The sequence below is a fragment of the Hevea brasiliensis genome, chromosome 6 (assembly GCF_030052815.1).
Source record: "Hevea brasiliensis isolate MT/VB/25A 57/8 chromosome 6, ASM3005281v1, whole genome shotgun sequence".
In the NCBI taxonomy this organism is placed as follows: Eukaryota; Viridiplantae; Streptophyta; class Magnoliopsida; order Malpighiales; family Euphorbiaceae; genus Hevea; species Hevea brasiliensis.
In genome coordinates this window covers 67,532,075-67,597,504 of record NC_079498.1, presented here as the reverse complement: position 1 = coordinate 67,597,504, position 65,430 = coordinate 67,532,075, and the positions used below count along the sequence as shown (strand labels likewise).

The 65,430-nt window shown below is 30.7% G+C and overlaps 2 protein-coding genes and 1 pseudogene across 2 annotated transcripts; all 3 read right to left on the bottom strand.

Annotated features, from left to right (window-relative positions):
- Positions 1 to 9,753: 9,753 nt before the first annotated feature.
- On the bottom strand, positions 9,754 to 10,458 carry LOC110659472 (disease resistance protein RPV1-like). Its single transcript, XM_021817421.2, has one exon. It carries the CDS (start codon positions 10,422 to 10,424, stop codon positions 9,921 to 9,923), a length of 504 nt encoding a protein of 167 aa, XP_021673113.2. The 5' UTR covers positions 10,425 to 10,458; the 3' UTR covers positions 9,754 to 9,920.
- A 2,957-nt stretch (positions 10,459 to 13,415) lies between these two features.
- On the bottom strand, positions 13,416 to 14,486 carry LOC131180652 (uncharacterized). The gene is made up of 3 exons (XM_058148003.1): positions 14,141 to 14,486; positions 13,872 to 14,041; positions 13,416 to 13,772 (listed from the first exon to the last, which is right to left on the bottom strand). Exons 1-3 carry the CDS (start codon positions 14,484 to 14,486, stop codon positions 13,416 to 13,418), a joined length of 873 nt encoding a protein of 290 aa, XP_058003986.1.
- Positions 14,487 to 25,188: 10,702 nt separating this feature from the next.
- Positions 25,189 to 34,938, bottom strand: LOC110659446 (disease resistance protein RUN1-like; annotated as a pseudogene).
- Positions 34,939 to 65,430: the final 30,492 nt, after the last annotated feature.

Sequence of the window (65,430 nt, the reverse complement as noted above, 5' to 3'; positions counted from 1 at the left end):
ATCTTCTGGCGGTTTGGCGCACATTTCAGCAGAGAAGAGACCATTGATTCAGGAATTACATGAGTTGATGGATCAAGGTTTAATCCTAGATCTTTCAGATGATGGGGTATTGCTGGCTCATTTTTCAGTGAGGCCAGACTTAAGAGACAGAGTTAGAGTTTCCCAGCACAGAGACCAATAATTGATGAAGATCATAGAAAGAGTACAGCAAGGTGAAGGTGGTGAGTTTGGATTTGCCAATGATGGTGCCTTAGTGCAAGGTTATAGGATATGTGTGCTCGATGTGGACAACCTCAGGAATGAAATCATGCGAGAAGCACACTACACACTGTACAGTGTCCACCCAGGTTCCACCAAGATGTACCATGATGTGAAAGATAGCTATTGGTGGAATGGCATGAAGAGAGACATAGCAGATTTTGTGTCTAAGTGCTTGACTTGTCAGAAGGTGAAGTTTGAACACCAGAGATCGTCAGGGAAGCTACAAGAGCTCCCTATCCCAGAATGGAAGTGGGAAATGATCACTATGGATTTTGTGACTGGGTTGCCTCGTACCACGTGAGGATATGATTCGATATGGGTAATTGTAGACCGCTTAACCAAATCAGCTCACTTCTTGCCTGTGAAGACTACATATTCTGTGGCACAGTACGCCCGACTCTACATTCGAGAAATAGTCAGATTGCATGGAGTTTCGGCTTCCATAATATCTGACAGAGGGCCCCAGTTCACTTCTCGATTTTGGAGAAAGTTGCAGGAGGCACTTGGCACACAGTTGAACTTTAGTACAGCTTTCCACCCTCAAACAGACGGACAGTCCGAAAGGACAATCCAAACACTGGAAGACATGCTTCGCATGAGTGTTTTGGATTTTGGAGGTCAATGGGATGAGTAGCTAGCTTTGGTGGAATTTGCCTACAACAACAGTTACCATTCCAGCATAGGGATGGCACCCTATGAGGCATTATATGGAAGGAAGTGTAGGTCTCCTCTGTGTTGGACAGAAATGGGAGAAGCGAAGGTGCATAATGTAGACCTAGTGCAGTACACATCAGAGATGGTTCCCTTAATCAGGGAACTATTGAAAACAGCTTTCAGTAGGCAGAAGAGTTATGCAGACCCCAGACGGAGGGATGTGGAGTTTGCAGTAGGCGACTATGTATTTTTGAAGGTTTCTCCAATAAAGGGAGTCATGAGATTTGGAAAGAAGGACAAGTTGGCACCTCGGTATATCGGACCTTTTGAGGTTACGGATAGAGTTGGAGCAGTTGCCTACTGGTTAGAGCTACCACCCAACCTTTCTCACGTTCATCCCGTATTTCACATCTCCATGCTCAGGAAATACATTCCAGATCCTTCTCATGTACTACAACCAGATGTAATAGAGCTAAAAGAGAACTTGACATTTGAGGAGCAACCTGTAGCCATAGTGGACTACCAAGTGAGACAGCTAAGATCCAAACAGATCCCTATGGTTAAGGTATTGTGGAGGAGCCAGTCAGTGGAAGAGTGCACCTGGGAGTCAGAACGGGACATGCGTAGCAAGTACCCTTATCTGTTCAATGTATAATCATGTGCTTTATTCTACCTTGTGTAAAATTCGAGGATGAATTTTCTGTAAGGGGGGAAGAATGTAACACCCCAAAATTTTAAATTTTATTATTTTATGAGCATTTTTGGTATTTTAATTTTATTTAAATTTTAGGAATTTTTTAAAATTTTTCTGATTTTTAAAATCGGGTTCGATTTTTCGAAATGATTTTTAAAAATTAATTTAAAGACCACGTGGCAAAACTAAAAATATATTTGGAATCTACGTATTTTTCTGAGTTTTCTGAAATTTTTTCGGAATTTTTGGACCTCGTTTTCGGTCCCGAGGCAGAGTAAAAATTCAAAATTTTGTATCCTGAATCGAATCAATCGACCGAACCGGACCGAATCGGACCGGCCTCTTTTTTTCTTCTTCCCTTTTCTTCCGCGCGTCCGACCTCCTCCTTTTTTTCTTTCTTTTCTCCTCCGCCTCGCCACGCCGCCACCTCCCTCGCCACCCCTACCACCGCCATCGACCACCAGCCATCCCAGCCCACCGGCCGCAGCCTCGAACGGCCGGAAAACGCGCGCAAACGCCCTCCCCTGCGCGCGCAACTCTTCGACTTCCCCGGCCAAAATTCGATCGATCCGGCCACCAATTGGACCGGGTCTTGTGTCTAAAATCATCTACTCGGCGAGAGCTTTCCATAGACACCAAGAACACCGAAATCCATCAAGCGGTTTGTCCAATTTTCGCCCGGAAAGTTTTAGCCCATTTTGACTTTCGGGCTAGATTTCTCACAAACCGTGAACCCCACGAGAAAACCGAGAGTTCCAGAGCGCTCCACTCATCGAGAGCTTCGCGGGGATATAAATTTTAAAATTTTTCGACACCGTTTTTCGGTGGGTCCCGCGGAAGTTCGCAGTGTTTTTCCGAGCAGTAATTGAGCTTAGAAAATTCTAAAAAATTTATTTACTAACCCCCGTGTTGTGGGCTTCTTGTAGGTATCCTCAATTCGCGGAAATTCGACAGTTGACCGGGTCTGTGAATTTTCGGCCAGACATACCCGTTATCGGAAAAGTCTCCGAATTGGACCGAGGTTTTGGCTACCCCCCATTGTCAGATGTCCCGAGCGCGTCCCCGGAGTCGGAATCGGCAAAGGTAAACCCGAACCTTGCTTTTTCGTAATTTTTTAGTGCTTAAATAGGATTAAAAATTCATAAAATATTCGTGGTAACTCAGAAAATTATGATTCTTTTTGCAATAGCCTAGTAATATTGCTAAGGACCGCGGGGCAAAGTTTTAGAATTTTTAGAGCTTGTTTGGGTAGTTTTTGCAAAAATGATCAATTATAAGGAGTAAATTGAAATTTTACATATTGTGATGGATGACTGATTTGATGGGCCCAGGAGGGGCTGTGTGATGTGATTGAATTGTGGATATATGAGTTGCAAATATAGAAGTGTGTTTTTAGCCCTTTTGCAGGTTGGGTAGGTCCTAGGTATAGGGGAGACTCTGCCGGATTTTCGGCATGACTTAGGACGTATTTGGTCTTTTCTTAATTGTATCGAGTCATTTATATTAAAAATTGTAATGTAATTGTCAGGTGAGCCGGGACAGCCTTCTTCCTCCGCCCAGCCGCCACAGTGACCGTTGTCAAGTCTGTGAGTAAAATATTAATTTTAACTGTAATTTCACTATTATTATATGTTCAAGTATGCCCATGCATCACTTATATGCATATATTTATGTAGTTAAACTCTAGGCATGATTTATGTTGCATTGATAACTGTTAAAGTGCCTTGATGTTGTTGTGGTAATTTGGAGCAGTATGCGTGCGTTGGCGTGTGTGTGATGTGGTGTGGACTATGGATAGGACGGGTAGTCACGGCTTGAGTTCTTCGCTGGGACCCGATCCTTCGAGGGGTAGTTACGGCTTGAGTTCTTCGCTGGGACCCTCGATTTGGTTTATTAAGCGAAAGTCCGGCTTGAGTTCTTCGCTGGCACCAGGTTGGATTTAAGAGAGCTGTATAGGGGATCAGCTCCCATATATTATGATTGGTACTACAGGGTGTGTGAGTGCTCCAAATTACCTTTCTGATGTTATGATGTGAAATGTTGTTGATGTTGCATTTCACTCTACAGGGTGCATTAGTTTTAGATAGTTATAGAGATTATGGTTAAAATTGATATTTTACTCTCTGAGTCGAACGCTCACTCCTGTTCAATATTTCTTCAGGCCACAGGAGGATATTTTTGAGATTAACCTGCTTTCTTCCACGTAGGTCGATTATTAACGTTTGTATAAACTTGTTAAATCTTAGAATTTCCGCATGTGTTAGAAATGTTTATTTGATTTGGGTCTGTAAACTAAATTATTATTTTGGACCTGTAAACTTATATTCTATGCATGTTTGATGGATTGGATGAGGGAGCTGAGCTCCCATTTATTTTTATGTTGATGAGTATGTGGAGGGTGAGCTGAGCTCCCCAATTGAGTATTTACTATGTTTACAGGTCGGATGAGTCATAAACTCCCCGTTGGTAGGTTCATTTTATGGCCGGACTCTGTCCGGTTGATTTCTTGATATTGGGCCCAAATGGGCCTTAGAGTTGGATTAATGAATAGTTAGGCTTACTACGGGCCTCGGGGGCTTTAGGCTGGCCCAGATACTAGTGTCGGTCCGGCCCATAGGTTGGGTCGTGACAATAAAACTCTAGAAAAGTACATGTAAAATAATTATTAAAATATTGATTTAAAATTTCATTTAATAATAAATTTAATGCTAAAAAATTTTAAAATGAACTAAAACAGTACCATGTACTATAATTACTACTTACCTGAAATCTTCAAGATAATAGTTATATTCAATAAAAGAGATAATTTCAACTGACAGAATGAATATTTAAATCTCCTACATACCCAAAATATAGTAAAAATTGATTAATTAAATTAATATGATAGACCCATTGAATATAAAATTTTATTTTAAAGCCAAAGTTAATAATAATAATAATAATAATAATAATAATAATAATAATAATAATAATAATGAAATCAACAAAAATACGTTTTTAGGAAACTGTAAAAGTAAAGTAAGAAAAAAAATTTATAATAATAATAACTTTAACAACCCAAAGAAACAAGAAAAATAAATAAATAAATAATTAAAAAAAAACAAGGAAATCGATAGGATTCGATGCTGTAGGTAGAGGGAAACAATAATAATAATAATAATAATAATAATAATAATTCAAGTCAAGACAAGTCTTTCTCAGCAAAAGTTACATGCATTGGTGGAGGAGAAAACGTTTATATATATATATATATATATATATATAATAATAATAAATAAAAGATGATAAAAATATCTGTTCAAAATATTCGATAGAAAAAAGAAAGTGATAAACAAGTTTTGAGAACAAAATTTAGTAGAAAGAGATGATTAGGGTAAAAATATTTCAAGAGTTCTATTAGGTATAGAATGGGATAAAAGTTATGATTGAACTGAGTTGTTCAAATTGCAAATATATATTTAATTTCAAAAATAATATATATATACAAATAAATAAACAGGCCATCCAATAAAATATTCTTTATTTTATTTTAATATTTTTTTCTAAATAAATATTTTAAATTATTGTTAGATAATTAAAATAAATAAATAATTATATAGATAAATAGTGGGTTTCCACATACTTCCCCCTTAAAAATAAATAAATAATTATATTGATTGGATTATGCATTAAATTTATATAAATAAAAGATTTCATATTAAATTCAAATCGTTTTATAAGTTATGGATCATTACAAATAAAAATATGAATTTTTAAATTTTGAATTAAATTTCATTCATTTAATTTTTTAATCAAATTTGAATTAATTAATTTAAATCCAAATGTTTTATTTTTGGATCAAGTTATTGAGTTAATTCCTAACTTTGTAATTATGAGCGACTTTGAATGAGTTGTATTCGTATGCATGAAGGCCATGGCAGGGGGTTATATTCACAAATCAAAGTCTATGAGTTGCTATCTGAATCCAAGCTTCAAAGAAGATTTCAATTTTATTTACCGTTGAATATAATATTTGAAAGTATCACTTTCAAGAGGGTATACGAAAATACGAAATCGCAGTCCAACTTCTATCAATATAAGCATAGCTGTGAAAACAAAGACAAGAATTTTAATGACTTCTGCACTTTATTCTATTTTTCTTTGTTCATTTTTCTGAGGTAAAAGGCAATTACGTACTTGACAATTATTCATACATTTTTGTAAATGGACCCCAAACATTCATTTAATTTTTTTCAATCAATTCATTTTGTCTCTTCTTAATCCATTGAAGACTTACTATATATTCCTCATACATTTTTCTAAATGGTCCCAAGCATTTGAGAACTAGATAGAGTAAAAATTAAGTTGGAAAATCACAAGATCACATAGGACGTAAATTTGAATTTCATAAAATTTTATTAGAGTAAGTGTTTGTTTGGTATTATTATTTAAAGATGAAAAAAAACTTTTAGAAAAAATATCATTATTTCAAATTTTTTTTAAAGAAAAAGATTAGAAAAATTATTGTGTTATTATTGATGCTCCTATTTCTAAAACTTATTAAATTTAATTTTAAATTAATTTTTAATACTTTCTAATTAATATATTTTAAAAAAAAATTTCTTAAAAACAAATCCAACAGCAATATCAAGTAAACTCAACTCTCCACATAATTTCCCAAAAAATTTGAAGGGAAATGTTTTATTGTAGGAGGTCTGAATTTGATAGTGCCAATTCAACCTTATTATAATTAGTGGTAGTATTATTTTGGAACATCAATGTAAATACATTAAAAGAGAATCTGTGTTACTAGTAATTACATCATGATTAGACATAATGAACCAAAATACTAGTCTATACATGGGCCCTGCCAAAATACAAAAGACTGGTGAGGTGACTCTGGACAGTGGCAGATCTGGTCGGAGCTCTGTGTGGCGGCTGCTGATTTTCAGTACCTACACGATGGAAAACCAACGCGCTAAACATAACGCTTAGTGGTGTATAATTTATAATAACAATAATTAAACTATTTAAATAATAATTCTATATATGGCAAATTTTATAATTTCTAGGTATTTTATATTTTCATTTCACTTTAGAAACAATTTAAATTGTCGAGATCTTTTAGTTTACTTATTGTATATTCAGTCTTAATTAATTATTACCAGTGCCCAAGAAACCTATAGCAAATTATCAAAGGTGGATACACGAGAGTATATTAGTTAGACAGCCATATGTCTATCCAGTATACATCTATCAGGCACGAGGCCAACTATGGGCTTTGGGGTTGAATAAAGTGGTGGTGCAATGTGATAGTGCAGCTGCGGTTCAATTTGTTACCTCATCTTCCGGGACGTTACAGAGTGCACAGCCCTGATTCAGGCTATTAAGAGTTATATTGACAAAGACTAGGTTGTTAAAGTGAATTTCATCTTTAGAGAGGCTAATTATGCTGCTAATTGCTTGGCTCACATGGCCAGGAGTTGGGCATTTGGAACCAGTCATATTTTTTAGCCTCCTGTAGATCTGGTCCCTAGTTGATTCATGATTTCATTACCTATCTCAGCATGGTGTAGTGTAGCCTATTTGTAGTTGCATCTTGTTTCAACTGACAAAAAAAATGTGAAGAGAGAGTGAGAAGCATGTGGGGGACTTCACAATGGAGTGTGGACAAGCGCTAGTGATCAATTTCTTTTGAGTCTACTTTCTTTTTCAATATCTTTCCAACTTATATATTCCAATTAAACATGCAAATAATTTTTCCAAATAAATCTGCTTCTATCAATGATTTATTTATATCTTTATTTGTTTTCCTATACAGGTATGCATCGTCAAAACTTATAAGAGACATCAGTTACAGAGGTATATAAGAGAATGCCATGTGTTACTTTCTTTAAAAAACTACGTATCACTCTCCATAAATAATTTTCTTTTATATTGATTATTTTTTATTTCTCTTGTAATTATTATTACTACCTTAATATTTATGATTTAAATTATTATTTTTTTAAAATTTTTAAAAATTAAGACCTTTTATGATTAAATATAATATTTAAAATTATTTAATATTTTAAATAGCAATATTAAAATTCTTTCAATTAAAGAATGACTTTTTTTAATTAATAATAATTTAATGACCTAAATAAATCTTATTTGAATTTTCTTTATCTCTCTGCCTGTAAATAGTTATACTTTCTATCATTTGATAAACTTCAAATCTTTTTCTTCTTATAAAGCATTCTCTATTTATCTAATTGCTCTTAAATTCTCTTTTAATTTGCTTTATTATTTATATTGCTTCTTTTAAGAGTTATTAGTTTTAATTCACAAATCTTATTATTTTTAATTCTTATTTTACTTTTCTCACTCTACTAAGCACAAAAAAATTAAAATAAATTATTTTTTTATAAAGAAAAGTTAAAATGACACAAATTATAAATTAAATTAAAATAATCAAATAAAAATTAATATTATACTATAGTCAATTAATATAAAGTCAACTTATATTCTCTATATCAAGTCACCCAAATATATAATCTACACTTTTTTATATAATTAATATAATTTTTTCCTTAAAAAGTTAAAAACTACCTTTCAAATTTTTACTATAAGAGGTTAGCCATCATTTTTTCTCATTTCCTTTTTATTTACTTTTTTGCATCGGATTATTTTCCCGCTTTAGTTAAATAACTATATTCTTATACATAAAAATAGAATTACATCGAAAATTTAACTACAAGTAAAAATAATTGAAAATATTAGTTGAAACCAAATCAAAAAATAAAATGTATACAATAATTTGGTTAATGAATCGAATATTAAAATAGTGCAAGTTTATAGTTTTAACGGATGAGATAATAATTTAGTACCACTCATTTTATATGAATAACAGGATTAGTAAATTTTAAATTGTATATATTTATTAAAATAAAAGAAAATTTACTTAAATAAAATTAATTTAGCAAAAATTTTGAAGAATGAATATATATATATATATATAGACACGCACACCGTGCGCGGGTATTTCGCTAGTTTCATCTCAGGACTCAGGATCTACAGGCATTTTCGGTCTCTTGGAAGCGAGATTGCCAACTTTGTTTTGAAAGTCTACTAATGCTTGAAGGGATGCTAATAAAACCATTTCCGCTTAGATTGAGTGTTCTCAATGATGGGAAGCAGCTCAGATCACTAGGAAGTGCTTCTTCTACCAGATTGCAGTAACTTAAATCTAATGACCTCAATGATCGTAACGCTAACGAATTTTAGGTTTATTGGCTAAAAAAATTTTATTTTATAATGAATTAAATAATATAATAAAAATATTTAAAGAGAACTAATTCTGTGGAAAATAAAGTGATTAATATTTTTATTTTAGGTTTATTGGCTAAAAAATTTTTGTTATAAGTAATATAAAATGCCAAATTCACTCTGCTGTCTCCCTTTAACCATAAGAAATCAATTAATAATTTAGCTTTACAAAATAAAATATGAGTTTCATTTATTATTAAAAAAAATTAAAATCACATATCTAAAAGTTAATTTGAAAAATAAACAACATATTTTCTTTTTAATACAATAATTTAATATACATATATATATATATATATATATATATATATATATATATATATATATATAATTTTCCAAAGTGATAATAGAGATGACAACGGGTAGAGTACCACAACAATTACCCACCTGAATTCGAACCCGATTAATGTTTTCAAAACCCGAATCCATCTCAAACCTGATTAAAATTTATTATCAACTATCTTAACCGGTTACAAATCCGATTATTATTATCCGAAAAAAACTCAAATTTATTTAATTTTATATATTTTATTTAATAATTTACATAAAAAATTATTTTTATTAATATTTTATATTTTAAAATTTAATAATTTCATAAAATATTTAATTTTATTTATTTAAAATAAAAATATAAAATTTATAAATATTATAAAAAAACATATATCTTATATTTAATTAAGTATGTATATAAACAGATTTGGGTAATGGATACCTAACATATAATACCCAAATTCACCTTAGTATTATTTTTCAAACTCAAATTCAATTATCCGATTATGTACTATTCTAATTTATTCTATTAAGGTTCGGTCGAATCGGATACTAGTAAAAATGTAACCAGTTGCGATCCGGCGAATTTAGCCTAAAGTTGAAAAATTCTATCTTTTCAACCAACCCCAAAATATATTACATTGAAAGGAACAAAACAGTCTCAAAGAGACTGGTTGCTGATCAACCCTAAGCAAATAGAAGCCTAAATTTACAACTTCATCTACAGATCAAATATTATCCAAATAAAAGAAATTTAAATTATGCAAGAAAAAGAGTTGTATGTATACCTGTCCTGTAAATCCCAACCAGAGAGATTGGCCAATGCAGTCATTGCAGTTCTCCATTGTTGAACATTGTGCAAGTTGTTGAAACGTTGTTCATGGTGAGCAAATGATTTTCCATATTCTCCTGTTTGTTCTCTCACTTCAGTTGGATTCACATGGTAGAAAACAGGCATAACCATTTGTCCCTGGGTTTTCATGCACTCGAAAATCTGTACAAGCTCATCCAAGCACCAAGAGGAAGAAGCGTAGCTTCTTGAAAAAATAACGATTGAAATTTTAGAATCTTGAATTGCTTTAAGGAGTTCTTGGGAAATGGTTTTTCCTCTCTCAAGTTCTTGATCATCCTTGAAGGTGATAATCCCTTTCTGACATAAACCAGCATAGAGATGGCTAGTAAAATTTTTTCGGGTATCTTCCCCTCTGAAACTGAGGAAGACATCATATTTGCAGGAAGAGGCAGCAATGGAAGCCATAAATGATCAAGAGAAGAACAGATAAGGGCTATCAGGATTTTTAATTTCTTACACTTTGTAAGACAGACATTTGATTACTGAAATACTACGATGATAAAGGAAATGAACAAAGCAAAGCAAGTGAAGCAGTAGTACTATATTGGAGATATCCTACCAAACGCGTCAATCAAGGAATGTAATGGGTACGCAGAAAAAGTACAATGCAGGGAAATTGACCGAATCTAAAAAATAATATACTGAAATGGGTTAGAATGTTGGATAATTATGTGAAAGGGGTGAGGGAACACATAAACGTTGATAAAAATAGCGTCCCAACAGAAAAACACTATTTAAAATAGCGTCTCAAAGAAAATGCTATTCAAAATAGCGTTTTCACGTCAGGACGCTATTTTGAATAGCGTCCCCACGATTAGCAGCAACACGCTACTGATACTAGCGTCCCAGCGAGCAAAACACTACTTATAGTAGCATCCCAGTGCCCTTCTCCGCCATGCATCCCATGCAGTTGCTAACCCAAAGACATGCTAATATAATTAGCGTCCCAAGTACCACAATTTTTATATTTTATTTATTTAATTGATTTTTGTAAAATATATTAAATTTATAATATTTTGATCATTTAATTTTATTTATTTATTATATTTTATAAAATATATTAAATTTATATATGTTAGTTGTATACATTGATTTTTTATAAAGTTTGTTTTGTGTTTTAGTAGTAGTAATATTTATTTAATATTATATATTTGTGAAATTAATTTTATTTATATATTGTAAATAGAATATAATTTACGGTTTAAAAAATATTTATATTCAAAAAATTAATTTTATATTTTTGTAAAAAAAATTTATTAATCATAAAAATATTTCTTAATTTATAGATTAAAAATATAAATGTATAATATTTGAAATAGTATATTTTATACATCTTAATGGGAATTTTTTTGTTTCTAATATTTAGAACATAGTAGATTGATAAATTTAAAATTATGTTAGTTATAAACATTAAAAGTTATTAAAGTATAACTAATATTAATTTTTATTCTTATTATAATTATGGATAATATATTTTCTTCATAGCAATTAGTAAATGTAATTAATTTATTAGTTTTAATTACTTTATTATTTTCAAATTAATTAAAAATATATATATATAAAATATTTACTAACATGTCATACGAGCAATTGGCTTAAAGCAAGATATAAATTAAGACAAGTGTTCATAATTATTATACAAATAAAAATAAATATTTAAATTAGTCATGTGCCATCGCTCTACAAAGGCACTGATGAGGTGCCAATCAAGAGAAAAAAACCCTAGTCTAGCAATACTAATAAATCCAGAATCACGAAGATGAGGAACAATTCGGTCATCAATGTCAGTATGTAATATTAGCCCCTGCCTCCTGCATGTAACCACTTCATGCTCAACTGTACCATTTCAAATCCCTTCAGAACGGTGTTGTGGCTGGAGTCGAAGAAGCTCTTTATCAATTGGACCAGGCACAATGTAATCTCTTCTTTCTTTTTGTGTAGTCATACCTATTTATTATTACAAAATATACATTTTCAATGGATCTTTTGATAGGTAAAACAATGCACATATGGTTCTTGTACATTAATTAATACACGAATGGTAACAAAAACATGTAATGAAGGAATTAAATTATATACATAAACATAGTCAATACATTACTTAAAAGTACAATATTGTTGAGTACATCATCAAAACATATAAATATACATGAACAAAACATATAAATATACATCAATAAAACATATAAATATTGTTTAGAATATTAGAACTAATTAGGTCACCCTGACTATTTGATTCACAGGACATGATCTAATTAGCTCATCATAAAGGTCTTTGTCCAATCTGTAGTTGATTTTAGGTAACATGGGCTTCAACAGAGTATGTTTGTTACTATCACGAATTTTTATATTAGTTGACCGACACATTGTTCGCGTAGCGACCCAACTAGCATATTCTTTTGCGAATCCCTTAAGTAGCAGTAAATATGATGGGGTACGGTTAGCTTCTAATTTTTGCCATACGCGGTCAAGTATACCCTTGTCGTGGATACAGCTAAAAGCTGACCTTAAAGCCAAATATCTAGGTTTATCTGTTAATAGCTCTCCTTCCCATATGATTTGTTGAATGAGCCTGTTGACCCTTATCATATGCTTAACAATGCAGAGTAGGTAATTCCCTGTAGTTGAGGGTGTTACTTCCATTGGTAGATTAATCAAATTCATAATTAGACCATGTACCCTTGCTCTCTGTTGTTGATTGACAATCCTTTTTGGAGTGCGCATTATACGAGCCATTATATTATCTACGACATAAACAAAATGGAGCACAAATAAATAAATGAGAAACACATGATAATGCAAACATTATATTAAATAATGCAATATGGACCTATCATCACTATTATGAGGGTAAGCAATGTGGGAGATAATGTACTTGATAATAATACATGTTACATTTACACACATAAAATTAAAATATAAAAAGAAATACAGTCCTCAACAATTTATAATAATGATACATAGTAACATAATTAAGTTATGTTGTTCCTTCACATGTGACAACTTTTTTTTGTGTGTCCTTGTCCATAACATGGCGAACAATGATTTACACTCCAATCCATTTCATTCTTCTTCCTTGACGAATTTGGTCGTCCTTTAGACCTTTTCTGGGTTGGGTCAGGTAGAAGAACTAGATAATTATCTGTTGGCCAATAATCAGGATGTCCAAGAGCATGAAACTGCCACTCATAGCACTTAAGCATTCGCTCCAACGTGTAATAATTTGAAACGTATTGCTCGTAATTAATTGACATTGCTTGGCATGCGGCAATCACATGAGAACATGGAATGCGTATTTCTTCAAACTTCTTACATGTGCATATCCTTTCATCAAGTTTGACCACATGCTTCATTTCAGATCTTCCCTTCCAAACTTCAAATTCACCACAATCGCGGTTAAAGATATGAGTTTGCTTCATTTAAATTGTCAAGTAATATTTGACGACATGCTGGTGTAAATTTGAAGCCCATTTGCAGTTGCTCACGGAGGGTCGTGCAGCGTGTGTCAAAATAATCAACACACTGGAAAAATATTTTTTCTACCATTGCAGTTATTGGTAAAGCACGGATCCCTTTGAGTATTCCATTAACAAACTCAACAGTATTAGTTGTCATGGAGCCATAACGTTTCCATCCATCATAAGAACGTGTCCATTTTTCCAAAGGTATCTTTGTAGCCCATTCAAATGTGTCAGGATGCTCATTCTTGATTGTGTTCATGGCCTCATAAATTTTTTTTTTCCAATTGTTTTGCTGTAAAAATAAAAAAGCCATGTTATTTGTTTTTTACTATGTGAAATTTATATTTAGATTACAGTAACAATAACTAGTCAACTTAGAAAACTAACCTGCCTTTCGGAGAGCTTCTTTCATATTAGTATTCTTAAACTTTGTGTTGTAATTGCTGAGGATATGTCTTAAGCAGTATCGATGATGCCCATCAGGGGGCTGCCACCAATCTTGATTCATTGCCTTTTTTATGGCAATATGTCTATCTGATATAACACATATTCCTTTACGATCTATCACAAACACCCTCAAACAAGACATAAACCAATCCTAGTTCCTTGTATTTTCACTGTCGACTATTGCCCACGCAATTGGGAAAATATGGTTATTACCATCAAGTGTTGTTGCACAAAATAAACATCCTTTGTACTTCCCATATAAAAAAGTTGAGTCTATGAATATAACCGGTCGATAATTCTTGAATCCTTCTATTGTTTGTTTATATGCCCAAAACATTCTATCGAAAACCTGATAAGCAGGATCTAATCTATTATTAACCAAAAAAGGATCATCTTCAATGAAGAACATACTTTCAGGGTTCTGTTTGCACAAAGCAAGCATCAATTGTCGCAACCTTCCGTAAGATTCCTCCCAATCACCAAATATCTTAATAATTACATCGTGCCTAGCCTTCCAGATCTTTCGATAACTTGGCATATATCCAATCTTATCTTTCATTTCAGACTGTAACGCTCCTATCTTCACATTGGGTTGTTCACGTACAATGGCGAGAATGAAATCAGATATAAATTTGCTAGCCAATTGCTTATGATCTTGTGACAGTGATGGATTAACACATGTATGTGGCCCGTTATATCACGTAATTTTCCATATATCACTTCCTTTCCCTCGTGAGGCACGCAATCTCCACTTACAATTGCTCTTTTTGTCTTTGCACCTGATGGCATATGTTATACTCTTTGTCTCCTCATTACAAAACTCATGGTGCCTATGTAAATGATATTCTTTGGCAGCTTTTTGGACATCCTCTCTAGATGAGAATATCAGTCCTAATTCAAATTCTTTTAATGGATCCCACATTGAACTACACTGTGGTGTTGACCATGGATCAATTGTTAGTAATGAAAAATCTATTTCACTATAAGGCGGAGGAGGGACAAGCGGCATTATTAGGTTTGCAACATGAGTATTATAGTAAAAAGGCAAATCTACTACTAACTCATTATGATGACCACCATCCTCATTCATGTCCCAGTCATCGCTATCAATCCATTCTTCATCAGACTCCGCATCATCCTCATCATCATCGGGACAATAATCATTGCTTGCGGATTCAAAATCATCCGTACACTTAAGTGCTTCAGTGTAACAACTATTTGATGGGCCCGCTTCATCAACAACATTTGCAGATGGTTGAAAAATGTCAATATATAATTCAATCGATGACATACCTCCAATTTCATCAATGAAATTAAACATAATATTCACATCGTCATCGTTTGCCAAACCCATGTAATCCCATTTAAATGAGCCATTTTTTTTCAATGGGTTGTCTGAATAAGATTTTCGATATAAATTCATGTCCACCTTTAAGATTAATTTCACGGACAATTTTCATTCCTAAAGTACCAAAATCCATACGTTTACCAATAGTAATGACGGTTGATGAACCCCCATAATATTCATAGCCTTCATCATCCATAATGATTTCTCCATCCCAATATAAAGTAGCAAAAGTTGGAATTGACATTTCTAATAAAATAAAAATCGCAACAACTATCAGCATAAACGGTATGGTTGACAATAGGTCATTATATTTTACTTAATAAAGAAATTATTTTCAACAACATTTTACATTACTAATTTTTCTATTTTTTTAATTTTAATTAATAAAATAAATTAATATTTTATTTCTAATAATTACATTTTAATTAAATATGCAATGATTTCGACAAATTTTTATGTTACTATTGTTTTCACTTTTTAATCATATTTTAATAATATTAATTTTTTTTTAATAATTACAGTTTAATTGTTATATTGAGTTTCGTCAATTTTTTTTATCTTACTATTTTTTATTTCTTTAATATTATCTAAATAATTTAATTTTATAATTTATTTTTATTAATTACATTTTAATTAAAATGCTACTTATTTTTGGCAATTTTTTATATTACTAATTTTTCATTTTTTAATAATATTTTATATAAATTTATATTTTATTTTTATTACATCCTTTTCTATAATATATTATGAACTCAATTTTTAATTAATAAAGAAATTATTTTCAACAACATTTTACATTACTAATTTTTCTATTTTTTAATTTTAATTAATAAAATAAATTAATATTTTATTTCTAATAATTACATTTTAATTAAACATGCAATGATTTCGACAAATTTTTATGTTACTATTGTTTTCACTTTTTAATCATATTTTAATAATATTAATTTTTTTAATAATTACATTTTAATTGTTTATTGAGTTTCGTCAATTTTTTTATTTTACTATTTTTTATTTCTTTAATATTATCTAAATAATATAATTTTATAATTTATTTTTATTAATTACGTTTTAATTAAAATGCTACTTATTTTTTTTGGCAATTTTTTATATTACTAATTTTTCATTTTTTAATAATATTTTATAAAAATTTATATTTTATTTTTATTACATCCTTTACTATAATATATTATGAACTCAATTTTCTATTAATTTTTCCCTTTCTTCTATAGCTTTTACTAATTTTTAAAAACTTAAACTATTATTTTACTTTATACTAATATTCTCTGTTCAACTTATTAAAATATTATATTTTGTGATACAAAAATTATATGACTTAATATAAAATTTATTTTGTAACATAATTTACATTTATAATTTTTATTCTCTTTCCTAACATTTTCTTAATACTACAAATTTATATTATTTTTTCTTTACCTTCTTTACTATCATACACTAAAAATATAATTTCTTGTATTATTTTTCCCAATAACTTTTACTCATTTTATCAGTATTATGCTATTACTATATATATATCAACTTGCTCACAAACATACCAACATGCATGCATAAAAATATATATATATATATTATTTTCAGAATAATAATTACATTAACACTCAAGCATTTTATATATTGCATGTTAAAAATTTTCACGAAATTTTATTTCTTAAGTGATGCTTACAAAAATATCAACTTGCTCACCAAAAATTTCTCACAAACATGCACAAAAAAAAAATTATATTATTTTCAGAATAATAAACATTATTATCACCTAAGCATTTCATATATTACATGTTAAAAATTATTAAACAATTAAAATACATACTTGAATATAATTTTTTTTCAAATTTCTTCTTTCTTTCTTTGTGTTCTAACACTGCAACTGCACTTGTCTCCTCTCCTTCTTGCTCCACCTGACTGTAAGCTGCTCCACCAAAATGAGACAATGGATGAGGAATGAACGAGCGTTTTGAGGGCTTGAGGGCTGTAAGCTGCTTCTTAGAAAAAATTATGAAATGGATGCCGTAAATGAGAGCGCAGGGAGAGAGAGCAGGGGTAGATATGGGGAGTGGGATGAACACAGGACGCTAATAAAAATAGCATCCCGTTTCACTGGAGATTCGGCTACTTACAGATTGGACTTGGGACGAGACCAGAGATGCGCCACGCCATGAACACAAGATGCTAATTATATTAGCATCCAGAGCTACAAGATGCTAATATAATTAGCATCCGGAGCAATTACACACACAGGACGCTAATAAAACTAGCGTCCCGCGCCCTGTTACAGATGGGACGTAATGCAGGGGTGCAGGTTCTTGCAGGGGTGGCGTGCGAGGCATCAGGACGCTATTCAAAATAGCTTCCCAACTTCGGATGCTAATATGAATAGCGTCCGGAGTTCAGACGCTATTTTGAACAGCGTTCGGAGTTCAGACGCTATTTTGAATAGCGTCCCAGACACTGACCACTGACACCCGCTCCCTCTTCATAATTTTTGGAGTTGTTAGCCCATTTCAGTATTTTTTGTTTCTGAGTTACCCTACTACGGTCATTCACCCTACAATGCATTTGGTCTTTGATGAACAGTCGTGTCCTCGTCCAAGTCTCATTTCACAAGGACATCCATTTTAGCGTCGGTCTCTCTCTTGGACTTAAAAATAAGCGAGAATATTTGAATTTTTCAAAATATCTTTTATTATTTTTGTTATTTATAAAAATACTAAAAATAATAATTTATGATCAACAATATATATTAATAAAAAATATTATCATTCGTTAAATTACATTCCTAACTCATTGCCATTAATAACATTTAGCGACAGAATATTCATCATTAAATCTTTCAATAAATTCAATTTATAATATTATAATAATTAATATAAATTAAAATTTTAATATTATTTTAATAATAATTATACTGGGCACAGGTACTAATTCAAAACAGAAAATCAATTTATATAAATCAATCAAAATCAATAAAAAATTTCAAATAGCAAATAATAACTAATAATGCAATTTCAATATATTTTTTTTCAATAATTTCATAGAGTTAATAAGATCAAATCAATTTCAAATAAATTCAGTGTAACACATTAGTAAATTTTATAGTCAGATATCAATCAATATAAAAATACTAAAGGCCTATTCCCGGAATCCTAATGGTTCTAGTGTAGAAATAATTTACAAAGTCAATTATTTAATCAAAATCGAAATAAAATTCAATAATAAAATAAAACTCTAGAAAATTATATATAAAATAATTGTTAAAATATTGATTTAAAATTCCATTTAATAACAACTTTAATGCTAATAAATTTTAAAAGGGACTAAAACGGTACCATGTACTATAATTACCACTCACCTGAAATCTTCAAGATAATAGTTATATTCAATAAAAGAGAGATAATTTTAACTGACAGAATGAATATTTAAATCTCCTACATACCCAAAATATAGTAAAAACTTGATTAATTAAACTAATATGATAGACCTATTGAAAATAAAATTTTATTTTAAAGCCAATAATAATAATAATAATAATAATAATAATAATAATAATAATAATAATAATAATAATAATAATAATAATAATAATAATAATAATAATAATAATTCAAGTCAAGACAAGTCTTTCTCAGCAAAAGTTACATGCATTGGCGGAGGAGAAAACGTTTATATATATAGCAATAAATAAAGGATGATAAAAATATCTGTTCAAAATATTCGATAGAAAAAAGAAAGTGATAAACAAGTTTTGAGAACAAAATTTAGCAGAAAGAGATAGAATGGGATAAGAGTTATGATTGAACTGAGTTGTTCAAATTGCAAATATATATTTAATTTCAAAAGTAATATATATATATAAATAAATAAACAGGCCATCCAATAAAATATTCTTTATTTTATTTTATTATTTTTTTTGTAAATAAATATTTTAAATTATTGTTAGATAATTAAAATAAATAAATAATTATATAGATAAATAGTGGGTTTCCACATACTTCTCCCTTAAAAATAAATAAATAATTATATTGATTGGATTATGCATTAAATTTATATAAATAAAAGATTTCATATTAAATTCAGATCGTTTTATAAGTTATGGATCATTACAAATAAAAATATGAATTTTTAAATTTTGAATTAAATTTCATTCATTTAATTTTTTTAATCAAATTTGAATTAATTAATTTAAATCCAAATTTTTTATTTTTGGATCAAGTTATTGAGTTAATTCCTAACTTTGTAATTATGAGCGACTTTGAATGAGTTGTATTCGTATGCATGAAGGCCATGGCAGGGGGTTATATTCACAAATCAAAGTCTATGAGTTGCTATCTGAATCCAAGCTTAAAAGAAGATTTCAATTTTATTTACCGTTGAATATAATATTTGAAAGTATCACTTTCAAGAGGGTATACGAAAATACGAAATTCTTGTGGTTGGTGAAGATTTTATCGATAATTTATTCATATTGTCGTTAGTAAAAGTTATTTCACATTTTAAATCTCGTATCCTTTTTTATCAGTAATACATCAAAAATCACCGATAAAATATATGTGCTCGGTAATTGTTCCAAGTGATTAAGAATAGTTTTTTTCTTCTCCATGCAACTTAATAGAAATTAAATATAAAATATATTCTGTATATTTTAAATTTTTATATATTATTTAAAAAATTAAAAATAAAGTTATATAAATAAATTAAATTTAAACTTTTTTATATGTATTAATTCAAAATATATAACAGACTCTAATTTATATTTTTTATTTTTTTAATAAAATTAATTTATTAAAAATATTTTATAAATTTTATAAAGTTGAATGCGTAAATTGACCAACTCAACTAAATGTGGCTCCACTAATGTCCATTCCATGCTATTTAGAGGAATCAAATGGATGGAGGAAGTTAATTGAGTTCGGATTTTTTTAATTATTTGAATTATTTATTGGGTAATTATATGAAAAATTTTTGGATTAAATTTCATTCAATTTATTGATTGTGTCGTGTTTGAGTTAAATATATTAATTTTTTGATAAAAAAAAATTAATTTTGTAAATTTTATGTTTTTATTTTAAATATGAGTTAATTGAGTGAACTCAAATGATTTAGTATCAAATTATATCATATATATTGTCAATGAGTTGACCATCAATTTTATAGAATATGACTCAATAAATGTGTTTATATAATAACAAAAGATAAAAATGATAAAGTTTAAATAAGTTTATATTATTTCACCTAATCTTATTGTATCATTAAATGTTAAGATAATGTTTACTTTAATTTAATTTAAAATATGCTTTAAAATCACAATCCACTTGACAAGTCAATTTATAAACAATTTCAAGATTATTATTAAATGAATAAATATAGTATTTGGAAAAAAAAAATTAAGGGTATTGACACCTTGAGGGTACCGTAGAATCCACAGTCAAGGTGTTCATATCTCCTTATTTGTTTTATTTGAATACAAGTAACTGTGCCTAATACATCTTTTGAATTAAATTATTTATAAAATAAAAAAAAACAATTAAATTCTTACAAAATTATAAGACCTATTTAGCATTAATGCTAGAACTATTATTGAGAAAATTATTTTTTAAATATACCAGTTAGAGAGTATTAAAAAATAATTTAAAATTAAATAGGATAAATTTTAATTATAAAAATATTAAAATAAAAAATAATTTTTTTCAAACTGCTTTTTTAATAGCATCTTAAATAGTACTTTTATTCAGAAAAGTAATTTCATCTTCTAAATGCAATGCGAAATAGGTACATACATTATTTTTATTTCTTGTAAAATAAAATTTTCTTATGTTAAAAAAAATTCAATTTTTTTATTCTAAGAAATTACAAAAAAGAAATCAATAAAAGTGCAAAATTGGATTAAATCAAATTGGGTTAAATTATTTTGGGTAAGAATTATGCATTAAATTTATATAAATAAAAGATTTCATATTAAATTCAAATCGTTTTATAAGTTATGGATCATTACAAATAAAAATATGAATTTTTAAATTTTAAATTAAATTTCATTAATTTAATTTTTTAATCAAATTTGAATTAAATCCAAATGTTTTATTTTTGGATCAAGTTATTGAGTTAATTCCTAACTTTGTAATTATGAGCGACTTTGAATGAGTTTTATTCGTATGCATGAACGCCATGGCAGGGGGTTATATTCACAAATCAAAGTCTATGAGTTGCTATCTGAATCCAAGCTTCAAAGAAGATTTCAATTTTATTTACCGTTGAATATAATATTTGAAAGTATCACTTTCAAGAGGGTATACGAAAATACGAAATAGCAGTCCAACTTCTATCAACATAAGCATAGCTGTGAAAACAAAGACAAGAATTGTAATGACTTCTGCACTTTATTCTATTTTTCTTTGTCCATTTTTCTGAGGTAAAAGGCAATTACGTACTTGACAATTATTCATACATTTTTTCAAATGGTCCCAAGCATTTTTTCAAATTATAAAAATATTAAAATTATTTTTTTAAATTATTTTTTTAATAATATTTAAATGATATTTTTATTCAAAAAAATAATATCAAACAGGCTGTTAGATTGCTTGCTTGCTTGCACTGAAAAGACAACTATGACCCTGAAACTTGCAATCCAATTAAGCTAGCCTTGTGATGTGACTTTTTCTTAGCCTCTGGCTATTGAGATTATATTTGTTTCGAATGGTATGACCTAACTGTGGGTTTTATGAAATGTGATTTGATACTTCAAAATGAAATTGTTTAGGATTAAAATCTCATAATTCATGATTTGTATTTAATTCTCATGTTCAGTCAAAATTTTGAATAAATGTGATTTAAATTCTGCATAAAGATTATTTTAGTATGTTGTACACCACTAAGTCCCAGCACTCAGCGATGGCTTTTATTGTTATCGCAGATTTAGAGACTAGAGAGCAGCAGACTGAGCTGCTGAGGATTGAGGATCTATCAGCTTGAAGTTATCGGGTATAATTTATACCCTAACTGTAAATATTTCTTTTGATGTATGTATTGCACATAAATGTATGGACATGTAAATTGGGTCTTGAGCAAAGGATGTATAAAGTTTGTAATAAATTTTAGTTTGAATTTCTCTTAATGTAAATTTTGTAATGATGTATATAAATTGTTTTGTCCTTAATGAATTATGAATGGAACTATTTTATTTAATTTGAATAAAATGGATGGCTAGTATTTTGATGATCATTGGATAGTGGATTTGAAATTTGAAAGTTGATAAATGTGTTGAGAAATTGATTGAGATTGAGTATGAAATTGAAGTAGTGGTTGAAAAAATTTATTGGAAGTGATTTTTACAGGTATTTGAAGAACGGTTTTCTCAAAATATAAACGGAACTCTGGCAAAATTTTTATAAAATTTGTGGAAAAATAAAATGGGCCAAAAAAATTTTAACTGATTTTCAACTTTAATTAAATGTTTTAATACCTATTAGGAAATGCTCACCACTTATCAAAAGTAAGAAAATTGTTTTAAAATTCCTTGTAGGGTACTTAATGAGTTATCGGTAGGTGAAGCTCGGTAGTTCATTAGGTATTTTACAAGATAATGTTATGCCTTACAGAGGGGTGAGGTGTGACAGTTTAATTACAAGTCTAAAATGAAATACATCATAAACTAGTAATTACATCATGATTAGACATAATGAACCAAAATACTAGTCTATACATGGGCCCTACCAAAATACAAAAGACTTGTGAGGTGACTCTGGACAGTGGCAGATCTGGTCAGAGCTCTGTGTGGTGGCTGCTGATCTCCAGTACCTATACGATGGAAAACCAATGCGCTAAGCATAACGCTTAGTGGTGTATAATTTATAATAACAATAACTAAACAATTTAAATAATAATTCTATATATGGCAAATTTTATAATTTCTAGGTATTTTATATTTTTATTTCGCTTTAGAAACAATTTAGATTATCAAGATCTTTTCGGTTTACTTATTGTATATTCAATCTTAATTAATTATTACTAGTGCCCAAGAAACCTATAGCAAATTATCAAAGGTGGATATACGAGAGTATACTAGTTAGACAGCCATATGTCTATCCAGTATACATCTATCAGGCACGAGGCCAGCTGTTAGGCACGAGGCCAGCTATGGGCTTTGGGGTTGAATAAACTGGTGGTGCAATGTGATAGTGCAGCTGCAGTTCAATTTGTTACCTCATCTTCTGGGAAGTTACAGAGTGCACAGCCCTGATTCAGGCTATTAAGAGTTATATTGACAAAGATTGGGTTGTTAAAGTGAATTTTGTCTTTAGAGAGGCTAATTATGCTGCTGATTGCTTGGCTCACATGGCAAGGAGTTGGGCATTTGGAACCAGTCATATTTTTTAGCCTCCTGCAGATCTGGTCCCTAGTTGATTCATGATTTCATTGGAGTTACCTATCTCAGCATGGTGTAGTGTAGCTATTTGTAGTTACATCTTGTTTCATCCGACAAAAAAAATGTGAAGAGAGAGTGAGAAGCATGTGGGGGACTTCACAATGGAGTGTGGACAAGCGCTAGTGATCAATTTCTTTTGAGTCTACTTTCTTTTTCAATATCTTTCCAACTTATATATTCCAATTAAACATGCAAATAATTTTTCCAAATAAATCTGCTTCTATCAATGATTTATTTATATCTTTATTTATTTTCCTATATAGGTATGCACCGTCAAAACTTATAAGAGACATCAGTTACAGAGGTATATAAGAGAATGCCATGTGTCACTTTCTTTAAAAAACTACGTATCACTCTCCATAAATAATTTTCTTTTATATTTATTGTTTTTTTATTTCTCTTGTAATTATTATTACTACCTTAATATTTATGATTTAAATTATTATTTTTTTATTTTAGTTTTTAAAAATTAAGAACTTTATTATTAAATATAATATTTAAAAATTATTTAATATTTTAAATAGCAACATTAAAATTCTTTCAATTAAAGAATGACTTTTTTTAATTAACAATAATTTAATGCCTAAATAAATCTAATTTGAATTTTCTTTATCTCTCTACCTGTAAATAGTTATACTTTCTATCATTTGATAAACTTCAAATCTTTTTCTTCTTATAAAGCATTCTCTATTTATCGAATTGCTCTTAAATTCTCTTTTAATTTGCTCTATTATTTATATTGCTTCTTTTAAGAGTTATTAGTTTTAATTCACAAATCTTATTATTTTTAATTCTTATTTTACTTTTCTCACTCTACTAAGCACAAAAAAATTAAAATAAATTATTTTTTTTATAAAAAAAAGTTACTGACACAAATTATAAATTAAATTAAATTAATCAAATAAAAATTAATATTATACTATAGTCAATTAATATAAAGTCAACTTACATTCTCTATATAAAGTCACCCAAATATACAATCTACACTTTTTTATATAATTAATGTAATTTTTTCCTTAAAAAGTTAAAAACTACCTTTCAAATTTTTACTATAAGAGGTTAGCCATCATTTTTTCTCATTTCCTTTTTATTTACTTTTTTGCATCGGATTATTTTCCCGCTTTAGTTAAATAACTATATTCTTATACATAAAAATAGAATTACATCGAAAATTTAACTACAAGTAAAAATAATTGAAAATATTAGTTGAAACCAAATCAAAAAATAAAATGTATACAATAATTTGGTTAATGAATCGAATGTTAAAATAGTGCAAGTTTATAATCTTATCGGATCAGGTAATAATTTAGTACCACTCATTTTATATGAATAACAGGATTAGTAAATTTTAAATTGTATATATTTATTAAAATAAAAGAAAATTTATTTAAATAAAATTAATTTAGCAAAAATTTTGAAGAATGAATATATATATATATAGACACACACACCATGCACGGGTATTTCACTAGTTTCATCTCAGGACTCAGGATCCACAGGCATTCTCGGTCTCTTGGAAGCGAGATTGCCAACTTCATTGAGTTCTTCTCCACTGCCACAACCATAATCATCATGGCTTCTCTTATTCTTCTCAACATAATCATTACAGGAGAGTCCCAAATTCTGAAAAGGATTGCTACAGGCTACTAAATCATCAACATCTCGACTATATATTGCGCGAAACCCACAGTACTTCACCGTCACTTGGTCTGAGGAAAACGTAACCTTGAGATGATTACATGATTCCCACAAATCCAGACAAGTTAAAGAGATTCGTGGCATGTAATTGAACCAAAGTTGATCTGATGTAACAATCATATCCTTAGGTATTTCTACGGTAGAATGACCCAAAAACAAATCTTGATTTGGGGCAATGCGTGCGTGCAAATCACAGAAAATGTTAGAAGAATCTGGCAGAGGCTCATGGAATCCAAACTCTATACAAAATGCAAATCCCATCCACTTGGTAGCCCACCAATATGGAGGCAAATGCATTTCTAATGAAGAACCTGGGGACTGATAGTTGAACCAACCTGGAATTTCACTTCCAGCTAAACACATGGATAAGTGAGTGCTTGGATTATAGAGTCCCTGCATCGAAAAAAGTATGCATCATGTCTCTATTTATAAAACAATTATGTCTGTGGTAGACATGTTTGGGAAAGAGAGAGAGATAGAGATAGACCTGAGAGGTGTGCCTTAGCAAGTAGTGTAGATAACTTGTTAGCCTTGCAAGTACAGTAATGTTTTTACTTTGAACCTCAAACAATTTGAAGCAATTTACCAGAGTCAATGATGAAGGTCTGATAGTGTTTGTTCCAAATGGATTTCGGATGGTTTCTTGTGCTGTTAATCCATCCACACTTACACATAAAATGCTTCATGAAAGATCTGGCAATAACTGAAACCTCTTGCAATCCACAGCAGCACAAAGATTTTCAAGTTCAAATCGTCTGCTGATGCTTTTGGGTAGCAAACTTTTCAAGGCAGTGCAACCATCCATGCTAAGATGTAAAACGCTTGATGGAAAATTTGGAAATGCTTGAAGCTTCTTGCAATTAGCGAACTGAAAATCTTCAAGTTTTGAAAGTCTACTAATGCTTGAAGGGATGCTAATAAAATCATTTCCGCTTAGATTGAGTGTTCTCAATGATGGGAAGCAGCTCAGATCACTAGGAAGTGCTTCTTCTACCAGATTGCAGTAACTTAAATCTAATGACCTCAATGATCGTAACGCTAACGAAGAAGGCAACATCATAACCACTGGATTTGGATACTTCCATGGCAATAACCTTGAAGGGAGAAAAAAATCCCACAGTTTAGATGATGGTGCATGTCTTGTAGTAATCCCACCTGCATAAAGCTTCTCTAAACTTGTCATATCACCCAACCTATCCGGCAACTTCTCAAGTTTTGAGCATCCGTGTAAATAAAGAAACTTAAGGGACTTCAGATCACATATGGTGTTCGGAAGTCTTGTAAGGCTTTTGCAATACTTCAAGTTCAATAAAACAAGCCTTTTCAGATCTCCAATGGATTGGTGAACTTCCAACAGTCTTGTGCAACCTTCAAGATTCAACTTCTCAAGGTTTGCAGCATACTTGAAGTCTATAGTCTTGATTAAGCTAATAGAGTAACTTAGATCAATGACCTTCAACATCTTTAATGGCTGTGAAAATGCATACATAAGCAAATTAAAATGGCTGAAGTTGTGAAAAGTAACACCATTAAAGACCTAGTTAATTATGAACTTAAAAGTACTTATGATGAACATGAAAAATCATAGTACCTACTTTAATAATTTCCTTCCACAATTGTTCCATGTTACCACAACGCATGCGGAGCTCAACAAGATTATCAGGCTGGAAAGTAGATGGAAGATATTTGAAAGGATATCCATCCCATTCAAGATATCTTAAATTATTTGAAAGATGCTCAAGGCCCTGGGAAAGGTGCAAATTTTGAAGTTTGAGCAATCTTAGCCTCTTCATCTTCGTGAAAGCTTTAGCACTCAATTGTTCATCTTCTTGATTGCATGAGTCTAGGACTATGCCTTCAATCTGTTCTGTTCCCTGAAAATTAAAGGTAACAATGGTAATTACTAAGAAACTATATATGAAGATTGCATCATAGGGCATTAGAATTAAGTCATTACCTTATCATTTGATAGAACATGTTCAACATCCTTATAAAGCCACAATCTACTTCTTTTTCCAGGTTCTTGGGGGGATTCTTGGCGAACAATTTCTCGACCCATTTCTTGAAGTAAATCATGCATCCAAATTCTCTCTTTGGAAATGGTTATGAGAGATTTGTTGATGAGAACTCTCATTCCAATATCCGGATAGAATCCACAGCTTACTAATACTTTCATCACATGATCTTTATCCTCTCCATTGAAAAAACAAGCAATATCTAGGAATATTTTCCTCTCAATCTCCTCTAACCCATTAAAACTAATATAAAGCTTACCCAAGATTTCTTGATTAGGAACTTTTTTCAATCTACCCAATGCACTTCTCCACTCATTTACAGATTTACAAAACAAAAAAGAACCAAGAACCTCAAGAGCTAATGGAAGGCCAGTACAATAATTTACGAAGTGATGAGATAGCTCCACGTAATCACCTGTAGGATAATCATTTTTAAAGGCTTTCAAACAAAAGAGATGAAGGGCTTCATCATCATTTAATCCCTTAACCCTATAGATCTTATCTACTCCATGGCATGTCAACAAGTGCTCATCTCTACTTGTTATAATTACCCTACTTCCCTTCCCAAACCAATCATGCATACCAGCTAATAATTTCAACTGCTCCAATTGATTGACATCATCAAGAACTATAAAAACTTTTTTCCCGTGCAACCTATTTCTGATTTCATTGGCTCCACTATAAGCATCCCAAATAGTAATGCTTCTATCCATTAGAATTTCACTAAGGACTTGTTTTTGTAAAGGAATTAAACCATGCTTCTCATCAACTTCTCTAACATTTGCAAGGAAGCTACTACCTTCAAATTGAGAAGCTAGTTCCTCATAGACAACCCTAGCGATGGTTGTTTTTCCAATACCACCCATCCCCCAAATCCCTATAAAATAAACATCTTCCGTTTGCCCCATTTCTAAATACATGCTCATATCCAACAAACGTGAACTCATCCCAACAAAATTCTTGGCCGCACTTGATACTAAACTTGATTTTCTCAATTTGCCCAGAACATCTTTTACTATTTCTTCAATAAGCTCTGACTCATGCCTGTTAAGAAAAAGTTATTGGAATTAAATGTCACACAATTATAGGACTAATGACATGTTAAACAGTCATCTTTTTCCTTTTGCATACCTATAAGATAAGCTTAACTTTATATAAAAACGAGTTTAATAACCCTTAAATGAAATATTTATATTAAAATTCATGCAAAATCAATTAAAGTACACTCATAATTAAAATAATGAGTACACAAATTTTGATACAAATATTTGATTTAAGGGTTTAAGGTTATTAAACTTATTCTTATCTATCATCGAGTTTATAGTAGACACACCTTTCTCAAATGTATCTAATATAATTTTTTTTATTTAGTTTTTTATTAGAATTGAGATTTAAACTCAAAATAATCTAGTAATTTAAAGATAACTCCAATATTATTGAACTAAATTACTAAAACTCATTGATATGTCAAACAATATTTTATTATGATTCATAACGTCAAAGTAAGTTTTAGATAATTTTAAGGGTAAATTACAACAAAGCTCCTTAAACTTAACAAAACTCACGAATTAGTCTTTGGTATAAGTGTGGTAACGATTTGGTCGTTAAATTTTATTTTCGTTGACAATTTAGCTCTCACATTTTACTTCTATTAACAAAGTGATATGCAAAATTCATTTATCACAGGGACAACTTTATTAATAAAAGTAAATTGTGAGGACCAAATTGTTAATGAAAGTAAATTTTAAGGATCAAATAGTTACTAAACTTATATCAGAAATTAATATATAAATTTTATTAAACCTTAGGGACTTCATTATAATTTATTCTAATTTTAATAGTCATAATATATTATTATATTTAGATATAGAGAAATACTCCCTAAGCATCCCAAAGTCATTGTACAATATGGCAATTTGCCTAAAAAGAGAATTGAGTATTTAATTACTTATTCATTATGACACGTTCTTGAAAATATGATTAAGTTATAGCCAACTTTTAGTGAAACTTGCAACTGATAAAAACATTAAAAACTAATCTAGAATCTGCCTACGACTGCATTTCATATTTTAAATGTAGTTTAAAATTAGTAACCTAGTATAGTGCTAAAATCACTAAAAAACAAACATTTTCGTTTTTCTATGATTTAATTCAATCATTTTAATTTTAACATAAAAATATTAAATTTTTAAAAATTAAAAAATTTTATCCAATTTTAAAATTGAATTTGGGGAGCTATGCTCCTATTGATGTGCTATTTTTTATTATTAATATGATGTAGCCCATAAGCCACATCACTTAAAATGAGAAAAAAAAAACTCTTAAAATAAGAGTTTCTTTTTCTTTTCTCTTTCCATTTTAATGAATCTTTCTTTGATTACATAGCTGTGAAATAGAGAATTGACACGCTGGAGAAGAAAAGTGAAGCATAAACTCTGAATGGTTATAGACAAAAAAAAAAGGAAGCAAAAGTGACATTACTTGGAACATCACAGAGCAATGGGATGCTTTTGCCACTAAACTTCTCAATAGATAAATCAAAGTTTTTCTCTAAACTCTCTGAATGAATGACTTTGAAGCGTAAAATGGCAAGATCATCGAAGGGAGCCATAACTGAGAGAAACAGAGCAGAACAAAGCAAAAATTGAGGGATGGTAGAATACAATAGCAGTAAAAGAGGCTAGAGAAAACCTTGGTTTTCAATACGGATGAAGAAGAGCCCGAAGGGTTTATATACAACTATATATGAAAATTTCAATGAGCACAGATATCATAAAAGAATCATGGGGAATTTATGCAAATAGATTCCATGCACAAAGGTAAGCTGTGATTTTATCCTCTCAAATATAGGATTTTTACACCTCTGCACATAACTAAAAATACTTTGCAATCTTTGACATTCACCTTACAAATATAGATAGAAACTAATAAACTAACAAGTGATAAGAGAAGAAAAGAGAGAATTTTTTTCAAGTTATTTGGCATATGAGCTTTACCATTTAATAATAATAAAAAAAAGATAAATGACATGCCACATCAGCAGGAGCACACTTCTCTCAAATCCAAATTCAAAATTGGATAAAAGTTTTTCAATTTTGAAGGTTTGGTATTTTTGTGTCAAAATTATAACAACACAATTAAATCGCAAAAGTGTGAAAAGGTTTAGCATTTTAGTGTGATTAAGCACTTAGTATATATTGACAATTTGGATTGAAATAGTTTTGCCTAGGCTTGAGCTCAATCTAGCTTAGCTTCAAAAATAAACCTGAATTCTCTAATTAATTAACAAATTAAGTCTTAACATCTAAGTAAATAAAAATATTTGCACATTATCAATTAGGTTTGTTAGTGTATGTGCACTGCAGCCAATCTGTTGGTTACAGGTGTGATCACTTAATTGCATGTAAATACATTTTGTTACTAATAAATGTTGTTTTTTTATATTTAATGTTCATGTTACTATTAGTGAATATTAACGAACCTAAAGTAACAAATAGGACTAATATGCAATGCAAAAAAAATTGTAGCGCGATTATAGTTGTGAGATTCTCATTGCATCACATATAACCATTGAGGCTAGTACATATTATATTCTTTCCTATATGAAAGGAAGTAGCAATTCTCACTAAGTTGAGATATAAGGGATACCAATAACTAATGTGTAGGTGCTTGTTGTGATAAGTTCACTGAATTGACCCATATGATAACTCCAAATGAAAGTTTACCTATATCTATGAAAAGACTCGAGTGATAATTATGTAAGTGATCTTTTTACTTAAGACACTAAGTTATCTTGTATAGGAATTATTATATTTTGATATTGCTCACATGTGATTCTATATAACTAATGTGGCAATTATTAGATATAGTATGAACTATATGGAGATATTTAGTCGTCAAAATAGGATTCATCACTAATGTTGCTTGATATTCTTAGGTTAGTGGACGGTCCTAGTACTGCCTGCAACAATGAAAGAGGTGAGGTTGGCAGCCTAAGCAAGGCTACTCTAATGCCCAAATCAGTAAATGCCAAAGGAAAGAGCAAATACTAAAGAGTAAAAAAGAGAATTGAATTACCTACTTTGGGCGGTCATTATACATTACTAGATATTAATAATGATCTACAAATATAATTTAATCAATTGTGAATTGATAATAAAATTAATGTGATTAATTTTATAATTATATTTGTTGCTAACATATTAGAAACCTAATGGGCTGCCAACAAATAGATTCTAACTGAGGAATTAAAATGGGTTATTAAGTTGGAATTAGTTGATTATACTAACACTTACCGAAATAAATATGTAATATTTATTTATCATGTAGGTCAATTGGTAATTAGTTAACTTAATGTGTTAAATTAATAATTACTAAGACTTGAAACATACAAAAGGTGTCAGTAAAAAAGAGAAATAATGAAGTGAGAATTGGGGAAATAGGGTTCTAGCAACTCTTTTCTTCTCCACCATCACTAGTGCGCTAGGACTCTCATTTTCTCTTGCCCCTTTCTTTAAGAAGTTCTTGGAGATTACATCACTTACGCTGTGTGGATATCTATTAGAGGTTGGACAAGTAGACAGTTGGTGATTTACGACAACCCAGCTAGAAGAAATTAGTTATCTTGGTTCAACAAATTTCTAGAAGTGTTCTAGGTAATTTATTCCAAACCTTTGCTGGGTCTCTCTCTACACTCCATAATCTGCTCAAAGATGATTGTTTTGTGTTTAAGAGTTTTAAATTTTCTGCTTCTGCTGTGTGTGTATATTTTGCATAACCCAAAAGCGGTTCCTTTAAGCAATTATGGAGTGATTGTTATTGTTGGTTTTGGTTAGAGAAACAAATTCACAAGTTAGGTGTTATTAGATTTGTGACTTAAAATTCTATTACAATTTGGAGAGACATTTTCTTAATTTGAATGGGAGAAATATTCCTCAATAATATAGAGGAATATTTCCTAGATAGAGCAAAACTCTTACTTTAGTGTTGTCACTAAATTAAGATGGTTCCTGATTAGATTAGAATTAAGGGATTAACACTATAAATAGAAGTGGTGAAAAAGTTATTTGGCTTTTAGCTCATGGAGAAGGGCTTTAAGCCTATTGTAATAAGAGGGCTTTGCCAATTGCTGAGCAGTGGTTTTTCTCAAGAATGGAGAGGCCTTTGTCATTATAGAGAGAGTAGTTTTGCTAATTGCTGAGAAGCGGCCTTGCCCATTGATTAGGGGCTTCTGCCCATTGCAGTCTAATAGAAAGAGGGAGGTTTTAGCTCAAGGTTTGCAGTCTCATGGAGGGAGAAATGCTTCAGCCTAAGGTGGAGAAGGGCATAGTCAAAGAGGAATGGCCTATTCACTATTGTAGTTGAAAATATAGTAGTTAAAGTAGTAAATACATTGGGTTATTTCTAAAGAAGAAGGAGATAGACTAATTAATGTATTTACTATGAGTAGTTATATAGTGAGGATTTCCTTAGATGTAATTGGGTTGATGGGTAGTTAGCTTTGAGCTTGTAATTGTTGATTATTTCATTGATAGTGGAAGATGGCAATGCCCATGGACGTAGCCCTATATTGAGAGGGGGAGCTACATAAATTTTATTGTTATGATTGTTTGCTTTATTTTTTTGTAGTTTTCATAATTTCACGGTACACAACAAGCTCTTTGGTCTAGTGATAATGAAACTGATGAGTAGTTGACAATGAGAAAAGGTAAAAATATGTATATAGTGGTAATAACGATAGAAGAAAATAGTGATGGTGGTTGTACGGTAAATAATTATTGAGATTGATATTTTAGGACATTGATTCTATGTGCAAGTGATTGATATTTTTATTTGATTTTTTTATTAAGATTTGATTTATAATAAATTTAAAATATAAAATATGTAATTAAATTTATTTATTTTATATAAAAATTGTATATGTTTATGTTTTGAATTTATAATGAATTAAATAATATAATAAAAATATTTAAAGAGAACTAATTCTGTGGAAATTAAAGTGATTAATATTTTTATTTTAGGTTTATTGGCTAAAAATTTTTTGTTATAAGTAATATAAAATGCCAAATTCACTCTACTGTCTCCCTTTAAGCATAAGAAATCAATTAATAATTTAGCTTTACAAAATAAAATATGAGTTTCATTTATTATTAAAAAAAATTTAAAATCACATATCTAAAAGTTAATTTGAAAAATAAACAACATATTTTCATTTTAATACAATAATTTAATATACATTATATATATATATATATATATATTCCAAAGTGATAATAGAGATGGCAACGGGTAGAGTACCACAAAAATTACCCTACCTGAATTCGAACCCGATTAATGTTTTCAAAACCCGAATCCATCTCAAACCTGATTAAAATTTATTATCAACTATTTAACCCGTTACAAATCCGATTATTATTATCCGAAAAAAACTCAAATTTATTTAATTTCATATATTTTAATTAATAATTTACATAAAAATTTATTTTTATTAATATTTTATATTTTAAAATTTAATAATTTCACAAAATGTTTAATTTTATTTATTTAAAATAAAAATGTAAAATTTATAAATATTATAAAAAAAACATATAAGTATGTATATAAACAGATTTGGGTAATGGATACTAACATATAATATCCAAATTCACCTTAGTATTATTTTTCAAACTCAAATCCAATTATCTGATTATGTACTATTTCAATTCATTGTATTAGAATTCAGTCGAATCGAATACTAGTAAAAATCTAACCAGTTGCGATCCAGGGAATTTAGCCCAAAGTTGAAAAATTCTATCTTTTCAACCAACCCCAAAATATATTAGATTGAAAGGAACAAAACAGTCTCAAAGAGACTGGTTGCTGATCAACCCTAAGCAAATAGAAGCCTAAATTTACAACTTCATCTACAGATCAAATATTATCCAAATAAAAGAAATTTAAATTATGCAAGAAAAAGAGTTGTATGTATACCTGTCCTGTAAATCCCAACCAGAGAGATTGGCCAATGCAGTCATTGCAGTTCTCCATTGTTGAACATTGTGCAAGTTGTTGAAACGCTGTTCATGGTGAGCAAATGATTTTCCACATTCTCCTGTTTGTTTTCTCACTTCAGTTGGATTCACATGGTAGAAAACAGGCATAACCATTTGTCCCTGGGTTTTCATGCACTCGAAAATCTGTACAAGCTCATCCAAGCACCAAGAGGAAGAAGCGTAGCTTCTTGAAAAAATAACGATTGAAATTTTAGAATCTTGAATTGCTGTAAGGAGTTCTTGGGAAATGGTTTTTCCTCTCTCAAGTTCTTGATCATCCTTGAAGGTGATAATCCCTTTCTGACATAAACCAGCATAGAGATGGCTAGTAAAATTTTTTCGGGTATCTTCCCCTCTGAAACTGAGGAAGACATCATATTTGCAGGAAGAGGCAGCAATGGAAGCCATAAATGATCAAGAGAAGAGCAGATAAGGGCTATCAGGATTTTTAATTTCTTACACTTTGTAAGACAGACACTTGATTACTGAAATACTACGATGATAAAGGAAATGAACAAAGCAAAGCAAGCGAAGCAGTAGTACTATATTGGAGATATCCTACCAAACGCGTCAATCAAGGAATGTAATGGATACGCAGAAAAAGTACAATGCATTTGGTCTTTGATGAACAGTCGTGTCCTCGTCCAAGTCTCATTTCACAAGGACATCCATTTTAGCGTCGGTCTCTCTCTTGGACTTAAAAATAAGCGAGAATATTTGAATTTTTCAAAATATCTTTTAGTATTTTTAATATTATTTATAAAAATATTAAAAATAATAATTTATCATCAACAATATATATTAATAAAAAATATTATCATTCCTTAAATTACATTCCTAATAACTTTTGGTGACAAAATCAATGTGGCTGGTACTATTAGCAATAAAAACTTAGTCCATATGATATTATTGCCATTAATAACATTTAGAGGTGGAATATTCATCATTAAATCTTTCAATAAATTCAATCTATAATATTATAATAATTAATATAAATTAAATATTTAATATTATTTTAATTATAATTTTACTGGGCACAGGTACTAATTCAAAACAGAAAATCAATTTATACAAATCAATCAAAATCAATAAAAATTTTCAGATAGCAAATAATAGCTGATAGTGCAATTCTAATATTTTTTTTTTTCAATAATTTCAGAGAGTTGATAAAATCAAATTAATCTCAAATAAATTCAGTGTAACACATCAGTAAATTTTATAGTCAGATATAAATCAATATAAAAATACTAAAGGCCTGTTCCTAGAATCCTAATGGTTGTAATGCAGAGATAATTGACAAAATCAATTATTTAATTATAATCGGAATAAAATTCAATAATAAAATAAAACTCTAGAAAATCACATGTAAAATAATTGTTAAAATACTGATTTAAAATTCCATTTAATAACAAATTTAATGCTAAGAAATTTTAAAAGGGACTAAAACGGTACCATGTACGATAATTATCACTCACCTGAAATCTTCAAGATAATAGTTATATTCAATAAAAGAGAGATAATTTCAACTGACAGAATGAATATTTAAATCTCCTATATACCCAAAATATAGTAAAAACTTGATCAATTAAACTAATATGATAGACCCATTGAAAATAAAATTTTATTTTAAAGCCAAAATTAATAATAATAATAATAATAATAATAATAATAATAATAATAATAATAATAATAATAATGAAATCAACAAAAATACGTTTTTAGGAAACTGTAAAAGTAAAGCAAGAAAAAAAAAATTATAATAATAATAACTTTAACAACCCAAAGAAACAAGAAAAATAAATAAATAAATAAATAAATAAAACAAGGAAATCGATAGGATTCGATGCTGTAGATAGAGGGAAACAAAAATAATAATAATAATAATAATTCAAGTCAAGACAAGTCTTTCTCAACAAAAGTTACATGAATTGGTAGAGGAGAAAACGTTTATATATATATATATATATATATATATATATATATATATATATAATAAATAAAAGATAATAAAAATATCTGTTGAAAATATTTAATAGAAAAAAGAAAGTGATAATAAGTTTTGAGAGTAAAATTTAGCAAAAAGAGATAATTAGAGTAAATATATTTTAAGAGTTCTATTAAATATAGAATGGGATAAGAGTTATGATTGAACTGAGTTGTTCAAATTGCAAATATATATTTAATTTTAAAAATAATATATATATAAAAATAAATAAATAGGTCATCTAATAAAATATTCTTTATTTTATTTTATTATTTTTTTTTTAGATAAATATTTTAAATTATTGTTAGATAATTAAAATAAATAAATAATTATATAGATAAATAGTGGGTTTCCACATACTTCCCCCTTAAAAATAAATAAATAATTATATTGATTGGATTATGCATTAAATTTATATAAACAAAAGATTTCATATTAAATCCAAATGTTTTATTTTTGGATCAAGTTATTGAGTTAATTCCTAACTTTGTAATTATGAGCGACTTTGAATGAGTTGTATTCGTATGCATGAAGGCCATGGCAGGGGGTTATATTCACAAATCAAAGTCTATGAGTTGCGATCTGAATCCAAGCTTCAAAGAAGATTTCAATTTTATTTACCGTTGAATATAATATTTGAAAGTATCACTTTCAAGAGGTTATACGAAAATACGAAATAGCAGTTCAACTTCTATCAACATAAGCATAGCTGTGAAAACAAAGACAAGAATTGTAATGACTTCTGCACTTTATTCTATTTTTCTTTGTCCATTTTTCTGAGGTAAAAGGCAATTACGTACTTAACAATTATTCATACATTTTTTCAAATGGTCCCAAGCATTTGAGAGCTAGATGGAGTACAAATTAAGTTGGAAAATCACAAGATCACATAGGACGTAAATTTGAATTTCAAATTTAAATGAATTTCATAAAATTTTATTAGAATAAGTGTTTGTTTGGCATTATTATTTAAAGATTAAAATAAAAACTTTTAGAAAAAATATCATTTCAAATGTTTTTTTAAAGAAAAAGATTAGAAAAATTATTTTGTTATTATTGATGCTCCTATTTCTAAAACTTATTAAATTTAATTTTAAATTAATTTTTAATACTTTCTAATTAATATATTTTAAAAAAAATTTCTTAAAAACAAATCCAACGTAAACTCAAACTCTCCACATAATTTCTCAAAAAAATTGAAGGGAAATGCTTTATTGTAGGAGGTCTGAATTTGCTAGTGCCAATTCAACCTTATTACAATTAGTGGTAGTATTATTTTGGAACATCTATGTAAATACATTAAAAGAGAATCTGTGTTACTGTTTAAAATGAACAATATCCAATTGAAATCCGAAATTTTTATTTACAATTTTATCCTTAATTATCTGATGTCATATATTTACAATTGTTGTCTCTTTTTGTCTTTTTATATTGTGGGGTCCATTTTTATTGTTCATGCACACAGTATTTTGGGATTTTTTGTTTTTTTAATTCAAATAGCAAGCGAGATGGGTTTAGTTGGATTTTGCCACATGGCTTTGAGATTGATCGACATTCGTGTTGAAGTTGTCATAAAAAAAATTATTATTTTAAATATATTAATTAAAAAATATTAAAATATAATAAAAAATTAAATTTAATTAATTTTAATTATAAAAATATTAAAATAATAAAATTATTTTTTTTAATTATTTTTTTAATCATATTAAAATAATATTTTTATTAAAAAAAATTAGTATAAGCCTTTTATATTCAATATCAAACAGGCTGTTAAATTATTTACGTGCATTAAAAGGATAATTATGACCTTGAAACTTGCAATTCAATTAAGTATGTCATATGTGTTCTTATAAGTAATTGTTGGGTTTTTTGATTTTTGATTTGGTTCGTGAAATGTTAGATGTTTAAAAGTTCACTTATCCAAGACGAGTGATTTTGATATTAATTAATACAATTTATATAATAATTTAAATTATTTTTAGACCATTTTAATTTTTTTAAAATTTAATTTAATTATTAAATTTATTATAATAATTATTTTTCAAGAATAATTCATACTAATTTTGTTTGTAACAATGTAATTTTTTTTATATATTAATACAAATAAATTTTCACATTAATTATCGACTGATATTATATGAAATTCAATACTATTATTTATCTACATATTATTAAGTTGTTTAATTTTTTAGAAACTAATTTTTCATTTTTTATTGACGAGAATAACAGCTTTAGATCAAAGAAATAAAATAAAAAAAAAGTAGCATTAAAATGTAAATTATAATTAACAATAAACACATATGGGCTAACAAAGTCATTTAAAGTGAATAATTTATAATAGTTTGATATTACACATAAATAAATAATATATTTATCTTTAATATTAAATTAGTAATTTAAATATTTAGTGATGCTAAATTATTTCATTTAAAATAATATACAAGTAATTTATAATGATATATGTAATTAGTAAATATATTTATTTATCGAAAATTTAAATTCAAGCTTTATGTCTTTATAATATTAATTACTTTATTTCTATAACTAGTTAGTTAAATTTGAAAAATTAAATAATAATAATAATAATAATAATAATAAGAATCTAGTTTCACTATTATAATGAACAATGTTTTTTTTTTCTTGGAACTATTTATTTCCTTTATAATATATTAAAAAGATAACCACATTCGCTGTTTTTTTCTTTATTTTCTATTTTTTAAAAATTATTTTGTAATAGATTTTTTATATTTTTTGTAAGAATGCCAGATTATCCAGCACTTCATTCCCTTCATGACTCTATCATGCACTTAAACACTTTTTTTTTTAAGTATTATTCCTTTTAAAATTTTGAAAATCTTCTTAATTTTAATTTATTTAAAATTTTTCAATCACTTAAGTATGACTTTTATATATCTATAATATATATATATATAAATTTACGAATGAGGGGCAAACTTTTGAACGGATAAATATATCCTTATTATACTTATAAAATTACTATTTATAAAATACTATCATTATTTAAATAAATAAAATAAAATAAAATCCTAAAGTATTAGAATTCTAATGCTATAAAAATTTTAATTAAATTAAAATTCTTAATAATAAAAAAAAATGTTCAAACATTCATCTTCTTTTAAAAATGCTATTAACTTAATTAATTAATATAAAATTTATTAGATATAATTAATTTATTTGAAAACTAATTTTATATAATTAATTGTCAATGATAATTAGAGTCCAAAGAGAATTGGAACCTGGATTCCGCTTCATAATATAACTTTAACTTATTATTCTATTTCACATAAAATTTATTACACAACCATAAAATTTTCTTAGATAATGTTAAATTTGTTAACAAAATTAAAATGATGATGGAAATTTTTACTATTAAAAATTGCACCGTCTTAATGTTTAATCATTATTTATATATAAATTAGCCCAATTCGAAAATTATTTAACAATTTTATTGACTTAAATAAAAACTGATTTTATATATGCATTTTTTTTGTATTTTCTAAATATATTACTTACTTTTAATATGATTATATTTATTTATAATTAAGATTATGTATTGTAATTATAGGCTATATAAAAATCAATATTAAATTTCAGTCTTTTATCTTATTTTTCAAAGTTTTAATTATAAATACATTAAATTATATTATAATTTTTAATTATAAATATTTTAATATATATAATATAATATATTTAATCCTTAATTATATATATCCCACAATAGTTAAAATTTATATAATTAAAAATATTTAAAAAAATATATTATATATGATATATTATGTATTAAGAACTAACTTTAAAACTTAATGAAATTTATATAGAAGTTTAACGATAATAATCGCATAAAATTATTTCAATGATCAAAATCTAAATTGAAATTTAATCAAATTGAACTACAATTGAAATACTAAGAATATAATTAAAATAAAATCAAAATATTGAAAAATCAATCCAAAATCATATCAAATTTTAATATGATTCCGTGTAACGCCCCTTACCTGTCTACTGTATAGATGAGCAAGAAGTGTCACATTCAGTGCCGGAGCACCCTATCTTATCTTATCATGTCAATTGTAAACTTTTAACATCATTTAAAACATGTAATTCATGTGTAGAATTTTTTTTTTTATAACTATTTCTGTGGAGACCCGGACAGAGTCTCCTCTGTTTTATTAGCATCTGGCGGGTTCCACTAAGCACCTGTTAATATGTCCATCTTTATTTCACACATTTCCATATCATATTCTCTTTTATTATATTATTCACAATTATTTATGAGATCTCCAAAGTATCATCTATTGCATTCATATTGAAATTCATAGATAATATAACTTACAAGTTTCCATTATAATATCAAAGTTTAATTACAAGTCTAAAATGAAATACATCATAAACTAGTAATTACATCAGGATTAGACATAGTGAACCAAAATATTAGTCTATAAATGGGCCCTACCAAAATATAAAAGACTGGTTAGGTGACTCTTGTAACACCCCGAACCTCCGAGTTATGAATAATACCATTTTTAGTCCGTGATTAGTACTATTCAAAAAGACCTTGAGGACCAAAAATAAAATGAAAATTTATTGAGATAGACACAATAAAAATTCAAATGACCCAAAAATATAAGGACTCACCGGGTATATTGAAAAAGAGGGATTATGACCCGATGAGGGACATTTTGATCAATTAACCTCAAGAGTTAACTTTTAACCAAAATGTTAATTAATTTAAGTGAAATTAATGAATTGAATTATGGAATAATTTTTTTTTAGGAAAAGAATTCAAGTATAAAGTGAAAAGGAAAATAAAAGAAAGAAAAGTCTAGAATTTTAGGTCCATTTTGACCCAATTAAAATTTTAGGACCAATGAGCTTTGAACAACTCAATTAAAATTAATTAAATAAATAAAAAAAATTGGGATAAGTATTAAAGGAAGCCATCTTCCTCCCTTCCTCATTTAGTTTCCCCCCACACACCTCCTCTCCCTCTCTTTTCTTTCTTCTCTCTTCATTCTTCCACTTACAACCTCTCCTAACTCTTGATTTTTCCTACTTTTTCTCCGTGGGTTTTCTATCTAATTGGTAAAAAACACCAAATTTATCTTTCATTGAGAGATTAGAAGCTAAGAGAACAAAAGAGTTAGAAGAAATTGAAGATTAGAGGTGGTCACTTGAGGTAAGTTTCTTTTCATGTTAGATTAGTTGTATAAGCTTTGAATGAAGTTAATTTATGATGAAATTTCATGAGAAATTGAAAGGAAACATGCATGGAACCTAAACTAGGGTTTTGGCTAATTTGGAATGTCACATCTTACCCCTCCGTAAGGCATAACATGATCCCGTAGAATACTTAATGAACTACCAAACTTCACCTACCGATAACTCATTAAGTACCCTACAAGGGATTTTAAAATAATTTTCTTACATTTTGGAAGTGGTGAGCATTTTGGTAGGAATTAAAAACCATTTATTCAAAGTTTAAATACTAGTAAAAATTTTTGTCCATTTTAATTTTGCTGCAAATTTTATAAAAATTTTGACAGAGTTCCCTCTGTATTTTGAGAAACCAGTTCTTCAAAGACCTGTAAAAAGCACTTCCAAAAATATTTCAGAACTCCCAACCTTCAATAACTCAATCATCTCAATTCAATGCACTTCAAAATAATTTCACAATACAAATCAAGTTTTCTCATCTCAAAATATTTAATATTTCCATTCACCAAGCATAAAGCAGAAAATCCATATGTACAAATATTAAATTTACAGAAGAGAATCCAAAATAATATTATTACAATTTATTTACAACTGCTCAACTACATTGATACATATAACATTTTTATATTTACATCAAGATTATCTACAAGGGTATAAAATAATACCCGTACAAAATGATCAGAGTAGTCCTCGATTTAACAGCAGCTCACTCTGCTGCTTTCTCCTTGCTCTTATCTGCGACAGCAAAATAAGCTATCGCTGAGTATAAAAATACTCAGTGGTGCACAATAAAAATTTAAAATACAATAAATAAATCATTCATTGCCAAACACAATTTAAATATTTCTTAGTCACATTTTGCAAATATCAAAGTTCATAATGACACCATTTTGTCAAATAATCCATTAAACACAGTTTAGTCAAACAATTTCATAATCACAGTGTTGCCAAAGTCATACACAACTTAAGTCATGACACAAAATTTCTGATCAATACCGTGTTGTACACCAGGACAAAGCAATCTACAACCCCATTAATCGAAATCAATGAGGGAGGTGGCTAGCTAGCTAATGAGTACTCATCCGATCTACAACCTCAACTGGCAAGCCAGAGAGGGAGGAAAATAAAAGATCTCAACCCCATAAATGAAGGAGGAAATGTGATACTGTCATGCTAAGTGTGAATCCAAAATCAATTTAAAACAATTATTTTCAATAATTTATGAGAGATCCCAAACAATTTTCAAAGTCATTTTTGTAGTCACAAAGTGGCAACACAATTCATAAATAACACAGCGATTTCATAAAGTATAGCAACTCAAATTTTCAATTGTAAAACAATTACATAATTTATTGTGCACAAACCTGACTGGAGTCGCCTCTAGGCCTTGACTCAGTCTCTCCGAGCTTCCAAGTCTTTTTCAGCTGAAACACAAAATTTCATAGTGTTTCAGTACCATAACTTAACATAAGTCTAAAAATAAATTTAACTTCACTTTAACTAGCTCTATTGCGTTAAATTCGACATTCTCGAAGTTTTAGTGTTTCGGGTTACTATTCACTACACTATTCAAGTCAAATTGTTGACTTTTTAAGGATTAATAGGTATGGGAACTCCAACTTCACCCACATACCATATTTTGGTCACCAAACTTGTTGGTTTTGGTCATTTTTTTCAAAGCGTAGGTCATTTTGGCAAAATTGCCAATTTTCGGTTTTGGTGCTCCGAAGTTACACTGTTCCATTGGTCAATCTACTGTTGGAATTTGGCAAAACTTCCTTCATAGAAAATGTTCCTTATTGTCTTAAGTGTATTCTCATTTTTGGATCACCTCAATCGGAGTTTTGTAGCTCAAGTTATGGCCAAAATAAGTTTCTCGTTCACGCAATCGCTCATACTGGTATCTTGGGTTCTGGCAGATTTTGATCCAATTTTGGTTAGTAATTTGATCAAGTTAAGTTCATAATTTGGTCTAACTTTCTTCATATGAAATGTTCTACTATGTCTTAGGTTTCCATCGGTTCAAGAATCGCCTAAATCCGAGTTTCCTAGAGAGAGTTATAGCCATCCAAACATTACTGCTCAAATGAAAATCTGCAGAGTTGCAGGTTTGGTAACTCAACTTTGCTCAATAATTTGAATGGGCTAATGGCATAATTTGGGGTGATGTTCTTCATGAAAGTTTTAGATCTATATCTCCTCTAACCCCTGGCCAAAATTCAAGTCAATTTGACCTGTCTAACTCGAGTTATGACCAAATGAACTGTTCATTTGGTCAGTTTGGTGCAGTGGCAGCCTGCTCTCATTTCACTTTGGTCAATTGTTTCACCAAGTTTTGGTCAGTTTTTGGCCATGGTTCCTAAATGAAAATTGTGCTATTTTATGTCTATTTTCATCCCCAATTGGTGGCATATCAATTAGACTTGTAAAATTTGAGTTTTGGCCCCTACGAAATTGGTTTTCATTCCAACAATTCCCACACATCTCTTTTGGTCATTATTGACCATTTTTCATCTCATAATAGACCAAAGTCATCATTTAAGCATTTTTCCAAAATTTGGTTCACAAACCCTAGCATTCAACCCTAATCTCACTAACTCTTGCATTTAACCATTTCAATGCCTTTAACTATCATCACTTAACTCACTAAGGTTCATATTCCTATCCAAGTCAATCAAGCCATGCAAATCACACTCTCCACAATGCTGTCCGAATATTCAGTTTGTCCTTCCCCCATATTTGTTTCATTTAATCAAGTTCTAAGCTCACTTTCACAACTAATTATGCACTTAAAGAAGTAAAATGGTAAGTTAGCACACTAACCTTAGCTTAAAGCTTCAAATCTCTATCTTTAGCCCTTCTTTCTTCTTATAATCTTCTTCTCAAGTTGAGATTGCAAGGTCTAGTGAAGTTTTTAGGGGAGTTATGTTGATTAAGTGGAGAAAATCAAGCTTAATTGTAAGCTTAAAGAAGAAACTTCCATGGAGAATTTTGGGAGGAGTGGGGCGGCAAAGAGAGGTGGAAGAAGAAAGGATTTTTGTTTTTTTCTTTTCTTTTCTTTTCTTTATTTATTTAGGCTTATGGAAGACCACAAAAAGTCCAATTAAATAATTCAAATAATTAATTTATTTTTGGCATCATGCATGAGATCATGCATGATGTCATCACTTTTGACTTTTTTTATTTTCCTCTCTCTTTTTTTTTCTATTAATTCTTTAATTTAATTCTCGATCAGAAGTTTTTTTTTCTCTGATTTTATTTGACAGTTAGGTCAAGAGTCAACTCTCGGGGTCAATTGACCAAATCGCCCCTCGCCGGTTCATCCCGGTTTGCAAATAATCCAATATTTCTTCTGGCTCCCTGACCTAATTATTTGACTGGCTTAATAGTTCTTTTTCATGATTTTCTCTTTTCCACTATGTTCATAAGGGTCCTAAGGACCGCAACGTCACTTTTTACGGTTCGAAATTTGAGTTTAAAATGACTTCGCAGTCGTTCCCGAGGAGGTCACTCATCGCTGCGACTCTCGGCTCGTTTAACCTTTTATGTTCTGTTTTTCTTATTTATAGTTAACTAATTAAACATTACTAATTATTTGTGTTTATGGCTTCTCAAATTGTCTTAAGTGTGGCCCTAATCCCATTAATTGTCCGGACAGACACCGGTCACCGGAACAGTGAAATATACCAGGCTATGCAACGGGGGTGTTACATGGAAAAAAATTAGAGTTTTGATGTATTTTAGTTGAATTGATGATAAATCTAAGTTAAATTGAAGTAGTATGCATGATTGGGAGTAGTAAGATTTCATGGGATTGCCTAAATTGAATTATGGAAGGTTAAGGTTCATGGGGAAATTGGGTTTTAGTGCTAGAGAGTGAAATTGGAGTGTTTAGTATTAAATTATGATCATTTGAGGTTTATTTAGTTTGAATTGACATTGGGTTGATGAATGGAGGTAATGCAATGGTAGGATTAGGGAAAATTGCAAACTTTGGTGTTTGAAAATTGTGGGGTTTGTGTTAGGAAGTGCCATTGATGTGTCAATGCTAAATTATAGTCATTTTGGGTGAATTAAATGTGAATTGAGGTTGGTTAGAGGGAACAATTGAAGAAATGAAAAATTGAACTTAGGGCAGAATTTTGCACATTGAATTCAGTGTGTTTGGAAGGCCATAACTTGAGCTACACAACTCCAATTGGTGTGAAACCAATTGGAAACGAAACTTAAGATATAGGGCTAGAATTTTCGCAAAAGATACTCTGCCCCGAAAATGACCTTAAGCTACCCGAAATGAGCCTTGAAATGGGAGATAAAATTCTAGAACCTGCAGAATTTGACCATATAAACAGTAAATTTTGAAAACTCTGATTTTGGCGATTCTTGAACCGATGGAAACTTAAGACATAGTAGAAAATTTCATATGGAGAACTTGAGGCCAAATTATAGACTTAACCCAATCAAATTGCTGAGCAAAGTTGAATCACTAAATCTGCAGAAATCTGGAAATCTGTAGATTTACCATATGAACAATAAATTTTGCATGGCCATAACTCTCTCTAGAAAATTGAACTTTGGGCAGAATTTTGCACACTGAATTCAGTGTGTTTGGAAGCCCATAACTTAAGCTACACAACTCCAATTGGTGTGAAACCAATTGGAAACGAAACTTAAGATATAGGGCTAGAATTTTTGCAAAGATACTCTGCCCCGAAAATGACCTTAAGCTACCCGAAATGAGCTTTGAAATGGGAGATAAAATTCTAGAACCTGCAGAATTTGACCATATAAATAGTAAATTTTGCATGACCATAACTCTCTCTAGAAAACTCTGATTTAGGCGATTCTTGAACCGATGGAAACCTAAGATATAGTAGAACATTTCATATGGAGAACTTGAGGCCAAATTATAGACTTAACCCAATCAAATTGCTGAGCAAAGTTGAATCACCAAATCTGTAGAAATCTGGAAATCTGCAGATTTACCATATGAACAGTAAATTTTGCATGGCCATAACTCTCTCTAGAAAACTCCGATTTAAGCAATTCTTGAACCGATGAAAACCTAAGACATAGTAGAATATTTCGTATGAAGAATATTAGACCAAATTATGGACTTAACTTGATCAAATTACTGAACAAATTTGGATCTATAAATCTGCCAGAACTGAATCTGCAGGATAAACAGTGACGTGAACAGTAACCATGTTTTGGTCATAACTTGAGCTACACAGCTCTGAATTAGGAAATTCAAAAAGGAAATTAAAGTTAAGAGTTAAATGAACAATTTTTATGAAGAACACCTCACCAAATTATGATCGAAACTAGGTAAAAATTGGACTTAAAGATTAGGGCACCAAGCTGTCCCAAAACCAAAATATTATAAAATTTTCAAAGCTAACTTGAGATGCATTAGACATGCATGTAATGAGTTCTTGATAGCAATTGAGATTGGTATTGAGGTATTCTATTTGTGTATTTTCAGTAGAAAAAGAAGTTGGAACGGATAAGGAGAAGTAGGTAATAAGGAAGGAGAATTATTGAACTTTATGCATAACTAACCTTTTCTTCATTTTTAAACTTGTAAATTGCTTGGAATGTGTTAAATTGAATGAGTTTGCTTTGAACAAGTTTACTTTGACTGAAATATGGTTTTTCTCTTACATTTTAAGAAATTTGGGTGTTACCACCTTTATATGGATATTATGATGAATTTAAATGTATTTATTGGTTTATAAATGTGATTATTGAGTGGGAAAATTTTGGAAACTGTTTTGAAACCATAGTTAGCATGACAGTCCCTTTTAGAACTCCCCAGTAGTAACAGCTACTTGGGGTTGATAATTGATATTGATTATGTCTCCCATTAATAACGGTTAGTGGGGTAAGACTACATGAGTACTCATTAGCTAGCTAGCCCTTCCCTCATTAATAACAGTTAGTGAGGTTGAGATTACTTTGTCATGGTGTACAACACGGCACTGATCGTGAAATTTTGTATCATGGCCTAAACTGTGTGTTGATGTTGGCAATACTAATGCTTTGTGAATTGTGATTTATGAAGTGTGATTTCTAATTTGAAATGTTATTCCAATAAATGGCCTTTATGGACTTAGAACTGTTATGAAGTTTTCATGCTTAAGAAAATATGATTTATTATGCTTTGACAAATTATGTTTTACCTTAAGTTTTAAAGTTATTAGTTGTGCACCACTGAGTGATATACTTAGCGATAGCTTCTTTTTGCTATCGCGGGTAAGGGAAAGGAGAAGGCTGCCAAGTGAGAGACTTGAAAGAAGCATTTTGGTATTATTTGTGGGTATTTACGTTAGGTATACCCTTTTCATTCCTTTGGATGTATTTTATACCTATATGTATGGATGTACGGACATTGAGTAGTTTGTATTTAAAAGCATTGCATTGCTATCACATTTTGAGTTTGTAACTATTTTGTATTTTACTTTAAGACTTATGAAACTGTAACTTTTGCAATATTTAGTCTATCATTATTTCCAATGAATGTTTACATGGAATTTTAACTATTTTCATGTAGTTTTCTGCAAAAGAATTGATAAGATAAAAAGCTATGGTTTGTTTTAAAATCCTTTGTAGCATAACTAATGGGTTATCGATAGGTGGAGTTCGGTAATTCATTAGGTATGCTACGAGAACATGTCGTGCCTTACAAGGGATAAGGTGTGACATGTTTTAGTGGTATTAGAGCTTTGGTTTTTAAACAAGTTTTGAAATTGCATGTTTGAAAATTTTTGATATGTACAACTGCTCAACTATCATTAATTGATACATATAGTGCATTACATTATAAATATGGACTAATGGAGGGAAATCTCCTTGTGTTAATTGTCCAGGGAGTAGAATTCTTTGTGATTTAGTATGGAAGAGGAGGATCACACAGTAGAGCAATCAGTAGCAGCTGAGGTATAGGGGGAAGCCCTAGCTCCTCAGAATGCCAGTGGATTGGCTGCACCCGTCCCACCCATGTAGTTTCCTGCTTAGTTTGCTTAGTAAATGGCTGCACTATTTTAGCAAATGGCTGGCAATATACCAGTCCAAGCTCTTATGCAAGCACCTCCAGTGCAACCACCATCCTCAACCAGACAATATGACAAGTTAATGAAGTATGGGGCAATAGAGTTCAAGGGTACAGTGGACCCATTGGAAGCCGAACAATGGTTAGAGCGTATGGAGAGTGTCTTCAAGAAATTGCACTGCACAGATGAGTTGAAGTTTGAATATTCAATTTCCTTGCTGCATGGAGATGCATATGAGTGGTGGAATACCATTCCCCACAGTTTGGCTGAGCCGCCAGTGTTGACATGGGATGACTTTCTAAGGGAGTTCAGACAGAAGTATGTTCCTGATACCTATGTGAATATGAAGCTACATGAGTTTCTCAGTTTGAAGTAAGGAAACAAGACTGTAGCCGAGTATGAGAGATACTTTTCCCACCTTAGCCACTATGTTGGAAGCCTACTCACTACCAGTAGAGACAGATGCAAATGGTTTGAGGCCTGGTTTGAGATTGCAAGTGGTTGGGTTTCGACATGACAACTTATCTGGGTTTATATCACAGGACCTTGAATTGGAAAGGATAGAACTAGAAGGGGCATCTGAGAAGGTAACTACTGAAAAAGAGAAGAACAGTAAGCCTACAAGTCAGAGTCCAAGTAGTAATCTGGGTAAGAGAAAGAGCTTTGGGGGACCAAGTAACAGAGGATCTAGTAGGAGAAGATTCTCAGGGCAGAGGCCACCTAGATTCGGACAGCAAACATCTAGCGGTTCCTTTATTGCTCATACCTATGAAACTTGTGGCAGGAATCATGGAGGAATATGTTATAAGGCCATAGGAGCTTGTTACAACTGTAGTGGAAGTGGACACTTTGCTAGAGATTGCACTAGTGCTCGCAGGTCTAGGCCGCCTACCACCACTGAGGGATTTGTTCAAGGTCCTGCTTCAAGAGGACAACAGACAGCTAGTAGAGGCCGAGGCAGGGGTAGAGGTAACACTTCTGGCAGCCAGGCCACAACAAGCCAACTAGAGCAGACTGGTGCATCAGCGCCAGGATGTACACCATGCACCAGAAGGATGAAGCTGAGACATCAGATGTTGTGGCTGGTACTTTCTCCATCTTTGGTAGAGATGTATATGTGCTGTTTGACCCCAGTTTTACACATTCTTATGCTAGTGCCAGTATTGCATGTTCTGTTGCCATTCCTTGCTTGAAAATGGATTATGATGTGCTAGTAACTAGTCCCTTAGGGTAAGAGGTTAGGGTGAACAAATTGTGTAAGGATTGTCCTTTGGTGATCCAAGGACATACATTCCAGTCAGACTTAATTGACATACCCTTCCGAGATTATGATATCATCTTGGGCATGGATTGGTTAGCCAGGCATCACACCATGATCGACTGTAGACTGAAGACAGTCACTTTTGGTCTTCCCAAGTATGCAGACGTAGTGATATACGGGGAGAGGTAGTTATTGCCATCCAACATCATTTCAGCTGCACTTACTAGAAAGATGATTAGAAAGGGATGTGAAGCTTATCTAGCTCATGTGATAGACACCCAGGTGGGGAGTCCAGATCTTAAAGATATTCCTACGGTATGGGGTTTTCTGGTGTCTTTCCAAAAGAATTATAGGGATTGCCTCTGAAAAGAGAGGTGTAGTTTAAAATTGAGACTATGCCTGGTGTGGAGCCAATCTCCATCACTCCTTATAGGATGGCACCTGCTGAGTTGAAAGAGTTGAAGGTGTAATTGCAGGAATTATTAGATAAGAGTTTCATCCGCCCTAGCGTGTCATCTTGGGGAGCACCAGTATTATTTGTGAAGAAGAAGGATGGTACTCTCTGCCTATGCATAGACTATAGACAGTTGAATAAGGTGACCATAAAGAATAGATATCCTCTACCACGGATTGATGATTTGTTTGATCAGTTGAAGAATGCAACTATATTCTCCAAAATTGACTTGAGATTGGGCTACTACTAGTAGAGGGTGTAGGAGCAAAGTATTCCTAAAACTGCCTTTAGGACTCGGTATGGCCACTATGAGTTCTTAGTAATGCCATTCGAGTTGACTAATGCTCCAACTACTTTTATGGGCCTGATGAACACTATCTTCAGGCCATATTTGGACCAGTTTGTTGTGGTGTTCATTGATGATATTTTGGTGTACTCAAAGAATACAGAGGAACACGATAAACACTTGAGGATAGTATTGCAGACTTTGAGGGAGAAGCAGTTGTATGTCAAACTATCGAAATGTGAGTTTTGGCTAAAGGAGATTATATTTTTAGCGCATATTGTATCGGCAGAGGGTATCCAGGTGGATCCTAGCAAAATAGAAGCCATTCTTAATTGGAAGCCACCTAGAAATGTCACGGAAGTTCGAAGTTTCCTTGGTTTAGCTGGGTATTACCGAAGGTTTGTGAAGGGATTCTCCATGTTGCGTAGGATTAGGGAAAATTGCAAACTTTGGTGTTTGAAAATTGTGGGTGTTAGGAAGTGCCATTGATGTGTCAATGCTAAATTATAGTCATTTTGGGTGAATTAAATGTGAATTGAGGTTGGTTAGAGGGAATAATTGAAGAAATGAAAAATTGAACTTAGGGTAGAATTTCACACTCTGAATTCAGTGTGTTTGGAAGCCCATAACTTGAGCTACACAACTCCAATTGGTGTGAAACCAATTGGAAATGAAACTTAAGACATAGGGCTATAATTTTTGCATAGATACTCGGCCCCGAAAATGACCTTAAGCTACCCAAAATGAGCCTTGAAATGGGAGATAAAATTCTGGAACCTACAAAATTTGATTATATGAACAGTAAATTTTGCATGGCCATAACTCTCTCTAGAAAACTCTGATTTAGGCAATTCTTGAACCAATGGAAACCTAAAACATAGTAGAAAATTTCATATGAAGAACATGAGGCCAAATTATGGACTTAACCCAATCAAATTGCTGAGCAAAGTTGAATTACTGAATCTGCAAAAATCTGGAAATCTGCAGATTTACCATATAAACAGTAAAATTTGCATGGCCATAACTCTCTCTAGAAAACTCCGATTTAGGCTATTCTTGAACCGATGGAAACCTAAGACATATTGGAACATTTCGTATGAAGAACATTAGACCAAATTATGGACTTAACTTAATCAAATTGCTGAACGAAGTTGGATCGATAAATCTATCAAAACTGAATCTGCAGGATGAACAGTGATGTAAATAGTAACCGTGTTTTGGTCATAACTTGAGCTACATAGCTCCGAATTAGGCGATTCAAAAAGAAAAATAAAGTTAAGACCTAAATGAATAATTTTTATGAAGAAAATCTCATCAAATTATGATCGAAACTAGGTAAAAATTGGGTTCAAAGATTAGGGCACCAAGCTGTCCCAAAACTAAAATATTCTAAAATTTTCAAAGTTAACTTGGGATGTATTAGATATGCATGTAATGAGTTCTTAGCAGCAATTGAGATTGGTATTGAGGTATTCTATTTGTGTATTTTCAGTAGAAAAAGAAGTTGGAACGGACAAGGAGAAGTAGGTAACAAGGAAGGAGAATTATTGAAGGTTTGTGCACAACTAATCTTTTCTTCGTTTTTAAACTTGTAAATTGCTTGGAATGTGTTAAATTGAATGAGTTTGCTTTGAACAAGTTTACTTTGACTGAAATATGGTTTTTCTCTTGCATTTAAGAAATTTAGGTGTTACCACATTTATATGGATATTATGATGAATTTAAATATGTTTTATTGGTTTATAAATGTGATTGTTGAGTAGGAAAATTTTGGAAACTATTTTAAAACCACAGTTAGCATGATAGTCCCTTTCAGAACTCTCCAGTAGTAACGACTGCTTGGGATTGATAATAATAATAATAATAATAATAATAATAATAATAATAATAATAATAATAATAATAATAATAATAATAATAATAATAATCTAGTTTCACTATTATAATGAACAATGTTTTTTTTTTTCTTGGAATTATTTATTTCCTTTGTAATATATTAAAAAGATAACCATATTCATTGTTTTTTTTCTTTATTTTCTATTGTTTTTAAAATTATTTTGTAATAGATTTTTTATATTTTTTGTAAGAATGCCAGATTATCCAACACTCCATTACCTTCATGACTCTATCATGCACTTAAACACCTTTTTTTTTTTTTAAGTATTATTCCTTTTAAAATTTTGAAAATCTTCTTAATTTTAATTTATTTAAAATTCTTCAATCACTTAAGTATGACTTTTATATATCTATAACATATATAAATGTACAAATGAGGGGCGAACTTTTGAACGGATAAATATATCCTTATTATACTTATAAAATTACTATTTATAAAATACTATCATTATTTAAATAAAAAAAAAAATAAAATCCTAAAGTATTAGAATTCTAATGCTATAAAAATTGTAATTAAATTAAAATTCTTAATAATAAAAAAAATGTTCAAACATTCATCTTCTTTTAAAAATGCTATTAACTTAATTAATTAATATAAAATTTATTAGATATAATTAATTTATTTGAAAACTAATTTTATATAATTAATTGTCAATGATAATTAGAGTCCAAAGAGAATTTATTATAACTTTAATAAAATTATATTAAACTTTAACTTTAACTTAACTTATTCTGGATTCCGCTTCATAATATAACTTTAACTTATTATTCTATTTCACATAAAATTTATTATAAAACCATAAATTTTTCTTAGATAATGTTAAATTTGTTAACAAAATTAAAATGATGATGGAAGATTTTACTATTAAAAATTGCACTGTCTTAATGTTTAATCATTATTTATATATAAATTAGCCCAATTCGAAAATTATTTAACAATTTTATTGACTAAAATAAAAACTGATTTTATATATGCATTTTTTTTTGTATTTTCTAAATATATTACTTACTTTTAATATGATTATATTTGTTTATAATTAAGATTATGTATTGTAATTATAGGCTATATAAAAATCAATATTAAATATCTTTCTTTTATCTTTTTTTCCAAAGTTTTAATTATAAATACATTAAATTATATTATAATTTTTAATTATAAATATTTTAATATATATAATATAATATATTTAATCCTTAGTTATATATATATCCCACAATAGTTAAAATTTATATAATTAAAAATATTTAAAAAATATATTATATATGATATATTATGTATTAAGAACTAACTTTAAAACTTAATGTAATTTATATAGAAGTTTAACGATAATAATCGTATAAAATTATTTCAAGGATCAAAATCTAAATTGAAATTTAATCAAATCGAACTACAATTGAAATACTAAGAATATAATTAAAATAAAATCAAAATATCGAAAAATCAATCCAAAATCATATCAAATTTTAATATGATTCCGTGTGACGCCCCTTACTCATCTATTGTATAGCCGAGTAAGAAGTGTCACATTCGGTGCCAGAGCATACTATTTTATCTTATCATGTCCATTGTAAACTTTTAATATCATTTAAAAATAGGTAATTCATGTATAGAATTTTGTTTTTATAACTTATTTCTATGGAGAACCGGACAGAGCCTCCTCTGTTTTATTAGCATATGGAGAGTTCCACTAAGCACCTGTTAACATGTCCATCTTCATTTCATACATTTCCATATCATATTCTCTTTTATCATATCATTCACAATTATTTATGAGATCTCAAAAGTATCATCTATTGCATTCATATGAAAATTCATAGATAATATAACTTACAAGTTTCCATTACAATATCAAAGTTTAATTAAAAGTCTAAAATGAAATACATCATAAACTAGTAATTATATCATGATTAGACATAATGAACCAAAATACTAGTCTATACATGGGCCCTACCAAAATACAAAAGACTGGTGAGGTGACTCTGGACGGTGGCAGATCTGGTTGGAGCTCTGTGTGGCGGCTGCTGATCTTCAGTATCTATGTGATGGAAAACCAACGCGCTAAGCATAACGCTTAGTGGTGTATAATTTATAATAATAATAACTAAACAATTTAAATAATAATTCTATATATGGCAAATATCATAATTTCTAGGTATTTCATTTTTTCATTTCACTTTAGAAACAATTTAAATTATTGGTATCTTTTCTATTTACTTATTGTATATTCAGTCTTAATTAATTATTACCAATGCCCAAGAAACCTATAACAAATGATCAAAGGTGGATACACGGGGGTGTACTAGTTAGACAGCCATATGTCTATCCAGTATACATCTATCAGGCACGAGGCCAGCTGTTAGGCTTGTAAAGCCAGAAATAAAGTTAGGCACAATGGCTAGTAAGTGGGCATATAGCCTGTAGAACAATCATACCGGACATATATTGTCAGTTCATGATTTTCTCGGTAGGCAGTACTGTTATCTGTAGTCCCTAATTGGTATACCAATCGATCCAAACTAAATAAATAAGTCTAGGTATACTATGGGCAATTACACATTATTACATATTTATTTGAATGTTCATATCACTTTATAGTGGGAAAAATAGGTCCCACATACCTCTTTCATGTGGTTTAGTGTTTAATAGCTTGTTAGGATTAAATTCCCTACCATAAGATAATTTATCTCATGGACCTTTCTTTGGTTTCAGTTTTTGTGTCTTACTTTTGCCTATCCATATAATCAGTTTGTAGCCACTGTTTGGCCACACTTCCTTCATGGAAGTTGTTCCTCTATGTCTTATCTTTATTTTCCTTCTGAATCATGTCAATTTGATTTTTAGAACTCAAGTTATGGTCGAATAACCATAACTGACTCATTTTCAGATTCTGATTGCTTAACTAGGCAGCTTTTGGACTTAAATTTTACCTAATTAATGGAACAGGTTGCAGTTATTTTTAGGCATGGTGATCTTTATAAATATTATTGCCCTATGTCTTATGATCATTGAGAAATTTGTATCACAATTTTTCTAGTTTTGTAGAATTATTTATGGCCTATTAACTAACCTGGGCTCATGTACCTTATGCCAATAGGGGTTTAGTTCAGGTTAGTGACTGCAGGTAAATTTTCAAGGTCCTTACAGGCATAATTTGAGGAAGGTTTCTAAAATAAAGTTGTAGCCCTGTCTCTCAGGTTTCTGGAAAGGTATGGCTCATCTCAATTGGATTTTTCTAATGGGAGTTATGACTAAAAGACTGTTCTGGGGTCAAGTGAAGTTTGGTCAGATTGCAAGTTTTGATGCAGTAAATTGTTCTAACTATTTGACCTAGTTCTCTTGATTTCTGGGTTTTAGTCAAAATACCAATTTTATAGGTTTGTGTCTTGTGGACATTTTGCCATTAGTTTCATTGCATTTGAGTTCTTGTAGACCAAGTTATGACTATTTTTCCAAAACTAGTTTATGTCCAGCAGTTTCTAGGAAACCTAATTCTGGGTAATTTTGTGACCCAAATTGGGCCGGCAATTTTGTGACCCAAATTTGGCTAGCAATTTGGTTTGGTTTTTGGCATTTTTGGGTTCAGTGGTTTTCATGAAAATTGTAGCCCTATGTCTAAGCTTTCCAATGGTACCAAATTCAGGTCATTTGGACCAGTATAGAGGGAGTTATGACCAAATGAATATGTATTGTTCATTTGGTCATTTTCTGAGTTTTGTGCAGGGTCATTCAGATTTGAGCAGTGTTTAGGTCAAGATTTGGACAGAATTTGGGCATGGTTTCTTCATAGAAAATGGGCTATATTGAGTCTAGTTTCGCCTCTAATTAGCCTCATACCAATTGGAGTCACACACAATCAGTTATGGTTTAACAAACACATTGGACTCATTGAGTCCCAACCTGCAGAAAAATGACACTCCCAAAATTCAATCTCCTCTATCTTCCTCACTTCAATTGGCATGCATAACACTTCTATAAGCAACAATCTCAACTCAATAGGTCAATTGCAAGTATTTACATAAAAGTCCTCAAATCATGTACACAAACCCTAGTTTCAAAGTTCCAATTTGCACAAACACTATGCAATGAAACTCCCGAATATATAAACTTATCAAACATTCTCATGGAACCCATTTTCATCATTTAAAATCATCAAACCCTAAGGGTTCCATGGCTGCTGAAATTCAAGTGTCTCTTTCCCTCAAGTTTTCTTTTTAATTTCATGTAACTTACACTTGGTTTAGCATGATTTTCATGCTTAAAGAAGAGATTAGGAGTTTAGTGCACTAACCTCTTGATGACCCAACTTCAAACTTCCACTTTTCTTCTTTTTATGGGTATCTAAAGCTTCCTTATGGAGTGGGGAGCATTTTTAATAAAGAGAGTTTAAGCTTTTTAGAGGGAAAAGCTTAGGGAATAAAGCTTCACGAAGGAAGAAAATGGAGGGAGAGAGAGCTTCCATGAGGGCCAACTCAAGGAGAGAGAAGGAGTGGAGGAAGAAGATGATGGTTGGTGGGGGTTTGTCTCTAGTGCCTATTTATATTTTTATTTTTGTGTACTTTAAATTTTTAAAATGTCATTAGCTTTTCTTTTCTTTTCTTTTCTTTTCTTTTCTCTTCTCATTTTCCTAATTTATTTCATAAATTTTAATTTATGTTAATTATTTTATTCTCTAAATTTTAATTTGACATTTAGGTCAAAATTCACCTCTGGGGGTGAAATGACCAAAATGCCCTTCATAGTACATATCGGGTTATTTTTATTATTTTATACCAATTAATAAATTCGCCAAATTTTTATTTTATTTTTTCTAAATTTTTCCTATATTTTCTTAACATTTATTCCATCAATTTATGCCTCCTCACTATAGTTTAAGTGTATTTTCAGACATTCTGACTGTTTGAACAGACATTAGTCATCGGAACAGTAAAATGTACAGACTACCTATGGTGAGGGCATTACATTCCGATTGTTAGATAATCTCTAAATCAAAATCAAAATCATACTATAACACCCCCATATTAACTAGTCTATACATTCTACTATTCTTGTGACTAGTGTCTGTCCGGACAGTTAGGATGTCTAGAACTATGTCTGTGTCATCTAGAAAAGTCATGAATAAAAATTAATAGAAATTACATGAAGGTGATATGAAAATAAGAAAAACAAAGCCTAATCGGTTAAATGTGCCGAGGTCTCGATGATGGGTGATCAAACCGGGAAGTGATTACGAGCTCAGTTGCTACCCTAATTTCGTGTGGGACCCTGTGACACAGCAAGCCTAGGGATAATTGCAAAGCTAGTGGAAATGTGAAAACTATAGAAAAGAATAGAGAACAAGCTCAAATGATTGAATCAGAGTTCAGGAAGTAACTCAGTGTTACTAGAAAAATTGATCAGACCGATAAGGGGCAATTTGGTCAATTCACTCTCAGAGGTGACTCTTGGCCTAAATGTCCATTAAAATGTAGGAAATTAAAATATTAAAAAATAATTAAAAAAGTAGAGATGTGTAATAGAAAGAAAATGAAAGAAAGAAAATTTTAAATTATAATGGATTATAACATCATCATGAGGTGAGCATATTATAATAAATGATAATTTTAAATTATGAAAAATTTTGGGATAATTATGTATAAATAAAGAAAAAATTAAAAAGAAAAAAAAGTGGTCTTCTTCCCTAACTCCTAGCCATCCATCTCTCTCTCCATTTCTCTCTCTTTTTCTACCTTTCTACCATTGCTAACCTTGTGAAGCTCAAAATTTCCCTAGTTTCTTCCATAAATTCCCTAAGTCACAATATAAAAGTTTATCCCTAGACCTTGCTAAACCATTTGGGAACAAAAATGAAGAGGAGAAGTGAAGAATTGAAGACTTAGAAATTCAACAAAGAGGTAAGTCTCTCTCTTAGCTTAATTTGGTTTATAATTATAGAATTTGTAACGCCCTCATATTGGACGCTCTTGTACAGTCTATTGTTCTAGCGCTTGATGTCTGCTCGGACAGTCAAGACGTCTAGAGCTATAACTGTAACATCCAAAAAAGTCATAGATAAAAATAAATAATAATTATAAGAAGGAAAAATATAAATAAAGAAGACAAGCATAAAAAGTTAAATGAGCCAATGGTCACGGCGATGAGTGACCACACCAAGAAGTGACTGCGAAGTCAATTGTAATCCTAAATTAGTAAGGGACATCGTGACACCGCAGTCTTAAGAAAAATTACGAAGCCAGGGGAAATGTGAAAATCACATAAAAAGGTTGAGAACCAGATCAAATAATTAGGTCAGAGTTTCGGAAGAAATACTGAATTATTTACAAACCAGATCAGACCGGCAAGGGGCAAATTGGTCAATTCACCTCTAGAGGTGACTCCTGACCTAACTGTCTAATAAAATCAGAAAAATGAAAATTTAGAAATAGAAAATTAAATTAAAGAAACAAGGAAAAATAAAGGAAATAGAAAAAGAAAAGAAATTCAATTAGAAAATGCATTATGACATCACTTAAGTGATGTATGCATGACACAAAAATCATTTTACTTTCTAATTTATTTATATTGAGGATAATTAACACATAAAAAGCCAAAAATTGAATTAAAAAGGAAAGTCCACTTCTCTCTTCAACCTTCGCCGGCTGCCCTCTTTCTCTCCTCCATTTTTATTCAACTTCTCAAGCTTTGTTTCTTGCAATTTCTTTCATTAAATCCATAGTTCATCACTTGGAAACTTGATAATTGGTCTTGAATTGAAGATAGAAGTAAGGAGATTTAAAAAGTCTTGAAGAAAATAGGCAATTTGAAGAAGCACAAGTAAGGTGAGTCTCTCTCTCTAACTTAATTTTTTTTATTCATGTGATTAAGGTTTGTAAAGGTGAAATTATACAATAAGTTGGAAGAATGATGCAACTAAAGAAACCCCAAGAATTTTGGCCTATATAGTGGAGATTAGGGTTGGTGAATTTGATAGTAATGGATGGTATTATACATATAGGCAAGCCTAAATGAATTAGTAGATGAGGTTAGAGTACTTTAATTGTATGTATTATGCTACTTAGAGAAATTAGGATTCTTAACCCTTAGGGTTTTGGGGAAGAAAATTGAGAAATTAGTAAATTGATGTACTTTGACCTAAATGAGACTCAAAATGGTCAATTGAGACAAATTAGGATGTGTTTGAATGGTTAGAATTGCAATCAAATTCAGATAGGTAGGAGTCCAATCCTGGACAGCCTGACCTAGGTCCCTTTCAGGGACCAAAACTGTAATTCTTCCACTCCAATTGGTGTGAGGCCAATTGGAGATAAAAATAGACACATAATGGCATAATTTTCATTTTGAAATCATATCCAAAAAATGACATTAAGATAGTAAACAATTAGGTCAAATCCGAAATTGGCACACTACCACTGTACAAAAATGACCAAATGAACTTGTTCATTTGGCCATAACTTGGTCTAGGCTGGTCTAAATGACCTGATTTTTAAACCATTAGAAAGCTATGACATTGTACTACAACTTTTATGAAGAACACCAACCCAAATTCTATCCATAACTAAGTCATTTTGCCACCAAAATTTGGTTCCCCAAAGCTGCCAGAACTAAAAACCTGCCCAGAATTCTAGGTAGATACAAATCCGACCAGCCTTAGGAAAATCGCCATAACTTGAGCTACAAAACTCCAAATGGAGTGATTCAAAAAGTGAATTTAATAAGAGACATTAAGGAACAACTTTGATGAAGGAAAGTTGGCCAAAATTCCACTGTAGGCAGACTAATGGAACAGTGCAAACAAGTAACCCAAAACAGAAATTTTGAGATTTAACCCTAATAGACTTTGAATTGAATTTGGCAATCAATGCCAACAAAAACATGACTCAAAATATGGTATTTGAGTGCAATTAGAATTAATAAACCTATTTAGTCGGAAAAAGTCAACATTTTGACTTAAATAGTACAATAAATAGTAACCCCAAAATACAAAATTCAAAGGATACCAATTTAAGCAAAGTTAAGGCTACAACTAAGTAGGCATGAAATAAATTAATGAATTTATTATGAGATATGGTACTGAAATACTGTAAACTGTGTGTTTCAGTTAAAAAAGAGACAGGAAAGGGATCATTAAGGAAAAATCAAAATTTGGAATAAACTCGTCAACAAAGAGGTTTGTGCACAACTAGTACTTTTATTGGTTACATTTCTTCAAATGTCTTTTGACTAAATGATTTTATTTCTTATTGTATTATGTTTATCAAATATTGAATTCATCTCAACAATTATTGAAATGTGTTATGGTATGAATGAGTTTAGTTTTGGAAAATGAAATTAGTTATGATTTTATTTTGTCATGAATTGAATAAAGTTAGCTTTGAAAAAATTTTGATTGAAACATACTTGACATGGGAAATGGATAAAATTTGTTTTGAATTGTGATGAGCATAAAAATTATTGGATATTAGAATTGACATTGAATTGAATTGTGTTATAATTTATGCTCACAAAAAGGACAAAGAGATTTATGATATTGTTTTATATCTCACTATAGATGCTTGGCTAGGTTATTACCCGTCTCTCTCATTTGTTGAGGAGACAATGAAGTTAGCTTTATTTTGTTTTGAATACCATGGTATGTGCACAGGCTTAGATTCTCCTCTTATTAGAGGTTAGATCTAAGTTTTTCATTAGCTCTTTCAAAAGTTTCATTATTGTGTTATGTACTGTGCACTATGATTAGACCTTCCCGAGCATAGGAAGTTAGAATCCTGATTTAATCTCCCCGACCATAGGGAGTTAGAATCGCCCTGAAGATGGCCCATACGGATTAGTCTTGCATAGTTAGTGAGATAAAAAATAGGTTTTGAATAGTAAGAAATGTGATTTCAAATGGGATTTATGCATAATTGTTTTTATTGGAATTAAGATTTGTTTCTATAAATTACTGGAATTACTTTAAATGTTCAGTTATGATTTTTACAGCGATGCTTCTCACAACGGATTAGGTTGTGTGTTGATGCAAGATCGAAATGTTATTGCCTATGCATCACGCCAGCTAAAACCGCATGAGAGGAATTATCCGACGCATGATTTGGAGCTTGCAGCCATTGTGTTTGCTCTTAAGATCTGGAGACATTATTTGTATGGGGAGAAGTGTTACATTTACACAGATCATAAGAGTTTGAAGTATTTGGGCACCCAGAAAGAGTTGAATTTGAGACAGAGGAGATGGTTAGAATTGATAAAAGACTATGATTGTCTGATAGACTATCAGCCAGGGAAAGCTAATGTTGTGGCTGATGCCTTAAGTCGCAAGACTATGGCAAGTCTACGGGTTACTCCTTTGTCTTTGGTACATGAGTTAAGATCATTGCATGCCAGCTTAGAGGTTAATGATGATGGGCAAGCAGCAGTTGCATGGCATGTACAGCCAGTGTTGATTGATCAGATTAGAATGGCTACTCAGAATGATCAGAAGTATCAGAAGCTGTTGGGAGAAGTCCGGCAGGGCAAGAAACCAGAGTTCTCAGTTAGAGATGATGGTTTACTGCTACACCAGGGCAAAATATGTGTTCCTATTGATGTTGAATTGAGGAAGATCATTTTGAAGGAAGCACATGAGTCTCCTTTTGCCATGCACCCTGGTGGCACAAAAATGTATAAAGGGTAAAGGAGCATTACTGGAGCATGGGTATTCAGAGAGAAGTGGCATAGTTTAATTCTAAATGACTAAATAGTCAGCAAGTAAAGGCAGAGCATCAAGTACCATTGGTTGTTACATCCACTACCCGATGCAGTGGAAATGGGAGAGAATAACAATGGTTTTTGTGATGGTACTTCGAAGGACTCAGAAGAGTCATGATGCAGTTTGGGTCAATATTGAAAGACTAACCAAGTCTGCTCATTTACTGCCAGTCCGAATGGACTACAGTTTGGACAGATTGGCCAGGTTGTACATCGATGAGATTGTGAGATTGCATGGAGTGCCAGTATCTATCGTATCAGACAGAGATCCTAGGTTCACTTCTAGATTCTGGGGTAGTCTTCAGAGAGCCCTAGGAACTAGATTGAACTTCAGTACTGCATTCCATCCACAGACAGATGGCCAGTCTGAGAGGGTAATTCAGATTTTGGAGGATATGCTACGGGCTTGTGTGATTGAGTTTGAGGGCAGTTGGGATACACACTTGCCTTTGATTGAGTTTGCTTACAATATGACTACCAATCAAGCATTGGGATGCCTCCATATGAAGCTTTGTATGGCAGAAAATGTAGAACCCCGTTGTGTTGGGATGACGTGGGTGAAAGAAAGATGATCGGACCCGAAATTGTTCAACAGACTGAAGAGAAAATCAGGGTGATCAGAGATCGACTTAAAGCTGCATCAGACCGTCAAAAGTCCTATGTTGATTTGAAAAGAAGGGATATTGAGTATGCAGTGGGTGAGAAAGTTTTCCTCAAAGTTTCTCCTTGGAAGAGAATTATGAGATTCGGCAGAAAGGGAACTGAGTCCTCGTTTCATTGGGCCATATGAGGTTCTGGAAAGAGTGGGTCCTTTGGCTTATCGTTTGGCACTACCTCCAGAGTTGGAGAAGATACATAATGTCTTCCATGTGTCTATGTTGAGGAGGTATCGATCAGACCCATCTCATGTACTACCAGTAGAAGAAATAGAAGTGAATCCAGACCTCACATATGAAGAAGAACCCATAAAGATTATGGCTGATGAGGTGAAGCGACTACGGAATAGCGGATACCATTGGTAAAAGTGCTATGGAACCATCATTCGGGCAAGAAGCTACTTGGGAGCGAGAGGAAGACATGAGGAGACAACACCCACAATTTGAGAGATTGATACCAGCTAAAAATTTTGAGACGAAATTTATTTAAGGGGAGAATTGTAACACCCCCGTTTGCATAGCCTGGTATATTTCACTGTTCCGGTGACCGGTGTCGGTCCGGACAATTAATGGGATTAGGGCCACACTTAAGACAACTTGAGAAGCCATAAACACAAATAATTAGTAATGTTTAATTAGTTAACTATAAATAAGAAAAACAGAACATAAGAGGTTAAACGAGCCGAGAGTCACAGCGATGAGTGACCTCCTCGGGAACGACTGCGAAGTCATTTTAACTCAAATTTCGAACCGTAAAAGTAGCTGCGGTCCTTAGGACCCTTATGAACACGATGGAAAAGAAAATCACGAAAAAGAAGTTAAGCCAGTCAAATAATTAGGTCGAGTCGGAAGAAATATTGGATTATTTACAAACGGGATGAACAGGTGAGGCGATTTGGTCAATTGACCCTAGAGCCGACTCTGATCTAATCACAAATAAAATCGAAGAAAAGAAAATTTCGGAATAGAGAATTAAATTAAAGAACTAATAGAAAAAAATAAAAAAAGAGGAAGAAGATGGAAAAGTCAAAGTTGATGACATCATGAATGATGTCATAAACAAATTAATTTAGTGAATTATTAAATTGGGAATTGTGGTCTTCCATAAGATAAAGAAAAGAAAAGAAAAAAAAAATTAAAACACAAATCTTCTTCTTCAAAAAAACGTCACTCTCTCTCTCCCACACCAAAACCACCATGAAAGCTCATTTTTGAGCTTGAAGAACCAAAATCCAACCATGGCCAATTGTCCTACCATAACTAGATGTTGTTTGGACAACTAGGAAAGAGGATTCAAAGAAAAGAAAGAAGAAAAATTTGAAGAAAAGGGAGAAGAAATTCTGCACACAAGGTTAGTAAACTAAACTTGAATTGTTAGTTGATTTAGTTATGTTTATAGCTTAATTAACCTAGGAATATACTTAAAATGAAAAGAAATTAATGGTGGGAGGATTAAAGACAAATTCATCCAGCTAGGGTTTTGATGTGTGTGTATGAATTTGATGGACTTAAAGGTGTGTATGAGTATATGAACCTTAAGTAGTTGAGTTATTATGGTTTAAGGCTTTGAAAGTAGTTAAACACAATGAATTAGTGAGATTAGGGTTAGTGAACTAAAATTTGAAGAAATGCATAAATGGCATGTTTAACCTATTGTGACATGAATTAATGGTCAATTATGACCAAATAAGTTGTGTGGGAATGGTGGAAAATTTAGCTAAATTCGTAGGTCAATGGTCATGCTGCTGGCAGCATGACCAAACCTACTTTGAAGGACCAAAACTCAAATTTTACAAGCCTAATGGATATGCCACCAATTGGAGATGAAAATAGACATAAAAGAGCACAACTTTTATTAAGGAACCATGACCAAAAACTGACCAAAAGTTAGTGAAACAATTGACCAAAGTGAGTTGATAGCAGGCTGCCCTGCACCAAACTGACCAAATGAACAGTAACTGTTCATTTGGTCATAACTCGAGCTAGGTAGGTCAAATTGACCTGAAATTTTACCAGAAATTAGATATGATATAGACCTAAAACTTTCATGAAGAACACCAACCCAAATTAGGCCATTAACCCTTTCAAAATCATTGAGCAAAATTAAATTACTGTACTGCAACTCTGCAGATTTTCAGTTGAGCAGCAATGTTTGGATAGCTATAACTCCCTCTAGAAAACTCGGATTTAGGCGATTCTTGAACCGATGGAAACGTAAGACATAGTACAACATTTCATATGAAGAAAGTGAGACCAAATTATGAACTTAACTTGATCAAATTATTAACCAAAGTTGGACCAAAAATCTGCCAGCACCAAAATCTCAGTATGAACAGTACACGTGAACAGTAAACTTATTTTGGCCATAACTTGAGCTACAAAACTCCAATTGAGGTGATCCAGAAATGAGAATA

Excerpts from the sequence above, each read along its gene's own strand:
- LOC110659472 (XM_021817421.2), bottom strand. The coding sequence starts at position 10,424 with ATGGCTTCCATTGCTGCCTCTTCCTGCAAATATGATGTCTTCCTCAGT.
- LOC131180652 (XM_058148003.1), bottom strand. The coding sequence starts at position 14,486 with ATGAAAGATAAGATTGGATATATGCCAAGTTATCGAAAGATCTGGAAG. Across the intron at positions 14,042-14,140 it reads TTGTGCAACAACACTTGATG|ATCGTAAAGGAATATGTGTT; the intron begins GTAATAACCATA and ends TGTTTGTGATAG. Across the intron at positions 13,773-13,871 it reads TGAAAGAAGCTCTCCGAAAG|CAAAACAATTGGAAAAAAAA; the intron begins GCAGGTTAGTTT and ends TTATTTTTACAG.